At 51.5% G+C, this 69388-nt stretch overlaps 2 protein-coding genes and 5 non-coding genes across 7 annotated transcripts; 3 read left to right on the top strand and 4 right to left on the bottom strand.

Annotated features, from left to right (window-relative positions):
* Nucleotides 1-4678: 4678 nt before the first annotated feature.
* TRNAS-CGA (transfer RNA serine (anticodon CGA)) lies at nt 4679-4760 on the bottom strand. The gene has a single exon. It is a non-coding gene; the product is annotated as a tRNA-Ser (tRNA).
* An 8052-nt stretch (nt 4761-12812) lies between these two features.
* Nucleotides 12813-12883, bottom strand: TRNAG-GCC (transfer RNA glycine (anticodon GCC)). The gene has a single exon. It is a non-coding gene; the product is annotated as a tRNA-Gly (tRNA).
* A 6036-nt stretch (nt 12884-18919) lies between these two features.
* On the top strand, nt 18920-18990 carry TRNAG-GCC (transfer RNA glycine (anticodon GCC)). Its single transcript has one exon. It is a non-coding gene; the product is annotated as a tRNA-Gly (tRNA).
* Nucleotides 18991-21295: 2305 nt separating this feature from the next.
* Nucleotides 21296-21366, bottom strand: TRNAG-GCC (transfer RNA glycine (anticodon GCC)). Its single transcript has one exon. It is a non-coding gene; the product is annotated as a tRNA-Gly (tRNA).
* An 8235-nt stretch (nt 21367-29601) lies between these two features.
* HES7 (hes family bHLH transcription factor 7) lies at nt 29602-38667 on the top strand. The gene is made up of 4 exons (XM_060255977.1): nt 29602-29693; nt 34499-34594; nt 36555-36642; nt 38124-38667. The coding sequence occupies exons 1-4, from the start codon at nt 29652-29654 to the stop codon at nt 38522-38524; spliced, it is 627 nt and encodes a 208-aa protein (XP_060111960.1). The 5' UTR covers nt 29602-29651; the 3' UTR covers nt 38525-38667.
* Nucleotides 38668-49101: 10434 nt separating this feature from the next.
* Nucleotides 49102-50064, bottom strand: LOC132584596 (uncharacterized). Its single transcript, XM_060256497.1, has one exon. It carries the CDS (start codon nt 50062-50064, stop codon nt 49102-49104), a length of 963 nt encoding a protein of 320 aa, XP_060112480.1.
* A 3605-nt stretch (nt 50065-53669) lies between these two features.
* Nucleotides 53670-53741, top strand: TRNAQ-CUG (transfer RNA glutamine (anticodon CUG)). Its single transcript has one exon. It is a non-coding gene; the product is annotated as a tRNA-Gln (tRNA).
* Nucleotides 53742-69388: the final 15647 nt, after the last annotated feature.

Below are 69388 nucleotides of genomic sequence, written 5' to 3'. Positions count from 1 at the left end.
GAAGGATGACCCCAGAGCACACTAATTCACACTCCTGGAGAGGAGGCGGCTGAGAGGTGATAGGATCACCATCTTCAAGTCCTTGAAGGGCTGTCCTAGAGAGGATGGTGCGGAATTGTTTTCTGTGGCCCCGGAAAGTAGGACCAGAACCAAGGGCTTGAAATGAAATCAAAAGAGTTTCCGGTTCAACATTAGGAAGAACTTCCTGACCGTCACAGAGGTTCCTCAGTGGAACAGGCTTCCTCTTTGAGAGGTGGTGGGCTCTCCTTCCTTGGACGTTTTGAAAGAGAGGCTAAATGGCCATCTGACAGCAATGAAGATCTTGTGAATTTAGGGGGAGGTGTTTGTGAGTTTCCTGCATTGTGCAGGGGGTTGGACTAGATGACCCCGGAGGTCCCTTCCAACTCTATGATTCTATGATTAACTTCCTCAGTGGAACAGACTTCCTCCTTGGGAGGTGGTGGGCTCTCCTTCCTTGAAGGTTTTTCAACAGAGGCTAGAGAGCAATGAGGATCCTGTGAATTTAGAGGGAGGTGTTTGTGAGTTTCCTGCATTGCGCAGGGGGTTGGACTAGATGACCCTGGAGGTCCCTTCCAACTCTAGGATTCTATGATTCTGTGCAGCAGCTCACCACTTTCATGCCAGTAGCTCACAAAGTAGCATTTTTGCTCACAAGACTCTGCAGCTTAGAGGGAACATTCCCACAGCAGACGGACATTCAACGGGGAAGGCTTCTTCTGGCAGGGAAAGCTCCACCTGTCGAATGGCTGCCTGCCAAAGTGGGCCGAAGGGGGTGGGGGTAAAGCTTTTATTTCTTATTGTATTTTTTTTTTTTTGGCTTTGCTTTGAAGCCCAAAAGGGCTCGGTCAGCCTGCCTTGGGATGGGGGGGCGGGTTTGGCAGGGATTGCTTTGAAATTGGTCAAGCAGGTACTTCAGTCGCGTGGGCGGCAGAAGGCAGGGAGGGGCTGGGCGGGGGCGGGGCGGGATTGGTAAAGGCCGCGAGGTGCCAATAACCATCTGGATCAAAGGCTTCGTTTGCAATTCTGCCAGGGGGCGGAGGGGGGGGGGGCGGAGAAGATGCATTTTCCCAAGGGAACGGAGCCCGGGCCCCGCCTGGAACAGCTGGATGGACAGGAGGGGGCGCGATTCGTGGCTCTCCCCCCCCCCTACAGCCAACCTTGTCAATTTCAAACGCGCCCCCTCCCCACGACAGGCTTACCGGGGGGCGGCAGAGACCTCAAAATAGATCCAAGCGGGCAGCCGGGTTGGTCTGAAGCGATTGAACAAAGCGGGAGTCAAGGGGCACCTTTAAGACCAACCCGTTTTTATTTGGAACGTGCGTTTTCGTGGGCTCTTCTTAAGCACACTTCCTCAGACGAGGACTCCAGCACAGGGAGCAAAGCCAGGCAGAGCTGAGCCAAGCCATCCATAGCTGGTAGGCAGTGGCCCAGAATGCAACGTGGTACAGATTTCAGAACCCATGGCCGCTCACGATGATTAGGAATCACCTTAAAGACCAACACCATTTTATTCAGAATACCATCTTCTGAATTTTAGGCAGAGTACCACGTTGCATTCTGGGCCACTGCCTACCAGCTCTGGGCGGCTGTGCTCAGCTCTGCCTGGCTTTGCTCCCTGGGCTGGATTCCTCGTCTGAGGAAGTGTGCTTAAGAAGAGCCCACGAAAGCGCACGTTCCAAATAAAAAATGGGTTGGTCTTAAAGGGACCACTTGACTCCTGCTTTGTTATTCAGAATGAAACTTCGTTGGTCTTAACGGCGCCCCTGAACTCCGACTTTGTTTCACCCTCTGAGAAGTCCAAGCCAAAGGGGAGACGGGTTCTCACGTTACCTGGGGGACCCTCTCGGGTTTTCATTTGGAAAGGGGAGGGGGAGACGGAGAGAAGAGCTGCGGGGGCGCCGTTCATGCCTCTACCCCTCCCCCCCCCGCCTCTCTCCGAGCCCCGTCGGGTGGGAAGAGTCGCCGGACCCGATCTTTTGCTCCCCCATTCCGTTTTCTGCAGCTGCAAATCCTGCGCTGCGCGTCAAGGCGCAGAGAAAGGTGCTGCGGACGCACCCCAGTCTCCCGTGCGCATCAGGACGGGAAAGGGGGCAGAAGTCCGAGAGGAGCCCGTCCCGGTGCCTCTGGGCACGTGCAGAGTTTCATCTCTCTTTACTAAAACATCTGGTGTCCTGCCTTTCTCGGGGGTTGAAGGCAGCTTAAGAACAGAAGCCCCGTTGGATCAGGGCAATGGCCCATCCAGTCCAATACTCTTTGACACATAAGAACATAAGAGAAGCCATCTTGGATCAGACCAAAGGCCCATCCAGTCCAACACTCTGTGCCACATAAGAACATAAGAGAAGCCATGTTGGATCAGGCCAAAGGCCCCTCCAGTCCAACACTCTGCGTCACATAAGAACATAAGAGAAGCCATGTTGGATCAGGCCAATGGTCGCTCCAGTCCAACACTCTGTGTCACATAAGAACCTAAGAGAAGCCATGTTGGATCAGGGCAATGGCCCATCCAGTCCAACACTCTGTGTCGCATAAGAACATAAGAGAAGCCATGTTGTATCAGGCCAAAGGCCCCTCCAGTCCAACACTCTGTGTCACATAAGAACATAAGAGAAGCCATGTTGGATCAGGCCAAAGGCCCATCCAGTCCAACACTCTGTGTCACATAAGAACCTAAGAGAAGCCATGTTGGATCAGGGCAATGGCCCATCCAGTCCCAACACTCTGTGTCACATAAGAGAAGCCATGTTAGATCAGGCCAATGGGCCATCCAGTCCAACACTCTGTGTCACATAAGAACATAAGAGAAGCCATGTTGGATCAGGGCAATGGCCCCTCCAGTCCAACACTCTGTGTCACATAAGAACATAAGAGAAGCCATGTTGGATCAGGGCAAAGGCCCATCCAGTCCAACACTCTGTGTCACATAAGAACATAAGAGAAGCCAGGTTGGATCAGGCCAAAGGCCCATCCAGTCCAACACTCTGTGTCACATAAGAACATAAGAGAAGCCATGTTGGATCAGGGCAAAGGCCCATCCAGTCCAACACTCTGTGTCACATAAGAACATAAGAGAAGCCATGTTGGATCAGGCCAAAGGCCCATCCAGTCCAACACTCTGTGTCACATAAGAACATAAGAGAAGCCCTGTTGGATCAGGCCAAAGGCCCATCCAGTCCAACGCTCTGTGTCACATAAGAACATAAGAGAAGCATGTTGGATCAGGCCAATGGCCCATCCAGTCCAACACTCTGTGTCACATAAGAACATAAGAGAAGCCATGTTAGGTCAGGCCAATGGCCCATCCAGTCCAACACAGGGGCCAAAAATCTTTGCCGGCTCCCTCCCAGCCTGCTCCACTCTTGAGAATTCTTGCAAAAGAGAGAGCAGAAGGACAGAGGTGCGTTTTCTGAAAGTATTTTATCGGGGGAGGGGGGGATTAAGCGACTGAAATCGCCTCCCTCCTCCATCGTTTCTGCGGGAACAAGAAGCTAGTGGATTTATATCCCGCCCTATACGCTGAATCTCAGGCTATGATCACGCCCATCAAAGGATGCACTTTCCATCCATTTTCAATGCACTTTCCAACAGGATTTCTCTGTGTAAACTGGCAAAATCCAGTTGGAAAGTGCATTATTTAGTGTGTGTGAGCACAGCCTCGGAGCCTCAGAGCTGCCTACAATATTTACCTCCCCCCTCCACAACAAAGACCCTGTGAGATGGGGCTGAGAGAGCTCCCCCAGCAGCTGCCCTTTCAAGGACAACGCCTACGAACGCTATGGCTGACCCAAGGCCATTCTTCCTCCACAACAGACACGCTGTGGATGGGGCTGAGAGAACTCTGACCAAAGCTGCCCTTTCAAGGACAGCTCCTACGAGAGCAATGGCTGACCCAAGGCCACTCCAGCAGCTGCAAGTGGAGGAGTGGGGACTCCAACTCCCAAATAAGAGTCGGCGCGCTTAACCACTACACCAAAACCGGCTCTCTTCCTCCTCCAGACACGCTGTGGGTGGGGCTGAAAGAACTCTGACAAAAGCTGCCCTTCCAAGGACAGCTCCTACCAGAGCTCTGGCTGACCCAAGGCCATTCGAGCAGGTGCAAGTGGAGGAGTGGGGAATCGAACTCAAGTCTCGGAGATAAGAGTCCGCACACTTCACCCCACCAGACTGGCTCTCAATCAGCCCCCTTCGAAGACAGATTCGGGAGTGGCGGGGGTGTCGCCGCCCTGTTGGTCTGAAGCGGCAGAACAGCATTCCAGTCCCCTTGAAGGCCCCGGATGTTTGATTCTGGGCTTCTGGGGGCATGCACGTGACGTGCACACCGTGCCTCGCGCATCCGAAGAAGCGCGCGTGCGCACACACTAAAGCTTCGATCCGGCGTTGCACACTGTTGGTGCCAAGACCGGACTCCGACTTGGTACAGTCCCCTTTTTCGAAGCGATGCCTGGCCAGGCACGTGGCCGGCGCCTCTGCAAGCGACCCGGAAAGGTTTTTTGCAGAAGGGGTGAGAGGGGGCGCCGAACTCAGGAGCAAAAGGGAACCGCATCCCCCCGGGGCCACAGCTTGGGCACCTCCGCCCGTGCACCCGAGTTTCTTCGGTCAATATCACCGAGCGAGAAGACTGACATTGCCCGGGAAAGTGTTTAAAACTTCGGCGACGCGCTGTGAGCAGGATTCGAACCTGCGCAGGGAAACCCTATTGGATTTCGAGTCCAACGCCTTAACCACTCGGCCATCACAGCTACCTGTCCCGGTTTCCCGAGCGCATCTCTTTTAGGCTTCATTCAAGAGGCGCAGGAAGGGGATCCTCTTGTGTTCAGATAGATCCACCTGGGTAGCCGAGCTGGTCTGAAGCAGCATAACAAAGCAGGAGTCAAGTGCACCTTTAAGACCAACACAGTTTTATTCAGAATGTAATCTTTGGTGTGCTCTAAGCACACTTCATCAGACGAGGAATCAGGTGCAGTGAGCAGAGCCACACAGAGCTGGTAGGCAGGGGTTTAGAATGCAAAATGGTACAAATTTGAGATCCAGTGACAGAATAGCAAAATTAACAAATTGAGCAAAGCTTTGATCTGGGTAGCATGAGAAAGCTATAAAACAGCAACATGTCAAAATGTGAGAATGTCTGTCAATCACTCTGTTATATAGGAAAGGAAAGGTCCCCTGTGCAAGCACCAGTCGTTTCCGACTCTGGGGTGATGTTGCTTTCACAAAGTTTTTTCGGGGTGGTTTGCCATTGCCTTCCCCGGTCATCTACACTTTCCCCCCAGCAAGCTGGGGACTCATTTTATGGACCTCGGAAGGATGGAAGGCTGAGTCAACCTCGAGCTGGCTACCTGAAAACCCAGCTTCCGCCGGGGCTCGAACTCAGGTCGTGAGCAGAGCTTAGGACTGCAGTACTGCCGCTTTAACACCGCGCCACAGGGGCTCTTGTTGGCTCTTGTCCTGGGGAGAGAGTCCATATGCAGAATGCAGTAGTACAATAGACTGCACTACATTTGATGGTTGGGAGGGAGGTTTCACTTTTTAGGCCCCTCTGAGAAAAATGAATCTTCTGCACATTAGAAACCAAACAGCATGTCCAGGGGAAAGGTTCTAGATCAGGAGTGGCCAAAGTGGTGGATCTTTCACACACATTTTGTGGCTCTCAAGGTATGTGTCAGCCAATCTGAAGAAGGCATTTGTCTCTTTAAATCGTTTCTCCGACCCACCCGGTGGATTGTAAAATGCATTTAAAAGTTGTTTGCTTTCCACCTCTCTCCTCCCCCTCCCCATCTATTTTCCTTCCTTCCCTCCTTCCCTCCCTCAAACATCTGATGTTTGTGTCTTGGGGCTCTCAAACATCTGACATTGGAGGAGAGAGAAGTGGGAAGAAAGCCACTTTAACTACATTCTCCAAGCCACCAACTGCCTTGACTTGAAGAAGTGCTTTAAAGAGACAAATGCCTTCTCCAAGCCAGTTAACAGGGCAGCGGAGACTTGGAGAGCCACACAATACGTGTGAAAGAGCCACACGTGGCTCCCAAGCCACCGTTTGGCCACCCCTGGACTAGATAGATTCCCGGACTGATCCAGCGGGGCTCTTATGATGCACTTATGAAGCTCTTGCTCTCTGTGCCCTGTTGCTGGCCCTCCAGAGGAAAGAGCTGGCCACTGTGTGAGACAGGAGGCTGGACTAGATGGACCACTGGTCTCGTCCTGCAGGGCTCTCCCCACATCCCAATGTTCTTAAATCGTAGCGGCAGCTCTGGACCTCTCCTGTGCACCTTTGACCCCATGCAAAAGCGACTCCCACATCCAATTGGCAAACCCAGGCACGGAGGTAGTGCAAACATAGTTATGGCTGGACCCAACATATGTCTCCCATAAAGTCTGGTGTGTGGCGTTTCTTCCCGATAATCTGCTTTGATATTGAGGAAATGTTACAGGGGTGAGTGTCCCCCCAGCCTTGCTTCCATTCACCGACAAAAGCCCAAGATGAGCTTAGCCAAGTGTGGTGGCTCATGGAGGCCATGAAGATTAGTACTTGGCTTCCGCCCCCCACAAAGACCCCCGGAGAGGGGGCTCCGTAGGATTGCCCTGACCCTTTAATTAAACCCCCCTTCCTCTCCTCCTTGGGCAAGCTTCACAGCCACGTCAAGGAGCTTCAAGGGCTCGAGCAGGAGGCCAGAAGCGAGCGGCTCTTTGTTCAGGGCCCTGGCAATATTGGGTTGGGGGAGGCCATCCATGGGGCCTTTGTCCTGGGGGATTGTTCCTCTCCAGGATGCAGCCCACCCTCCCCACAGCCTCCTCGTTCTCATTAGCCACGCATGGCTGCTCCACTAATCCCTCTTGACTTTCCTTTTTGTTGTTCAGTCACACAGTCGAGTCCGACTCTTTGCGACCCCATGGACAAAGTCCCGCCAGGCCCTCCTGTCTTCCACCATCCTCCGAAGTCTGCTCAAATTCGTGTTTGTTACTTCAGTAACACTGTCCAGCCATCTCATCTTTTGCCGTCCCCTTCTTCTTTTGCCTTCTATCTTTCCTAGCATCTTCTCCAGGGAGTGCTCCCTTCTCATTTGGTGGCCAAAGTATTTCAGCTCCAGCATCTGACCTTCCAGGGATCAGTCAGGGTTGATTTCCCTTAGGACTGACTGATTGGATCTTCTTGCAGTCCAAGGGACTCTCAAGAGTCTTCTCCAGGGAGTGCTCCCTTCTCATTGAATGGCCAAAGTATTTGAGCTTCAGCTTCAGCATCTGACCTTCCAGAGAACAGCCAGGGCTGATTTCCCTTAGGACTGACTGGTTGGATCTCCTTGCAGTCCAAGGGACTCTCAAGAGTCTTCTCCAGTGAGTGCTCCCTTCTCATTGGGTGGCCAAAGGATCTGAGCTTCAGCTGCAGCATCTGACCTTCCAGGGAACAGTCTGGGTTGATTTCCCTTAGGACTGACTGATTGGATCTTCTTGCAATCCAAGGGACTCTCAAGAGTCTTCTCCAGGGAGTGCTCCCTTCTCATTGGGTGGCCAAAGTATTTGAGCTTCAGCTTCAGCATCTGACCTTTCAGGGAACAGTCTGGGTTGATTTCCCTTAGGACTGACTGGTTGGATCTTCTTGCAGTCCAAGGGACTCTCAAGAGCCTTCTCCAGTGAGTGCTCCCTTCTCATTGGGTGGCCAAAGTATTTGAGCTTCAGCTTCAGCATCTGACCTTCCAGGGAACAGTCAGGGTTGATTTCCCTTAGGACTGACTGATTGGATCTTCTTGCAGTTCCAAGGGACTCTCAAGAGTCTTCTCCAGCACCACATCTCAAAAGCATCTATTCTTCTGCGCTCGACCTTCCTTATTGTCCAGCTCTCATAGCCATACATTACTACTGGGAATACATCGCTTTGACTATACGGACTTTTGGGGGGCGACCCGGAAAACCTCCACTGCTCTTTCCTCTTTGCTCCAATGCAAGGTTTGTGCTCCAGAATGGCCTTAGAGTTAGAGAGGGGTTTTTAAAAAAATAGTTTTTCCGCACGATGCAAGAAGCGGTGCACGCTCAGCTGAGGTTCCTCTTTGAAATGGCACCTAGATGGTGCAGGCAGACAGATGGTGCACTCTCCGAATGGCCCCAATGGTCCTTATGGAGCAGGTTAGTTTTCTGGCTCCTCTCCCTGGTGAATCACTGCCTGAATTTTGCCCCAGCTGAACAGAAGAAACCAAGAAGAGCCATGTTGGATCAAACCAGAAGCCCATCCAGTCCAGCCTCCTGTCTCGCACAGTGGTCAACCAGTTCCTCTGGAGGGCCAACAACAGGGCAGAGAGGCTGAGGTCTTCCCCTGAGAAGAATATTAGAACAGCCCAGCTGGATCAGGCAAGTGAGGGTCCATCTAGTCCAGCATCCTGCCTCACGCAGTGGCCAACCAGTTCCTCTGGAGGGCCAAGGTCTTCATAAGAACATCAGAAGAGCCCTGCTGGATCAGACACGTGTGGGTCCATCTAGTCCAGTCTCCTGTCTCACACACTGGCCAGCCAGTTCCTCTGGAGGGCCAACAACTGGGCAGAGAGGCTGAGGCCTTCATAAGAACATCAAAAGAGCCTTGCTGGGTCAGACTAGGGAGGCTGCATCTAGTCCAACCTCCTGTCTCACACAGTGGCAAACCAGTTCCCCTGGAGGGCCAACAACAGGGCAGAGAGTTTGAGGCCTTCCCCTGAGAAGAACATCAAAAGAACCCTGCTGGATCAGACCAGTGAGGGTCCATCTAGTCCAGCCTCCTGCCTCACACAGTGGCCAGCCAGTTCCTCTGGAGGGCCAACAACAGGGCAGAGTGGCTGAGGCCTTCCCCTGAGAAGAACATCAGAAGAGCCCTGCTGGATCAGACGAGTGAGGGTCCATCTAGTCCAGCCTCCTGTCTCACACAGTGGCCAACCAGTTCCTCTGGAGGGCCAACAACAGGGCAGAGAGGCCGAGGCCTTCCCCTGGGAAGAACATTAGAAGAGCCCTGCTGGATCAGACCAGTGAGGGTCCATCTAGTCCAGCCTCCTGTCTCACACAGTGGCCAACCAGTTCCTCTGGAGGGCCAACAACAGGGCAGAGAGGCCGAGGCCTTCCCCTGGGAAGAACATTAGAAGAGCCCTGCTGGATCAGACCAGTGAGGGTCCATCTAGTCCAGCCTCCTGTCTCACACAGAGGCCAACCAGTTCTTCTGGAGGGCCAACAACAGGGCAGAGAGGCCGAGGCCTTCCCCTGAGAAGAATATTACAACAGCCCTGCTGGATCAGGCCAGTGAGGGTCCATCCAGTCCAGCATCCTGTCTCACGCAGTGGCCAGCCAGTTCCTCTTGAGGACCGGAGGCCTTCATAAGAACCTCAGAAGAGCCTGCTGGATCAGACCAGTGAGGGTCCATCTAGTCCAGCCTCCTGTCTCCCACAGCGGCCAACCAGTTCCTCTGGAGGGCCACCAATGGGGCGCAGAGGGAGAGGTCTTCACCTGATAAGAACATCAGAAGGATTAATACACCTATTTTGCTGCAGTTCTCTTTTTTAAAAAAGATTTCTGGTTGATTCCAGATGTCATCTTCCGGTATAGTCTAGATCCCCGGTGAAATGGATATCTAAATTGCCCCCTCCAAATCTCCAGGTATTTCCCAGGGCAGAGCTGGTTGGCAAATCTAGCCAGCCCTCGGATGAGTTCTCTAAGAAAACCAGTAGCTGACCAGAGCCCGGGAAAGAGCTGATTCTGGCACAGCACGGCTGCCCAAACTTGCTTAATGTAAGAGCCACATAGAATAAATGTCAGGTATCTGAGAGCCACAAGGAAGGAAGGAAGGAAGGAAGGAAGGAAGGAAGGAAGGAAGGAAGGAAGGAAGGAAGGAAGGAAGGAAGGAAGGAAGGAAGGAAGGAAGGAAGGAAGGAAGGAAGGAAGGAAGGAAGGAAGGAAGGAAGGAGATATTGGATTTATATCCCGCCCTCCACTCTGAAGAGTCTCAGAGCCGCCTACAATCTCCTTTCCCTTCCTCCCCCCCACAACAGACACCCTGTGAGGTAGGTGGGGCTGAGAGGGCTCTCCCAGCAGCTGCCCTTTCAAGGACAACTCTGCCAGAGTTATGGCTGACCCAAGGCCATTCCAGCAGCTGCAAGTGGAGGAGTGGGGAATCAAACATCCTCCGGTTCTCCCAGATAAGAGTCCGCACACTTAACCACTACACCAAACTGGCTTTCCAACACCAAACTGGCTTTCCAAGGAAGGAAGAAAAATGGATGGGTGGAGAGAGAGGTGGAAAGAAAGCAACTTTAACTTTAAATGCATTCTCCAAGCTGCCAGTTGGTTTGGCTTGGAGAGCCACGCAATATGTGTGAAAGAGCCACATGTGGCTCCCCAAGCCACACTCTGGCCACCCCTGTGGCAGAGCAAGATGCTCAACTAGACTTTGAGGTGATTACTAGCCAGTGAAATATCCTCCGGTTAGCAAAAGTCTCCTCCGACTACGGGACGGGTTGCGCCCATTTCCCCGCCGGCACCCCCGAGTCAGCGCAGAAGAGGCTCACAGCTCCCTCTAGCCGACCTTCCGCGCGTTGCAGGTCCCCCGAAGCCCCCGCTTTCCCTCCGCCGCGCCGACAGTTTGGCGCATTTGGGCATCGTTAGGAGCTGCGAAACCTCCCGAAAGGTGCGACTGTGGGGCCAATCCGGCCTTTGAAGCTGGATTTTTTCCCACGAGAGGGGAGCCCAGGAGTCCGAGGGAGGCGGCGGAAGGCGTCGAATGTGCAGGGGCCGGCCTGCGAAGCCTAGTTCCCACCCGCCACCTCTTCCATCCATCCATCCATCCATCCATCCATCCATCCATCCATCCATCCATCCATACCATCCATCCATCAGGGGTCATTTCGTAGAAAAAAGAAGTGCCGGAGCTCATAAGCACAACTCATTTGCACATGCCACCCACCCCCTGACATCACTGGAGGGTGTGCTAAATTCTATCAGCTCAGCATCTACCTTAAAATGCTTCTTGAATTGTAATTGTCATAATAAAACCTGACTCCCACCGTACTTCTAAATGACTTTTGCCCATGTGGCCACAGTGGCATGGTGAAGATTCCCATCGGTCCTGCTTGATATCTTTGGGCTGTTTTCCCTTTTTTGTGGGGGAAAAATATTAGGAAGATTGTAAAATCTTAGAATTCAGCAAAATTCTCACAGGGGGTTTGAGCAACGGAGCCCAGAGGCAAGTATGGGGGGGAGGGTTAAGAAAGAAAGAGCACAATAAAATTTAGAGATTTTGAAGCTCCTCTCCTGTGAGCTCCTGTGACCTTCCTTCCTTCCCTCCCTCTCTCCTTTCTTTCTTCCTTCCTTCCTCCCTCCTCCTCTCCTCCTTCCTTTCTCCTCCCTCCCTCCCCCTCCTGCCCCCTCCTCCCTCCCTTCCTCCCTCCCTTTCTCCTCCCTCCTTCCTCTCCTCCCTCCTTCCTTCCTCCCTCCCTCCTTCCTTCATCCCTCCCTCCTTCCTTCATCCCTCTCTTCCTTCCTTCCTCCCTCCCTCTTTCCCTCCTTCTTCTCCTCCCTCCTTCCTTCCTTCTTCCTTCCTGCCCCCTCCCCTCCTTCCATCCCTCTCTTCCTTTCTCCTCCTTCCTTCCTTCCTTCCTTCCTTCCTTCCTTCCTTCCTTCCTTCCTTCCTTCCTTCCTTCCTCCTTCCTCCCTCCTGCCCCCTCCCTCTCTTCCTCCCCTCCCTCCCTCTTTCCCTCCTTTCTCTCTCCTCCTTTCCTTCTTCCTTCCTCCTTCCTGCCCCCTCCCTCCTTCCATCCCTCTCTTCCTTTCTCCCCCTTCCTTCCTTCCTTCCTTCCTTCCTTCCTTCCTTCCTTCCTTCCTTCCTTCCTTCCTTCCTTCCTCCTTCCTCCCCTCCCTCCTGTCCCCTCCTCCCTCCCTCCCTCCCTCCTCCTTCCTTCCTTCCTTCCTTCCTTCCTTCCTTCCTTCCTTCCTTCCTTCCTTCCGGCTCTCAGACATGTGGCGTTTATTCAATGCGGCTCTTCCAGGAAGCCAGCGTGGCCGCCCGTGGGCTAGAAGCCCCCCCTCTCCCCTCTGCTCGGCGGGGGTCTGGGGGCAGGTGCCGGAGGGCGCGAAGGCTCGTGGGGAATGGGCGGGCGGAGGTGCCAAGTCCCCCGTTGCGGGGGCGGATCAAAGGGCAGCTCCTGGGGCGGCAACTGGGGGAGGGGGAGGCGGGACCCCGCGGGGGGGGGGACAGAAGGCAGAGTGGCGGGGGGGGGGGAGAGGAGCAACATCTGGAGCAGGAGGGCCTGCCCCGCCCCCCACCGAGCCGAGCTGCACTTCAAGGGGGCTCTCATCCCCCCCCCCCGCCCCTCTCCAAATGGGAAAGCCTGGCAAAGGATTTCAGGCCCCCTCTGCTATGACTGCGTTTGATGCATACTTTTTTTCTCTCTACTGGCGAACCGGAATGAGGTTTATAATGTCTAGAATGCTGTTAACAAGCAAATTAGGTGGGCAAGAACCTCATTAGGAAAGGCGTGTCCTTTGGCTTTACCTAAACTTGCAGCAACAGCAACCAACCGGCGACTTTGATTACCTTTCATTGCTCTGCAGACCAAGCGGCCTTCCAGTTTATTTGGACCCTACCTTTGCATCAGTTTACACAACCCCCCAACCACACGCGTGTCTGCCCACTGCGCCCCACCCCCTCGCCTGAAGACGGAGCCATGCATATGAAAACTGACATTCCGAATAAAAACTGCGTTGGTCTTAAAGGTGCACCTGGGCTCCTACTTTGTTACTCTGCTATGATATTACTCGTTTAAGGGGGAAAAAAAAAAAAAAACTCCGGTTGCATTGGCCGGGAATCGAACCCGGGCCTCCCGCGTGGCAGGCGAGAATTCTACCACTGAACCACCAATGCAGCTGTTTCTCTACTCCTCCCAATGCTTTTATATGTTGTGCCTCTTCCACAGCTGTTGCGAGGATTCAATGTATTTGCTTATGCCTCCCTCTCCCCTCCTCCCGGGGGAACTCAAATCAGCTTCTACGGTTCTCCTCTCCTGCATTTTAGTCTCACAACAGCCCTGCGAGGAAGGCCGGGCTGCAGGTGCTGGACTGGAGGCATTTCTAGGAAAGGAGGATGCCTTCTTGCAATGCGAGGTGTTCTGAACCTCCCAAATGAAAGGGTGGGGGGACTCTCCGGAGTCCCAAAGTAAGCCCCCCGCCTCATCTTAGCGGTGGGGGCTGGAGCGCCTCCTGGAAAAGCGCTCTGCACAGGCTCAGAGGCGCTCTCTCCCAGCAGTTCGCCGTATCCTTTCTTTTGCAACACAACAAAGTTAGTCCACGAGCATCTTAAAGGCTGCAACGTTTTATTGCGCTATTTTGCCATAGATTCGAACTTGGTACTATTTTGTTTGCTTAACCACCGCCCACCAGCTTTTCTCCCTTCCTCCCAATACAAGAACTCGTGGGCGCTCCATGAAATTGCTGAGCAGTCAGGTTAGAACAGATAAAAGTAGGTACTTCTTCACTCAAAGGGTGATTAACATGTGGAATTCACTGCCGCAGGAGGTGGCGGCGGCTACAAGCATAAGCTTCAAGAGGGGGTTAGATAAAAATACGGAGCAGAGGTCCATCAGTGGCTATTAGCCGCAGGATACAGATGAAACTCTTTCTGGGGCAAGTGATGCTCTATATTCTTGGTAATTGGGGGGGGCGGGGGGGACAGCCGTGGGAGGGCTTCTAGTGTTCTGATCCCACTGATGGACCTCTCGATGGCACCTGGGGTTTTTTGGCCACTGTGTGACTCAGAGTGTTGGACTGAATGGGCCATTGGCCTGAACCAACATGGCTTCTCTTATGTTCTTATATGGCACAGAATGTTGGACTGGATGGGTCACTGGCCTGAACCAACATGGCTTCTCTTCTGTTTTTATGTGACTCAAAGTGTTGGACTGAATGGGCCATTGGCCTGAACCAACATGGCTTCTCTTCTGTTCTTATGTCTGGGGCAGTGATGCTCTGTAGTCTTGGTGCTTGGGGGGAAGGGGACAGTCGGAGGACTTCTAGTCCCAGTAATGGACCTCCTGATGGCACCTGGGGTTTTTTGGCTACTGTGTGACACAGAGTGTTGGACTGGATGGGCCATTGGCCTGATCCAACATGGCTTCTCTTATGTTCTTATGTCTGGGGCAGTGATGCTCTGTATTCTTGGTGCTTGGGGGGCACAGTGAGAGGGCTTCTAGTGTCCTGCCCCACTGATGGACCTTCTGATGGCACCTGGTTTTTTTTGGCCACTGTGTGACACAGAGTGTTGGACTGTATGGGCCGTTGGCTTGAACCAACATGGCTTCTCTTATGTTCTTATGTGACCCAGAGTGTTGGACTGGGGCTGATGGGAGTTGTAGGCAAAAAACATCTGGAGAGCTACCATTGGCCACCCCTATTGCTATAAGTATATGGACTTCGTGCATGGGTGTGTCTTATATTTGCACTTTTGGTATTGTATGATTCTATGAGGATATTTGATTGTATACCAGTGGCGGCCAACGGTATCTCTCCAGATGTTTTTTTGCCTACAGCTCCCATAAGCCCTAGTCAGCATGGCCAATGGCTGGGGCTGATGGGTATTATAGGCAAAAAACATCTGGGGAGCTACCGCTGGCCACCCCTGGATAATTGGAAAATCCGGGGTTTTGTCTAGGTGGATGCTAGGGGCTTTCTTTGCGGTTTCCCAAGGCAGGCAGCTGGGCCTCTGGGCAGGCGCCGGGGGGCGTGAAGGCGCGTGGGCTGGCCGGGCCCAGCTGCTCTCCACACCTCTCCCCTCCACCCCCTGCCGAGGTGTGAAGTCGGCCTGTTGCCGGGCGGCGGATGAAAGGGCAGGCGAGGCTGGAGGGAGGGGGGGACCTGGGCGTGTGGCTGCCTTTCCCAGGGGGGAGCTGGGGGGCCGAGGGGGGCCGTCTGGCTGGAGGAGGAGGAGGCAGGAAACTGGGGCGGCGTGGGAAGGAAGGGGACCCCTGCGATCTGGGCTGGGCCGGGCAGGGGTGCCAACGGGCTGGGGAGATCTGGGCCAATTTCACACTAGTCTTTTCCTCCTGGTTTAGCCCTGTCCCTAAACTGACATTCTGCTCTAGAATCAGAGAAACCAAGATATTGGATTTATATCCCGCCCTCCACTCCAAAGAGTCTCAGAGCGGCTCACAATCTCCTTTCCCTTCCTCCCCCACAACAGACACCCTGTGATGTAGATGAAGATATTGGATTTATATCCCGCCCTCCACTCCGGAGAGTCTCAGAGCGGCTCACTATCTCCCTCCCCCACAACAGACACCCTGTGAGGTAGATGAAGATATTGGGTTTATATCCCGCCCTCAACTCCGGAGAGTCTCAGAGTGGCTCACAATCTCCTTTCCCTTCCTCCCCCACAACAGACACCCTGTGAGGTGGGTGGGGCTGGAGAGGGCTCTCACAGCAGCTGCCCTTTCTCGGACAACCTCTGCCAGAGCTATGGCTGCCCCAAGGCCATGCTAGAAGGTGCAAGCAGAGGAGTGGGGAATCAAACCCGGTTCTCCCAGATAAGAGTCCACACACTTAACCACTACACCAAACTTGCTCTCCAACTCTATGACTCTATTGAACAAAGCAGGAGTCAAGGGGCAGCTTTAAGACCAACCCATTTTTATTTAGAATGTAAACTTTCGTGCGCTCTTAAGCACACTTCATCACTGCCCCAGACATAAGGACATAAGAGAAGCCATGTTGGTTCAGGCCAGTGGCCCATCCAGTCCAACACTCTGTGTCCCATAAGGACATAAGAGAAGCCATGTTGGATCAGGCCAACGGGCCATCCAGTCCAACACTCTGCGTCCCATAAGAACATAAGAGAAGCCATGTTGGATCAGGCCAATGGCCCATCCAGTCCAACACTCTGTGTCCCATAAGGACATAAGAGAAGCCATGTAGGATCAGGCCAACGGCCCATCCAGTCCAACACTCTGTGTCCCATAAGGACATAAGAGAAGCCATGTTGGATCAGGCCAATGGCCCATCCAGTCCAACACTCTGTGTCCCATAAGAACATAAGAGAAGCCATGTTGGTTCAGGCCAATGGCCCATCCAGTCCAACACTCTGTGTCACATAAAAACATGAGAAGCCATGTTGGATCAGGCCAAAGGCCCATCCAGTCCAACACTCTGTGTCACATAAGAACATAAGAGAAGCCATGTTGGGGATCAGGCCAAAGGCTCATCCAGTCCAAAACTCTGCGTCCCATAAGGACATAAGAGAAGCCATGTTGGATCAGGCCAATGGCCCATCCAGTCCAACACTCTGTGTCCCATAAGGACATAAGAGAAGCCATGTTGGATCAGGCCAACGGCCCATCCAGTCCAACACTCTGTGTCCCATAAGGACATAAGAGAAGCCATGTTGGATCAGGCCAATGGCCCCTCCAGTCCAACACTCTGTGTCCCATAAGAACATGAGAAGCCATGTTGGATCAGGCCAAAGGCCCATTCCAGTCCAACACTCTGTGTCACATAAGAACATAAGAGAAGCCATGTTGTGGATCAGGCCAAAGGCTCATCCAGTCCAACACTCTGCGTCCCATAAGGACATAAGAGAAGCCATGTTGGATCAGGCCAATGGCCCATCCAGTCCAACACTCTGTGTCCCATAAGGACATAAGAGAAGCCATGTTGGATCAGGCCAACGGCCCATCCAGTCCAACATTCTGTGTCCCATAAGGACATAAGAGAAGCCATGTTGGATCAGGCCAATGGCCCATCCTGTCCAACACTCTGTGTCCCATAAGAACATAAGAGAAGCCATGTTGGTTCAGGCCAATGGCCCATCCAGTCCAACACACTGTGTCCCATAAGAACATAAGAGAAGCCATGTTGGTTCAGGCCAATGGCCCATCCAGTCCAATACTCTGTGTCACATAAGAACATGAGAAGCCATGTTGGATCAGGCCAATGGCCCATCCAGTCCAATACTCTGTGTCACATAAGAACATAAGAGAAGCCATGTTGGGGATCAGGCCAAAGGCTTATCCAGTCCAACACTCTGCGTCCCATAAGGACATAAGAGAAGCCATGTTGGATCAGGCCAATGGCCCATCCAGTCCAACACTCTGTGTCCCATAAGGACATAAGAGAAGCCATGTTGGATCAGGCCAACGGCCCCTCCAGTCCAACACTCTGTGTCCCATAAGGACATAAGAGAAGCCATGTTGGATCAGGCTAATGGCCCCTCCAGTCCAACACTCTGTGTCCCATAAGAACATAAGAGAAGCCATGTTGGTTCAGGCCAATGGCCCATCCAGTCCAACACTCTGTGTCACATAAAAACATAAGAGAAGCCATGTTGGTTCAGGCCAATGGCCCACCCAGTCCAACACTCTGTGTCACATAAGAACATGAGAAGCCATGTTGGATCAGGCCAAAGGCCCATCCAGTCCAACACTCTGTGTCACATAAGAACATAAGAGAAGCCATGTTGGGGATCAGGCCAAAGGCTCATCCAGTCCAACACTCTGTGTCACATAAGGACATAAGAGAAGCCATGTTGAATCAAGCCAAAGGTCCATGCAGTCCAACACTCTGTGTCACACAGAGGACCAAAAAACCCGCAAGTGCCATCAGGAGGTCTACCAGTGGGGCTAGAAGCCCTCCCACTGTGCCCCCACAGAAGACAGAGCATCTCCTTGCTGAGAGTAAAGAAGCCTCCAAACGTCATAACTAAAAACAACGCAGTAACTAAAATATATCTGGAGGAGCAAAAGACCTTGGCAACTGGGCATGTTGTTGACCGCAGAACACCTTTTTGCCTTGGGCCACTGGATTACAGTTCATGATTAATCTGGTCCCCCTCATCCACAAAAAAGAAATCACCTAAACGAAATCAATGTTCGATTGCTAAGTGTAGGTGCAGCCCACCCCTCTTTTTGGTGGCCACTCAGAGAAACCGAAAACATTTAAGGCACTACCCCACCCATGAGTCTAGCTCTGCCACACATTTTGAGAGACGCCTCTTCTTCGCAATGTCTTTTCTGCCATGCGCAACGTGCAAGGGGGTTGAGAATCTCAATGTTCCCTCTAAACCAGGAGTGGCCTGGTCAAACTGAGGCTCGGGAACCACATGTGGCTCTTTCGCACATATTGTGTGGCTCTCGAAGCTCCCACGGTGTGGCCCCCCGCCACCACCCCATCGGCCGGCTCGGAGAAGGCATTTCTCTCTTGAAATCACTTCTGCAAGCCAAGCCAGCTGATGGCTTGAAGAATTCATTCAAAGTTAAAGTTGCTTTCTTCTACCACTCCCTCCCCCCTTCATTTATTTTCCTTTCTTCCATGCAGCTCTCAAACATCTGCCGTTATGTTCTACGTGGCTCTTACCTTCAGCAAGTCTGGCCACCCCTGCTGCAAACTGTGGAGTCTTGTGAGCAGAAATGCTACTTTGTGAGCTACTGCCATTAAAATTGTCAGCCACTAGCATGAATTAGTTTTCTCAGGGGCCATTTTTTTGCGAGCTAAGACAAAAACGTGCGAGCCAGAGGCTAAAAAACACTGTGAGCTAGCTCACACTAACTCAGCTTGGAGGGAACGCCGGTTGGGATGGGTTTTTAGAAACATTGCCACCTCTGAAAAATCTCCAGATCGTGCCCGGGAGGAGAGGGGGAGGGGACTCGTTAAGATACCCAAAAGTTGGAATCCGGGGACGCCTCGAAGACCAGCAAACTTTAATTCTGGGGCGAGGCTCCCTAGTATGCACGCAGGCAAAAGTTTATCCCCAGAATTGAACGTTATCGATTGGTCTTCAAGGTGCCACTCTGGGTTCAAACTGGGTTCTGCTGCCTGCTTCAGACCAAGGCGAGGAGTCGCCTGGATTTAAAACACCAGGCCTCGCTTGGGCTTCCTTGTTTCATCTACGGCCGGCCGTCCAGCTGTGCTCGAAGAAGCATTGGTGGTTCAGTGGTAGAATTCTCGCCTGCCACGCGGGAGGCCCGGGTTCGATTCCCGGCCAATGCAACTAAGCATTTTTTTTTTTTTTGCCAAATGTTGAATTACTTAATGCGTTGTTTTCCTTTACCACTGCTTCAAGGCCCTAACCCCTTCGTGCGCTCCGAGACTCCAAAACAATACGCCAGGGAGAATGCCGGCAACCCATCTGGAATCTATTGGGCTGTGTCGTTTGGGTTGGTCGTAATAGGAGGCATCACAGTATTCTGCCCGGCCTTTTGTTTTAGGGTGTTGTTATCGACCGTCGAGGCTACCCGCTAGTTTATTCTGCTGCTTCCGACCCTGAAGCCACAGAAGCAAGTTTGAATCCAGTGGCACTTTTAAGACCAGCATAGTTGCACTCTGGGTATAAGCTAGGGTTGCCAAGTCCAATTCAAGAAATATCTGGGGGCTTTGGGGGTGGAGCCAGGAGACATTAGGGGTGGAGCCAAGATCAAGGCTGTGACGAGCATCATAGAACTCCAAAGGGAGTTCTGGCCATCACATTTCAAGGGACGGCACACCTTTTCAATTCCTTCCTTCCATAGGAAATAATGAAGGATAGGGGCACCTTTTTGGGGGGCTCATAGAATTGGACCCCCTGGTCCAATCTTTTTGAAACTTGGGGGGTATTTTGGGGAGAGGCACTAGATGCTATACTGTAAATTTGGTGCCTCTACCCCCCAAAAACAGCCTCCCCAGAGCCCCAGATGCCCGCAGATCAATTCTCCATGATTTTCTATGGGAATAAATCTCCCTAGGGAATAATAGAGTTCCCAGCAGACATTTCCCTCCCCTCCCCTTGCTTTCTGACGACCCCGAAGCGGGGGGGGGGGGAGGGTCTCCAAACCGGGGGATCCCCTGCCCCCACCTGGGGATTGGCAACCCTAGTATAAGCTTTGGCGCACGTGCAGACTCCAGCGCTCTTTATCAGATTAGATAGCTGAAAGAACTAGAGAGCGACCTAGGCTGTTTCATGTCAATTTGAGGCTCAGTAATAGCAATATAAAGGTCAAGGGCACCTTTAAGACCAACCCATTTTTATTGAGCACGTGAGCTTTCGTGTGCTCTTAAGCACACTTCCTCAGACGAGGACTCCAGCGCAGGGAGCAAAGCCACACAGAGCTGGTAGGCAGTGGCCCAGAATGCAACATGGTACAGATTTAAGAACCAATGACAGTGAAGTCAAATGATCTGGGAGGCCGTGGTTTAGAAGGTAAAATGGTACAACGACAGAATAGTAAAATTAACAAACGGAGCAAACCTTTTGATCCGAGTAGCATCCAAGGTTTGCTCAATTTGTTAATTTCACTATTCTGCCATGGTACCATTTTACCTTCTAAAACCACTGCCGACCAGGTCATTTCACTTCCCTGTCATTGGTTCTTAAATCTGTACCACGTTGCATTCTGGGCCACTGCCTACCAGCTATGGGTGGCTTTGCTCAGCTGTGTATGGTTTAGCTCACTGTGCTGGACACCAAGAGGATATCCTTTTTAAACACGACTCATTCTAGTCAATTAGATTTGCAATCATTTCCAACATGACTAAAACTGGGAGAAGGGTTAATTCTTGCATTAAGATGAAGAATATCCCAAGGGTACAATAAATAATACATCCCACGGGCCGATATCAATGGATCCATCTTGACACATTTTAATGACAACTTTTAATTAAGTAGCAGCAAATGTATCGTGACAGATGGTGGGGGGGGGGGGAGTGTCAATGAGACGCACATCTCCGTAGAATCCAGTTGTGCATTTATATGTGTAAGAACTGTCTCCCCAGACACTGAAATTTTTGCTTCAAGTTTAAAATATCCAGTCTAGGTAGTCACAAAGAATTGAAGAAGTGGGCAACGGTTTGAAAATCCTCCCACTCGTGAAAATTGATCCCTCCAGGATTCTATAAACCTAGGAGTTTGACCAGACCAGTTATGGGTGGCTCTGCTCAGCTCTGTGTGGCTTTGCTCACTGTGCTGGATTCCTCGTCTGAGGAAGTGTGCTTAAGAGCACACGAAAGCTCACATTCTCAATAAAAATGGGTTGGTCTTAAAGGTGAAACTTGACTCCTGCTTTGTTCAGCTGCTTCAAACCAACACGGCCGCCCGCTTGGATCTAACAGCAATACAGACCACGAGGTGGAAGTTTGGTTCTGTCCCCTGTGTCTACGTTTGATGAAGAAAGGAAACTGGAAGAATCAGCTTGCGACTGAAACTAGCTGGAAGAATCGTGATGCAGCCCCCGATTCTGGCGTGGTGAAGAGATTTAAAAGAATAGTTTTTGCTGCTTAGACATTTGGGGAGGGAGAGAGAGAGAGAGAGAAAAATTATGACTGCATTGGCCGGGAATCGAACCCGGGCCTCCCGCGTGGCAGGCGAGAATTCTACCACTGAACCACCAATGCGCTGCTGAGAACATCTGGCTGCCTGTCGCCAATTGAAACCTGTCTCCCAGTTCCCTGTTGCGCCTTTAGCTTGGGCTCATTCACAAAAATAAATAAATCACGAAAACGCACGTTCTGAATAAAACTTGGTTGGTCTTAAAGGGGCCACTTGACGCCTGCTTTGTTCAACTCCTTCCGACCGACACGGCCGCCCGCCTGGATCTATTCATTCACAAGAAAGACCCTCCCCCTTCGATTCTCCGTCTTTGAGTCATTTTTTTTTTATGCATGTATGTATGTATCTCAGATTTATATCCCGCCTTCCCCGCGGCAGCGGGCTCAGGGCGGCTCACAACAGTCCCAGCAAAACAATAAAACGGGTAAAAGAACCATGAAAAGCGTTCACAACTCATCAACACCGATGAGATCGCTTCAAAACAGTTTCAAACGAGTCGCTCGCAACGCGGCCTTCCCCAGTCCCGATTCCTGCCCTGTAAACGTGGGTGGAGGCCTGCGTTGATTGCCATGAAATTCTGATTGGAATGCATCGAAATCCCAAGGCCCTCGGCTTTTTTTTTTTTTTTAAGCTTATTTTAAATATATTTAAAGGGGAGGGGGGGGGAGATCGCCCTGCAGCCGGGCCTTCCCTGCAAGGGGCGACCCCCCCCTCCTTTTGTTGTCTCTGCAGAAGAGCCCCCAATTTCCGGCGTGGGGCTCTTCTTCCAGATGGGATTTCCCACGCTCATCTGGGCTGGGGGGGCTGGCATCCAAATGGCCCCCTTTTCGCCGCGAGGTGCGAATCCCTGCGGCTGGGATGGCTGCAATAAAGCTGGCCCTTTTATGCCGAGGGCGGGGGGGGGCTCATTTTCTGAAAGGGAGGCGGGGCACTTCCCGCCCCTGCAACATCCGGCCGCCTTTCCCGGCTGGCTGCGCGAGAAGCCTTTCCCCCGCACGCGCCCGGCCCCCTGCTGGCTGCAAGAGGCCTTTACGAGCCGTCTCGGAGCCGGCCTGGCTGGACGCCTTGCAGCTCCCATCGGCCTCCATCCATCCCCCGCCCTGCTGGAGGGCTCTGGGCAGTCCCGGCCTTGCTTCCCCCGGGGGCAACCGCTCTGGCCGCGGCTGAGAATTGAACAGGACCTCCGGGGTCATCTAGCCCAACCCCCTGCACAATGCAGGAAAGGAGCCCACAAAGACCTCCCCCTATGTTCACAGGAGCTTCACTGCTGTCAGAGGGCCATCGAGCCTCTGTTTGAAAACCTCCAAGGAAGGAGAGCCCAGTTAAAACACAGAATCCTAGAGTTGGAAGGGACCTCCAGGGTCATCTAGCCCAACCCCCTGCACAATGCAGGAAAGGAACCCACAAAGACCTCCCCCTATGTTCACAGGAGCTTCACTGCTGTCAGAGGGCCATCGAGCCTCTGTTTGAAAACCTCCAAGGAAGGAGAGCCCAGTTAAAACACAGAATCCTAGAGTTGGAAGGGACCTCCAGGGTCATCTAGCCCAACCCCCTGCACAATGCAGGAAAGGAACCCACAAAGACCCCCCAAATTCACAGGAGCTTCACGGCTGTCAGAGGGCCATCGAGCCTCTGTTTGAAAACCTCCAAGGAAGGAGAGCCCAGTTAAAACATAGAATCCTAGAGTTGGAAGGGACCTCCAGGGTCATCTAGTCCAACCCCCTGCCCAATGCAGGAAAAGAACCCACAAAGAGCTACCCCTAAATTCATAGGAGCTTCATTGCTGTCAGAGGGCCATCGAGCCTCTGTTGAAAAACCTCCAAGGAAGGAGAGCCCACCCATCACCTTCCAAGGAGGAAGCCTGTTCCACTGAGGAACTGCTCTCACGGTCAGGAAGTTAATCATAGAATCCTAGAGTTGGAAGGTACCTCCAGGGTCATCTAGTCCAACCCCCTGCAAAATGCAGGAAAGTAACTCACAAATACCTCCCCCTAAGTTCACAGGATCTTCATGGCTGTCGGCCATCTGTTTAAAAACTTCCAAGGAAGGAGAGCCCACCACCTCCCAAGGAGGAAGCCTGTTCCACTGAGGAACCGGTCTCATGGTCAGGAAGTTAATAATAGAATCCTAGAGCTGGAAGGAACCTCCAGGGTCATCTAGTCCAACCCCCTGCACAATGCAGGGAACTCACAAACACCTCCCCCTAAATTCACATGATCTTCACTGCTGTCAGATAGCCATCTGTTGGAAAACCTCCAAGGAAGGAGAGCCCACCACCTCCCAAGGAAGCCTGTTCCACTGAGGAACCGCTCGAACGGTCAGGAAGTTCTTCCTAATGTTGAGCCGGAAGCTCTTTCAATTTAATTTCAACCCCATGGTTGTGGTCCTACCTTCCGGGGTCCCAGAAAACAATTCCACACCATCCTCTAAAGGACAGCTCTTCAAGTACTTGAAGATGGCGATTGATTCAGACCCCTGAGCTCATACTGGGAAGAGGCATGGTGAAAGGCCTACCTCACCTGACTGTTGTAAGGGTGGGGGGAACCGGACATTTTCTCCACACAACTGTAGGGGAGGAGAAAGAAAGGGCTCCCTACCTGTGTTCCCTGTTAGCTGAGTTAGTGTGAGTTAGCTCACAGTTTTTAAGCCTTCAGCTCACACATTTTTGTGTTAGCCCAGGAAAAATGGCCCCAGAGCAAACGAATTGATGTAGGAGCTCACAGCTTCCATGCCAGTAGCTCACAAAGCAGAATTTTTGCTCACAACACTTCATAGCTTAGAGGGAGTATTACTCTCTAGTCTTTGGGTCCATCCCATCCTTGTGGCTCCTCCACACCAAGCTCCGGGGGACAGTTTGGTGTAGTGGTTAAGTGTGCAGACTCTTATCTGGGAAAACCAGGTTTGATTCCCCCCTCCTCCACTTGTAGCTGCTGGAATGGCCTTGGGTCAGCCACAGCTCTGGCAGAGGTTGTCCTTGAAAGGGCAGCTGCTGTGAGAATCCTCTCAGCCCCACCCACCTCACAGGGTGTCTGTTGTGGGTGGGGAAGATATAGGAGATTGTGAGCCGCTCTGAATCTCTGTCCTTGAAAGCGCAGCTGCTGTGAGGGCCCTCTCAGCTCCACCCACCTCACAGGGTGTCTGTTGTGGGTGGGGAAGATATAGGAGATTGTGAGCCACTCTGAGTCTCTGTCCTTGAAAGCGCAGCTGCTGTGAGGGCCCTCAGCCCCACCCACCTCACAGGGTGTCTGTTGTGGGTGGGGAAGATATAGGAGATTGTGAGCCACTCTGAGTCTCTGTCCTTGAAAGCGCAGCTGCTGTGAGGGCCCTCTCAGCTCCACCCACCTCACAGGGTGTCTGTTGTGGGTGGGGAAGATATAGGAGATTGTGAGCCACTCTGAGTCTCTGTCCTTGAAAGGGCAGCTGCTGTGAGAGTCCTCTCAGCCCCACCCACCTCACAGGGTGTCTGTTGTGGGTGGGGAAGATATAGGAGATTGTGAGCCACTCTGAGTCTCTGTCCTTGAAAGCGCAGCTGCTGTGAGGGCCCTCTCAGCTCCACCCACCTCACAGGGTGTCTGTTGTGGGTGGGGAAGATATAGGAGATTGTGAGCCACTCTGAGTCTCTGTCCTTGAAAGCGCAGCTGCTGTGAGGGCCCTCAGCCCCACCCACCTCACAGGGTGTCTGTTGTGGGTGGGGAAGATGACGGAGATTGTGAGCCACTCTGAGTCTCTGATTCAGAGAGAAGGGCGGAGTATAAATCTGCAATTCTTCTTCTTCTTCCCCCCCTCCCCATTTGGTGCATTTTTTGTCAAGGTCCTGGCTAATGCTCCCTCTAAACTGTGGAGCCTTGTGAGCAGAAATTCTACTTCTTGAGAGACTGGCATGCGAGTTGTGAGTGAGTGATTTGGCGACTGGCATAAATTTGTGTGCTCTGGGGTCCTCCTTCCTGAGCTAAGACAAAGATGTGTGAGCCGGAGGCTAAAAAAATGTGAGCTAGCTCACACTCACTCAGCTCAGAAGGAACCCTGGGCCTTGCCCGGATAGACCTTAAGACACTTCAGTTGTATGAAGGGTTATTTGTTTAATCCATAGATCCATAGGCCAAAGCTGGAATCCTGGGCCACCTTTAAAACCAACAGCTTGCTTTGTTTGTTGTTTCTTGACTGAATAAAACTTTGTTGATCTTCAAGGTGGACTCGGACTTCGTTCCACTGCTTCAGACCAACAGGTGTAGCCACCTGGATTTATTTCATTCATCCAGGTGGGCAGGTGTGTTGGGCTGAAGCAACAGGACCACATAGAAGCTTAAAAAGGTCAAGGTAGTCCCTTGCGCAAGCACCAGCCGTTTTCAACTCTGGGGTGACGCTGCTTTCACTACGTTTTCACGGCAGACTTTTTACGGGGTGGTTTGCCATTGGCTTCCCCAGTCATTGACGCTTTCCCTTCAGCAAGCTGGGGACTCATTTGACCGACCTCGGAAGGATGGAAGGCTGAGTCAACCTGGAGCCGGCTACCTGAACCAGCTTCCGCCAGGGATCGAACTCAAGTCATGAGCAGAGAGTTTGGACTGCAGTACTGCAGCTTTAACACTCTGTGCCATGGGGCTCTTAACGAGCACCAGTCGTGTCCAACTCTGGGGTGACGTTGCTCTCACAACGTTTTCACAGCAGACTTTTTACGCTGTGGTTTGCCATTGCCTTCCCCAGTCATCTATGCTTTCCCCCCAGCAAGCTGGGTACTCATTTGACTGACCTCAGAAAGAAGGATGGAAGGCTGAGTCAACTTTGAGCCGGCTACCTGAATCCAGCTTCCGCCAGGATGAATTTATATGAACTTATGAAGCTGCCTTCTACTGAATCAGACCTCTTTGGCCCATCAAAGTCAGTATTATCTACTCAAACTGGCAGTGGCTCTCCAGGGTCTCAAGCTGAAGTTTTTCATGCCTTCTTGCCTGAACCTTTTTTTAGTTGGAGATGCTGAGAATTGAACCTGGGACCTTCTGCTTATGCTCTGCCACTGAGCCACCGTCCCTCCCCTGACCAGCAGTGACTCTCCAGGGTCTCAAGCTGAGGTTTTTCACGCCTACTTGCCTGGACCCTTTTTAGTTGGAGATGCCGGGGATTGAACCTGGGACTTCTGCTTAGCGAGCAGATGCTCTGCCACTGAGCCACCGTCCCATTCATGTCACCCAAGAATATTATCTCCTCCTCCTGGCTCTGTTGGAGGGTCACAAACAGTTCTGTGAGGGAGACCAGGGGCTGAGAGGATGGTGGGACTGGCCCCCAAGGTCTCCCCCACCCCAAGCTGAAGGGCCCCGAGCTCAGTGGTGGGCCCAGCTGGTCTCAGCTTTGTTCCCTGGCATCTGCAGGTAAAAAGGACCTGGTAGGAGGTGAGGTGGAAGATGGGCCTGAGTCCCTGGGGAGCCACTGCCAGCCAGAGTAGACAAGACTGGCCTTGATGGACCCAAACTCTGGCTCAGCAGGTCACTTTGTGGGGTTCATGCGTGTGGTCAGTTCTCCACGGCAGTGTGGGCATTCCAGCCAGAATCTCCCAGATTCTAGTGCAACTCTCTAACCAACAGAAAAGAGCCTGAAGAAATGCCAGATGTTTGAGAGCCACCAGACTTAAGTGTCAGATGTCTGAGATCTGGAAGGAAGGAAGGAAGGAAGGAAGGAAGGAAGGAAGGAAGGAAGGAAGGAAGGAAGGAAGGAAGGAAGGAAGGAAGGAAGGAAGGAAGGAAGGAAGGAAGGAAGGAAGAAAGAAAGAAAGAAAGAAAGAAAGAAAGAAAGAAAGAAAGAAAGAAAGAAAGAAAGAAAGAAAGAAAGAAAGAAAGAAAGAAAGAAAGAACGAACATGGGGCGGGGGAGAGGCAGAAAGTAAGCAACCTTCTCCAACCTGGCTGACAGGCAGTGGGGGGCTTCAAGAGCCACAAAAAATATGTGAAAGAGCTCCATGTGGTTCCAGAACTGCAGTTGGACCACTCCTAAATCTAACCAATGGAGAATTCTGCCTGATCACGGAAGTTTCTACCCCTTAGAAAACTTCGTTGATCTTCAAGGTGCCCCCTGGAACTCAAACTTTGTTCTCTTGCTCTAACTACTCTACCACACCCTCCTTCTGTGAAATGCGTTTATTGACTTGGGAAGCCCCTCTTCCTAGTCCCATACCTCTTCTGGGGCTTGCTCAGGGAAGAAGGGGGGAAAGGCACTCTGCACAATCTCAAAGGCCCACCATCTGTTTCTCTGCGCCAGAGCCAGCTTTCAGCAATAAGAGCAGAGGAGCCCTGCTGAATCGGCTGGAATTCAGGGTGACCATATCCCGGGGTTTGAAACGTAAAAGCTGGAAGGGATCTCAGGGGTCATCTAGTCCAGCTCCCTGCCCAACTCGGGAAATTGCCAACATTTGTTTGGGGGCTGAACTCCTGGGCTGTCGGCAGCTACACTATAGGACACGGGTGTCAAACATGTGGCATGGGGGCCAAATCAGGCCCCTGGAGGGCTCTTATCAAGCCCCCAAGCAACTGGCTGTCATCTGCTACCTTCTTTTTCTCTCTTGCTTCCTTCTGCATCACAGCTTGCTTGGCCAGCTGGGCTTGCTCAATCACACAGGAACTACAGAGCAAAACCTCTATTTTCTCCATTGGCTGAGGCTCCTCCCTTGGGGAAGAAGGGGGAAGGCAGAGCTTGCTTTGCCAGGCTCTCTCAATCACACAGCAGAGTTCCTGAGCCAAGCCTCTCTTCCTTCTACTGGCTGAGGTTCCTCCCCCTCCTGGTCCCCTGGGGAAGGAAGGAAAGAGCCAGAGCTTCCTTGAACCAGTTCCCTGGATCCCAGGGGAGAGATACAAAGAAAGCACCTTTAAGACCAACGAGTGCAACTGTTTTAAGCGTGTTTAAGTTTTTTTAAAACATCTTTAATAGTGTTTTTGTCCTTTATAAAGTTTATATCTCTGCTACCTAATCTTAAATAGGTACATACATGGCCTGGCCCAACAAGGTCTCAATTATGTCAGATCTGGCTCTCACAACTAATGAGTTCGACACCCCTGCCTAGGAAATCTGGCAGGAAAACCTTTTCCCTGCCTGGAGAGCTGCACAGACAGGGAAGGCTTCACCCCTTGGCATTTATTTTGTGTGTGTGGACAATTTAACATGGAAAGAGCCCCCCTCCCCCTGCCCCATCCTTTCCAGACCACAAATCTGCCCCACAGGTTTCTGACTCCGGGGCAGCAAAGTCCCCCCATTCTGCAAAGACGAAACGTTCATCTCGGAAATGCTGTGGGGGGGGGGCATTATTTGCCTGCTCTCCGCCTAAACCTCCACGGGAGGGCTGTTGTGAGGATAACAACAGAGGCCATAAGTCTTTGGACAGAAAGGTGGGGGAGAAATGAAGTGAAATAAATGCGTGTAAGGGGTGGCCAACGGTAGCTCTCCAGATGTTCTTTGCCTACAACTCCCATCAGCCCCAGCCATTGGCCAGTTTGGTGTAGTGGTTAAGTGTGCGGACTCTTATCTGGGAGAACCTGGTTTGATTCCCCACTCCTCCACTTGCACCTGCTGGAATGGCCTTGGGTCAGCCAGAGCTCTGGCAGAGGTTGTCCTTGAAAGGGCAACTGCTGTGAGAGCCCTCTCAGCCCCACCCACCTCACGGGGTGTCTGTTGTGGAGGGAGAAGATATAGGAGATTGTGAGCCACTCTGAGTCTCTGTCCTTGAAAGGGCAGCTGCTGTGAGAGCCCTCTCAGCCTTACCCACCTCACAGGGTGTCTGTTGTGGGGGGAGAAGATATAGGAGAGTGTAAGCCACACAGTTTCTGTCCTTGAAAGGGCAGCTGCTGTGAGAGCCCTCTCAGTCCCACCCACCTCACAGGGTGTCTTGTAAGCAGCTCTGAGTCTCTGATTCAGAGAGAAAGGGCAGGGTATAAATCTGCAATTCTTCTTCTTCTGGATCTTTGCAAATATGTCGATCTTCGCCGAGCGGGCCAATCCTTGCAAAATGCAAAAAAATCGACCTCTTTTGGCAAGTTTCGCTGCAGACATGCAAGCTTCGCGGGAAATTGTTCCAGAAAGTCCCAGCGCTCTCTTTGCATCCCCTGATCGATGTTTGCGGAATCTAGCCAATTGCACCCCCAACCACACATCCATACACACCCAATTTGGGAATGTGGAGTGCATGGAGGGGGGGGGGCGTGCCAGGCCAGCTCTTCACACCTCTCTGGCAGGGAGGCAGCAAATGCCACCTGGGGGGGGGGGGCGGGGGGGCGAGCCGGAAGGGCCATGAAAGTAGGGGGCGGGGGCTGGGGGGCTGGCCCGGGGGAAAGGGCAGGCGGCGAAGTTAGGAGGCCGGGGCTTCAGAGGCGATGGTGACCACGGAGAGCGCGGAGCCTGGAGGGGAGAGAAAGGTAGATGGACGCCCGGAGGGGAGCCGCAGCCGGGCAAAGCCGGTCCAGCCAGCGCCCACCGACGGACAGGGGCTCCGGGGCGCGGTTGGAGGGCGGTGGGGGGGCCCGCGCTGGGCGAGGGAGGCGGTGGTGGGGCGCTGCGTGAGTAGGGGGGGGGGGTCTCCGGTGGCGAGGGGCAATCGCGGGCCTCCTCCTGGGACCGGGAAGCACTAGAACAAAACAGGAGTCAAGTGGCACCTTTAAGGCCAACTTCAAGAAGGACGAGGTCGTCGCGCCGCGCAAAGCGCAGCTGCCCTCGAATTTCACGCGAGGCGAACCGCTGGCAGACGATCAGATTCCTTTGCATTTGCAACCGAGTTCCCGAATGCTCGCCCTGCTGCCGCCGTCGGATTTGACGCGAGGCGTCTTTCTTGCAAGGCGAACGGCTGGCCGGAGATTCGATTTCTTGGCATTTGCAGCCGGCGCGCGGGGAGTTCTTGCAAGAAGCGCCGAGGGCGGGCAGGCAAGCCGGTGTTGCAGCTGCAAAAAAATCTGGGGAAAACGACCGTCGAGGCGCGCCGCTGACTCGACGGCGACCCCTGGTGGAGGTTTCTGAGGCGCGCGGAGGGGCTGGGCGTCGCTGCAGCTTGGGCGCTCTCGGCTAACCAGGGCCAAGTCTGCAGCCGTGCAGCCACGATGTGGCCACGCAGGGAGGGGGGAGGACATTGGCCATTGCCTGGTTCTGCGGAGCCAGCCTGGCTTACCTGGCTGGACTCCCATCCGAGGACTCACCAGCACCTGGTGGGATGGCTCTGGCCTCCATGGCTCGCCATGAACCGGTGGCCCCTTTGCAATCCAGTTGGTGCACTCTGCAACCCGCCCCCGCCGCCCCCTTTGGTCTCTTCCGATCGCCTGCGGAGAGGCAGCTGCCCGAGGACGCGCGCCCCCTGCCGGACCCAGAGTGCCAATGGGGGTATAATGGGGTTGCCAATCCCCAGGTGGGGGCAGGGGATCCCCCGGTTTGGAGGCCCCCCTCCACTTCAGGGTCATCTGAAAGCGGGAGGGGGGGAGAGGGAAATATCTGCTGGGCACTCCATTATTCCCTATGGAGACTGATTCCCATAGGGTATAATGGAGAATTGATCTGTGGGTATCTGGGACTGGGGGAGGGCTGTTTTTTTGAGGTAGAGGCACCAAATGTTCAGCATAGCATCCGACACGTCTCCTTAAAAGACTCTCCAAGTTTCAAAAAGGTTGGACCGGGGGGAGGGGTCCAATTCTATGAGCCCCCAAAGAAGGTGCCCTTATCCTTCGTTATTTCCAGTGGAGGGAAGGCATTTCAAAAGTATGTGGTCCCTTTAAAGGTGATGGCCAGAACTCCCTTTGGAGTTCAATTCTGCTTGTTGCACCCTCGCTCTTGACTCCACCCCCAAAGTCTCCTGGCTCCACCCCCAAAGTCCCCAGATATTTCTTGACTCGGACCTGGCAACCCTAGGGTATAATGAAGAATTGATCTGTGGGTATCTGGGGCTATGGAAGGGGGGCCTGTTTCTTGAGGTAGAGGCACCAAAGTTTAGGAAACTTGGGCACTATGGGGTGGGGTGGGGGGTGCAAGCCGGGCGGTTTGGAGGAAGGGGAAAATTCAGTCATTGGCATTCTTTCCAGCCGTTCTATTCTAATAACGCTGTTTGTTTTGTTTTCTTTTAATCAGGGGAAAAATATAATGGCACATCCAAATGCCACCCCCTCCTCAAGCTAGCAGGAGGCCTTGCGAGGCGTTTGCCCCCCGAGGTGGGGAAGGTTCTCCAGGATGAACTGGGGCACTGGGAGTGGGGGAGGTTTTCGTGATGGGGAATGGAGGAGGTGGGGGGGGGAGAATATGGGTTGTTTAAGGCAGTGAGTCACGCAGATCTGAACCCCAGGCACCTCTCTCTTGTTGCAAGTTTCGCTGGGATTCAGCGGGTTGCAGCAGCGCCCCCTCCTGGCAACAGTGTGAGAGGGACATTAGGATGGGAGAAGGCGTGGCCCTGCTTGGAGGGTCTGACATTTGAGATACCAGAAGCTACTGGGAGGCACAAATGGGCCGTGGGTTACCAACCTTCAGGATTACCTCTAGGCTAGGGGAGGGACGGTGGCTCAGTGGTAGAGCATCTGCTTGGGAAGCAGAAGGTCCCAGGTTCAATCCCCGGCATCTCCAACTAAAAAGGGTCCAGGCAAGTAGGTGCGAAAAACCTCAGCTTGAGACCCTGCAGAGCCACTGCTGGTCAGGGAAGGGACAGTGGCTCAGTGGTAGAGCATCTGCTTGGTAAGCAGAAGGTCCCAGGTTCAGTCCCCAGCATCTCCAACTAAAAGGGGTCCGGGCAAGCAAGAGACCTGCTTGAGACTCTGAAGAGCCGCTGCCAGTCTGAGTAGACAATACTGACTTTGATGGACCCAGAGTCTGATTCAGTATAAGGCAGCTTCTTATGTTCATTACCAACCTCCAGAATTAAACCAAGATCAGTTCCCCTGGAGAAAATGGCAGATTTGGAGGGCAAACTTTATGGTATTATATCCTGCTAAGGTCTTGTTCCCCCCACCCCCTCCCTCCTAGGGTTGCCAACTCCAGGTGGAGCCGCTGTTACAGCTGATCTCAAGACAACAGATTCGTCCCCCCTGGAGAAAATGGGTGTTTGGAGGGCGAACTTTATGGCATTAGATCCCTCCACTTTCCCATCTCAGCTCCACCCCCCAAATCTCCAGGTATTTTCCCACCCAGAGCTGGCAGCCCTGTTTCCTCTCTATGATCCACCTCCAAATATCCAGGGATTTCCCAAGCAGTTGGCGACCCTACAAGGTGTGCTTGTTTTAGTTACAACGGTGGGGAATCAAGTAGAGGTATTGCATCTCTTTCTACTGCAAGCTGTTGGGTCTGGAATCATTGTTGGGAAGCCACGAGGCCCTCTGAGAACAGCAAGGCCCCCCCGCCCCGGTTCCCCAGGGGTTTTTGCAGGAAGGGAGCCTACAATCATTCAGCTCCATCACTTCTTCACAGGTTTGAAGGGCTGAGCCCCCCCCTTTGGGAAAAAGGTTCTGTAGCTCAGCAAGAGTGGCTCTTAGGTTTAAGAGCCAGTTTGGTGTAGTGGTTAAGTGTGCGGACTCTTATCTGGGAGAACTGGTTTGATTCCCCACTCCTCCACTTGCACCTGCTGGAATGGCCTTGGGTCAGCCATAGCTCTGGCAGAGGTTGCCCTTGAAAGGGCTGCTGCTGTGAGAGCCCTCTCAGCCCCACCCACCTCACAAGGTGTCTGTTGTGGAAGGGAAAGGAGATTGTGAGCCGCTCTGAGACTCTTCGGAGTGGAGGGGCGGGATATAAATCCAATATCTTCATCTACCTCACAGGGTGTCTGTTGTGGGGGAGGAAGGGAAAGGAGATTGTGAGCCACTCTGAGACTCTTCGGAGTGGAGGACGGGATATAAATCCAATATCTTCATCTACCTCACAGAGTGTCTGTTGTGGGGGAGGAAGGGAAAGGAGATTGTGAGCCGCTCTGAGACTCTTCGGAGTGGAGGGCGGGATATAAATCCAATATCTTCATCTACCTCACAGGGTGTCTGTTGTGGGGGAGGAAGGGAAAGGAGATTGTGAGCCGCTCTGAGACTCTTCAGAGTGGAGGGCGGGATATAAATCCAATATCTTCATCTACCTCACAGGGTGTCTGTTGTGGGGGGAGGAAGGGAAAGGAGATTGTGAGCCACTCTGAGACTCTTCGGAGTGGAGGACGGGATATAAATCCAATATCTTCATCTACCTCACAGAGTGTCTGTTGTGGGGGAGGAAGGGAAAGGAGATTGTGAGCCGCTCTGAGACTCTTCGGAGTGGAGGGCGGGATATAAATCCAATATCTTCATCTACCTCACAGGGTGTCTGTTGTGGGGGAGGAAGGGAAAGGAGATTGTGAGCCGCTCTGAGACTCTTCAGAGTGGAGGGCGGGATATAAATCCAATATCTTCATCTACCTCACAGGGTGTCTGTTGTGGAGGAGGAAGGGAAAGGAGATTGTGAGCTGCTCTGAGACTCTTCGGAGTGGAGGGCGGGATATAAATCCAATATCTTCTTAACTCCAATTGTTGATAAATGAACGAATTTCTGGAGGAGGCTTCAAACAATGGGTTGCCAGCCTCCAGGTGGAGGCGAGGGGGGGGGGGTCTCCTGGAATTTCAGCTCATTTCCAGACAACAGAAATCAGTTTCCCTGGAAGAAATGGGCGCTTCGGATGGTTGGCTCCGTGATCTCTCCCCTCCTCAAGCGTCGGCTGTCACCCTCCATTCTCCAAGAATTTCCTAACCTGGAGTTGGCAACCTTATTCCCAATGCTAAATCTATTGCAGGAGTTTAACCAAAAAGTATTCTCACTCCAAGTTGTCCTAATGAATCAGTTTCTGGAGGGGGTTCCAAACAATGGTGGGGGCTGGGGCTCTCCTGGAAGTTCAGCTCTTCTCCAGACAACAGAGATCAGTTCCCCTGGAAGAAATGGATGCAGTGGAGGGTGGACTCGGTGATCTCTCCTCTCCTTAAGCCCAGCCCCTCCTTCCAAATTCCCAGGAATTTCCTAACCTGGAGTTGGCTACCGTATTCCTCGTGCTAAATCTATTGCAGGAGTTTTAACCAGAAGCTATTCTGACAGATAAAATCAGGAGTATTTTCTGTGTTGCATTTGCAAAGGAAGAGCCCGGGGGAAAGGTGGTCTCCCTGCTCTGGGAAGTAGTGCATTATTCTGCCTGCTGGTGTGCCAGGTTCGCCCCCCCCATGCAGGGGTCAACCCCCCCCATTGTTTCTCTGTTCAGATGCTGAAGCCCCTAGTGGAGAAACGGCGGCGGGACCGCATCAATAGGAGCTTGGAAGAACTTCGTCTCCTCCTCCTTCAGAGAACCCACTGCCAGGTCAGTGAGGGGGTGCCCCCCGCAGCTTCCCTCTGCCTCCCTGCCCCCTGCCAGCCCCAGGGGTATGACAACCAGGGGTGGAAGAACAGATAACGCATCTGAACCCCGCCGTGGATTGTTTCCCAGGTGGTTTTAGAGTTGAGCCAACCCTCCTAAAGAAGCTTGAAGTGCATTGGGCCTTTATTTCTCCCAGTGGCCAGCAGGTGGAGCTATTGCTCTGCTGGACCTTTAAAGGCAGGCTAAACTGCGTTGATGTTCTTCAAGAGGCAGGGAAATGGGTGGCTCTAGGCATCGCATCTCGTTTTCTCCGTGGATACTCTAGAACTATCACAGTTCTGGGCTTAGGCTCCCCAGCTGTGAGCCTTCGAGATGGTGGGTCAGTTCTGGCAAGAGGTGAAGAGGTTGCCAGCTTCTTTGGAGCAAACTCACACCCAGCTCCTAAGTTAGCTTGCACCATGAGAATTAGTGAGGGCCAAAAAGGAACGCCTTTATCGTTTTCTTTCATTTCAGGGGTGGCCAGCGGTAGCTCTCCAGATGTTTTTTTGCCTACAACTTCCATCAGCCCCAGCCAGCATGGCCAATGGCTGGGGCTGATGGAGTTGTAGGCAAAAAAACATCTGGAGAGCTACCGCTGGCCACCCCTGTTTTATTTCTTTGCTTCATTTGCACCCTGCCTTTCTCCCCAGTATGTTGTTCTCCTCTCCTCTTTTTTTAATCTCACAACAACCCTGTAAGGTAGGTCAGGTTGACACTGTGTGACCGGTCCAAAGTCACACGTCCATGACATGACTGGGGATTCGAACCTGGGTCTCCCAGATCCTCGTCTAACGCTCTAATGCTGACACCACACTGGCTTTCTGCCCAGCCTATGGGGTCCAGTCAACGCTGCCTTTAAAGAAATATTTTAAAAAGAGAAGGCTGGTTTTGCTGGCAAAATGATTTACCTTCGCTCTGTGAGTCCTGATTCCTGAGCTCAGATGTGGGGGGGGTCTCCTGTTTGGTGGTGAAGATGAGAGTCCTTTTAACAGATGCTGAGAGTTGGTTGGACCTGTTCCGATGTTCCCTCTAAGCTGTGAAGCCTTGTGAGCACCAATTCTACTTTGTGAGCTACTGGCATTAAAGTTGGGAGACACAACATAAATTAGTGTGCTCTGGGGCCATTTTTTTGCTGAGCTGAAACAAAATGTGTGAGCTGGAGGCTAAAAAATTATGAGCTAGCTCACACTAACTCGGCTTAGAGGGAACACTGGCCTGTTCATGTAATGGGTAGGGCTACCAGATATCCACTTTTTAAAAGACATATCCTCTTTTGACGTCTGTCCTCTTTTGGGTTCTTTAAAAAAAAACCTGAGCTCTTTTTAGGTTGGAAGGTCCAGACTACTTCTATTTAGCAGCAATTATAACAGCAAATAGTGGGGGTATTTCAAATGAGAGGTTGCCACAGCAGTCATTAGTTTGCAGTAGTCAGTAGGGAAATATATCCCGTTTTGCTTTTCAGAATACGGTCACCTTGTGTCTTCTTCGACCCATCAGAATGCATGCCTCACTTTTGCTTTTCGCCCTCCCACCAGACCTCCTTAGGCCAACCAGTGTTCCCTCTAAGCTAAGTTAGCGGGAGCTGGCTCACAGATTTTTAGCCTCCGGCTCACACATTTTTGCCTTAGCTCAGGAGCACACGATTGATGCAGTAGCTCCCAACTTGAATGCCAGCAGCTCACAAAGTAGAATTCTTGCTCACAAGACTCTGCAGCTTAGAGGGGAACATTGGTTCTTCCATGGGAACCAACCATAGCAGGCCCTCTGTTGTCCCCTCCCCCCCCAGCAACTGGCAGCCAGAGGTCTACCACCTCTGAGCGTGGGGGCTGTTCCTGCTCCCCACGCTGATTGCTTGCATGCACTTTCTTCCCCTCCCCACCAAAATTTCCCCTTCAGCCACCTTCTCGGACCTCTTTCTTTACAGACGCTGAAGAACCCCAAAGTGGAGAAAGCAGAGATCCTGGAGATTGCTGTAGGATACCTGCGAGAGATGAATTCCGCTAAACCCCAGGGTACAACTGACCAGCGTGGTGTGGGCAGGGGAGGGGACGTGGATGTGTGGCAGGATCTGGGCCGTCAGGGCGGTGAGTCGGGGGCGTCTCGCGGCTACACGGTCAGTTAAAGAAAGGGAGAGGAGCTGAAGCCCATTTCATTGCTTTTGTGTGAATTGCCTATGGCAGGGGTGTCAAACATGCAGCCCGGGGGCCGAATCAGGCCCCTGAGTGGCTGGCTGTCATCTGCTTCCTTCTCCCTCTCTCTTGCTTCCTTCTGCATCACAAGCTTGCTTCGCATGGCTTGCTCAGTCGCACAGGAGCTACAGAGCAAAGCCTCCATTTTCTCCATTGGCTGAGGCTCCTCTGTTGGGGAGGAAGAGGTCAAAGGAGAACTTGCTTTGCCAGACTCTCAGTTGCACAGCAGAGCTACTGAGCCAAGCAGCTCTTCCATAGCCAGCTTGGTGTAGTGGTTACGTGTGCAGACTCTTTATCTGGGAGAACCGGGTTTGATTCCCCACTCCTCCACTTGCACCTGCTGGCATGGCCTTGGGTCAGCCGCAGCTCTGGCAGAGGTTGTCCTTGAAAGGGCAGCTGCTGTGAGAGCCCTCTCAGCCCCCACCCACCTCACAGGGTGTTTGTTGTGGGGGAGGAAGGGAAAGGAGATTGTGAGCCGCTCTGAGACTCTTTGGAGTGGAGGGCGGGATATAAATCCAATATCTTCTTCATCTTCTTCTTCTATTGGCTGTGGCTCCTCCCCTTCTGGTCGCCTGGGGAAAGGAAGGAACAAGCAAGCGTTTCCCTTTGCCCCAGTTCCCTGGATTGCATTGGAGAGATACAAAGAAAGCACCTTTAAGACCAATGAGTGCTAATGTTTTAAGCATAAGAACATAAGAGAAGCTGTGTTGGATCAGGCGAAATGGCCCATCCAGTCTAACACTCTGTATCACACAGTGACCAAAATATACACACACATACTGTGGCTAATAGCAGGCCTGCAGGCCTAATAGCTTAACAGCAGGGGCTAATAACACATGTTTTAAGGTTTTTTTTAAAAAAAAACCCTCTTTAATTGTGTTTGTCTGTTTCCTTTATAAATTTGTATCTCTGCTAAAAGGTAAAGGTAGTCCCCTTGTGCAAGTACCAGGTTGTTACCGACTCATGAGGTGATGTCACATCAGGACATTTCCTTGGCAGGCTCTTATGGGGTGGCTTGCCATTGCCTTCCCCTAATCTTAAATTGGCCCGGCCACCAAGGTCTCATTTGTGTCACATCTGGCCCTCATGAGTTTGATACCCCTGGCTTTCACCTGGCAAAGGGCTGCGCAGGCCCCGCTGATCTACAGTGGGTCACCCATGGCCACGGGTACCTTTTTGCTACCTATCCGAGCAAAGAACGGCCCAGCGTGCGGCCGGCGCTCTCTAGAAGTAGGCGGGTCTGGTTCCCCCGCGGTGTCTGCCTGACCAGCTCTCTGCCCTTCTCTCAACCTTCTCTCTTTCAGGCGCTGACCTTCCGGAAGACAGGACCCTGCAGGCTTGCTACATGATGGGATTCCGGGAGTGCCTCCTGGGCTTGGCGGCTTTCATCCAGCAAGCCCACCCTTCGGTCCAGAGCCACCTGCTCGACACCTTGCACCTGTACCTCGCTTCCAAGCCGGAGACCCGCAGCCACGACTGGAGCTGCGGGCCTCTCTCCCCCAGCTCTTCCTTGGGGGAGACGCCTCCGAGGACCCCGGAGGCCTTTTGCTCCCCGGTGAAGCAGACCGACGAACCGTTGCGCAGCCCGGACCCGCCTTGTTCCAGCGGGGGACGACTCGAGAGTCAGCAGAGACACACCCACCAGGGCGCCACCTCCCCCAAACGGTTGCCCCCACCACAGGCGTACTGGAGACCTTGGCCCTAGACCCGAGAGCATAAACGCTCCCCGAGAGGGTGAACCTGGGGGGTGGGATTTTTTTTTTGTATATAAAACCTGTAAAAAATCGGCCAGGGAGCTGGGATTGCAGGAGGTGTCCTTGAAATGTATAAAAAGTTGTGGAGACTGAGCATTTTCACCTCAGAGACGAGTAGATGGTTTCTGAGCAGCTAGTGGAGGGATCCCCAACACCGTGTCCCCAGGGCACTCACTTTCCTGGTGCCCGCTAAGTGGTTCTGACTAGCTGTTGGGAGGTCTGACTGGCTGTTCAGATTTTTCAAACGTTGCTCCGGCAACTGCTGCCACCACAGCAGAAGGATCTTCCCTGTGTGACCGAAGGTAAGCTACGGCAGCCATTTTGTGGCCGGCCCCGCCTGCGGCAGCCATTTTGCAGCCGCACCCAATCACCTAGTGTCAAAATTCCAAAGGTGCTCGCAGGATGAAAAAAGGTGGGAACTCTTGCGCTAGTGGCTTGGAATAAGGAGGGGTGTCTCTTCCCCACCCCCCCAAACCCTGGCAAGCCTCAAACTAGAGCGGTGTGTAATTGGAATCTGGGACTCCCAGGTAAGTAACGGAAGGGGTGCTTGCAAGCAGATTTTTCCCCCCGAGCCCTTGAAAACTGCAGGGCAAGGGGAAATCCAATTTGAGGCAAGGCCATTAGAGATTCCAGTGTGGAGAGCACTGTCTGTGCCTGAAAAACACAAGCAATCAGATTTTCACACACGCGTGTATATACATCCCATATCTAACGTAGAATCACAGTTAATTTTAACCGAGTCTTCCAATTTTGATTTTTGCACGCATGCAAATGTTCGTGAATACATGTCCTCGATGTGGTTGTTTTTTCCCCCCCCTTTCAGCTCTTTCTTAAAAAAAAGAAAACTTTAATCTCACCTTTCGTTTGTGTCCAAAATTTCTTATATATGATTATAATTATTATTTAGTTACAGCTTGTATTTGGGTGTTTCCTTAAAAAAAAAAGAAGTGCTTGTGCCGGCGGAGGGATCGTTTCTGTAAAATCTTTGTAATAAAATATATACCCGTTTAAAATAGTGTTACTATTTTTTGGTAGCATACAGGAAAAAAATATTCTAAGGACAGGTTTCCCCGCCCCTCCCCCCTTCATGAGAATGATAAAAGAAGCATAATGCAGGCTCTGGTAGCAAATAACATCTTTTATTTTATTATTGGGGAGGGACGGTGGCTCAGTGGTAGAGCATCTGCTTGGGAAGCAGAAGGTCCCAGGTTCAATCCCCGGCATCTCCAACTAAAAAGGGTCCAGGCAAGTCGGCATGAAAAACCTCAGCTTGGGACCCTGGAGAGCCAGTGCTGGTCGGGGGGGGGGGGGGCAGTGGCTCAGTGGTAGAGCATCTGCTTAGTAAGCAGAAGGTCCCAGGTTCAATCACAGGCATCTCCATCTAAAAAGCGTCCAGGTAATAGGTGTGAAAAACCTCAGCTTGAGACCCTGGAGAGCCGCTGCCAGTCTTGAGTAGACAATACTGACTTTGATGGACCGAAGGTCTGATTCAGTACAAGGCAGCTTCATAAGTTCATATTTTGTTTGCCCGCGTTTCCAAGGTTTGGGAGCACAGAAAGCCGACTGGGGCACCCTTCACGTCACGCTATGACCGAATAGCAGAACACTCACATTCTGTCCTAGTAGAAATCCTGATAAGCACCTATCGTTTAGGCCAGGCAATACTGATATGGTATACAAAGGGCAAGCCTAGTCTTGGCGACTAAAGAGAACCTCCACGTTCAAGGGAGTCCATCTTTGAATCCCAGAGCCAGGAGGCAACATCAGGGGAAGGCCTTGGCCTCTCTGCCCTGTTGTTGGCCCTCCAGAGGAACTGGTTGGCCACTGTGTGAGACAGGAGGCTGGACTAGATGAACCTTCACTGGTCTGATCCAGCAGGGCCCTTATTATATTCTTATGTAGGCCTCAGCCTCTCTGCCCTGTTGTTGGCCCTCCAGAGGAACTGGTTGGCCACTGTGTGAGACAGGAGGCTGGACTAGATGAACCCTCACTGGTCTGACCCAGCAGGGCTCTTCTGATGTTCTTATGAAGGCCTCGGCCTCTGCCCTATTGTTGGCTCTCCAGGAACTGGTTGGCCACTGTGTGAGACAGGAGGCTGGACTAGATGGACCCTCACTGGTCTGATCCAGCAGAACTCTTCTGATGTTCTTCTAAGGGGAAGGCCTCGGCCTCTCTGCCCTGTTCTTGGCCCTCCAGAGGAACTGGTTGGCCACTGTGTGAGACAGGAGGCTGGACTAGATGAACCTTCACTGGTCTGATCCAGCAGGGCCCTTATTATATTCTTATGTAGGCCTCAGCCTCTCTGCCCTGTTGTTGGCCCTCCAGAGGAACTGGTTGGCCACTGTGTGAGACAGGAGGCTGGACTAGATGAACCCTCACTGGTCTGACCCAGCAGGGCTCTTCTGATGTTCTTATGAAGGCCTCGGCCTCTGCCCTATTGTTGGCTCTCCAGGAACTGGTTGGCCACTGTGTGAGACAGGAGGCTGGACTAGATGGACCTTCACTGGTCTGATCCAGCAGGGCCCTTATTATATTCTTATGTAGGCCTCAGCCTCTCTGCCCTGTTGTTGGCCCTCCAGAGGAACTGGGTGGCCACTGTGTGAGGCAGGAGACTGGACTAGATGGACCCTCACTGGTCTGACCCAGCAGGGCTCCTCTGAGGTTCTTCTAAGGGAAAGGCCTCGGCCTCTCTGCCCTGTTGTTGGCCCTACAGAGGAACTGGCTGGCCCCTGGTGTGAGACAGGATGCTGAACTAGGTGGACCTTCACTGGTCTGATCCAACAGGGCTCTTATTATATTCCTATGAAGGCCTCAGCCTCTCTGCCCTGTTGTTGGCCCTCCAGAGGAACAAGTTGGCCGCTGATCCAGAGGAGTAGCTGTGTAAGTCTGTTGCTGCAAAATAGCAAAAAGTCCAGTAGCATCTTTAAGACGAACAAATTGTTTTTTTAGCGTCAGCTTTTGAGAAACACCGCTCTCTTTGTCATCCCATCTCCATTCTGCTGCCTAAGCTGCAGCGGGAAGGCAACCGATTCCTCAATAGTTCACAGCCACACAGCCCAGAAAAAAACTGCCATAGTTTAATTTGCATTCTATACTTATGAATGCAAGAACAGAAAGCCAGGTCATTGCTGTAGATATCTTAATTGAAGAAAGATCCCAGTAGGACTGACGCAATAGAATAAGCAGTACACTTTCCCTATGAAGAAAGGTTGAAACGCTTGGGGCTCTTTAGCTTGGAGAAACGTCGACTGCGGGGTGACATGAGAGAGGTTTACAAGATTCTGCCTGGGATGGAGAAAGTGGAGAAAGAAGTCCTTTTCTCCCTTTCTCACAATACAAGAACTTGTGAGAACGGCAAGCAGCAATTCTTAAAATAAGTGGAATCCCATGATTCCACATTGCCCACTTATATTAAGAATTGCTGCTTGCCATTCCCATTTTGTCTGATGAAGTCTGGGACCTGTCTACCTGAAGGACCGTCTTTCCCCACATGTTCCCTGGAGAGTACTGAGGTCGGGAACACAAAATCTCCTTACTATCCCTGGGCCAAAAGAAGCCCACTTGAAATCCACCAGAGAAAGGGCCTTCTCTGTTATGGCCCCTACATGGTGGAATCAGCTGCCGGAGGAGGTGAGGGCCCTGCGGGACCTTGTTCAGTTCCGCAGGGCCTGTAAGACGACCCTCTTCCGGCTAGCTTACACCTAGCTTGAGAATTCAATATAGCTTGCCAGATTTCTTCTTATATATATTTGGAATATTTATTAATTTTCAAGGTTTTATCTGTTTTAAATGTTTCATTGTTTATATGTTTAAATATTGTTTAATTTTTATGTCGGACCTATTGTTGGAAGCCGCCCCGAGCCACTTGTGGGAAGGGCGGGATATAAATTCTAAATAAATAAAAAATAAATAAAAAGAGCATACGAAAGCTTCCATTCGAAATATAACTTAGTAGGTCTTAAAGGTGCTCTTGTCTACTGCTTTGTTTTATTTGAAGAAATGCTTTCTGGGAAGACTCCAGGAGGGTGGTAAAGCGTGGGGGGGGTCACGTCCGCAAAGCTTCTGGACACGTGGGAGCAGGGGGGGGAACCAAGATGCCACAGCATGAGCCTCCCACACGCCCCCCCCCCCATGTTGACAAATGCTTCTCCGTTCACTCTCTGATGCAAACCCAGGATTTACGCAAGACCTGCTGTGCGAAGTGTGAATGCCTGACAAGGAAACAGGGCAGATGCTGTTTTTCTTCTCACTGGGGAGGTGGGGGGAGAGGAGACAACACACAAAACAGAGAGAAACCAGAACAGCTGAATCGCCCAGCAGGGAAGGGCAACAGGAGAACTACTGAAAGGGGAAGGGAGTCCACCACTAAACCAGTCTGCACCGGCTTGCATTGCTACACTGCTTATCTCTTATGCATAAATTACATTTAAACCTTCCTTTCGGTTTACAAAAGAGCTTACAAAAAAGAATATTAGAAGAGCCTTGTGGCGCAGAGCGTTAAAGCTGCAGTCCTAAGCTCTGCTTGCGACCTGAGTTCAATCCCCGGCGGAAGCTGAGTTTTCAGGTAGCCGGCTCGAGGTTGACTCAGCCTTCCATCCTTCTGAGGTCGGTCGAATGAGTCCCCAGCTTGCTGGGAGGAAAGTGGAGATGACTGGGGAAGGCAGTGGCAAACCACCCCGTCAAAAGTCTGCCGTGAAAACGTTGTGAAAGCAACGTCACCCCAGAGTCGGAAACGACTGGTGCTTGCACAGGGGACCTTTCCTTTCCTTTGGTTTACAGCAAGACCGATGTGGCATACATCCAGATGCCGTCCAGACTGAGCCCCGCAAGGGGGAGGGAAGGGCAGGAGAGGGGCTTCACTGGGAGACCTCAGACCCTCCCCCGGACTACTTGGCCACTGCCCTGGAAGGAGAGTGGGAGAGGGAGACATACCCACCTGATCTATAAAGCAGGAATAACTTCTGCAAACATGGATTCAGATGGGTCGCCATGTTAGTCTGAAGCAGGGGTAGCCAAATTTGCTTAACGCAAGAGCCACGGAGAGTAAACACCAGATGTTTGAGAGCTGCAAGAAGGAAGGAAGGAAGGAAGGAAGGAAGGAAGGAAGGAAGGAAGGAAGGAAGGAAGGAAGGAAGGAAGGAAGGAAGGAAGGAAGGAAGGAAGGAAGGAAGGAAGGAAGGAAGGAAGGAAGGCGACTGCAGATTTATACCCAGCCCTTCTCTCTGGATCAAGGACTCAGAACGGCTTACCATCTCCTATATCTTCTCCCCCCCACAACATAAGAACATAAGAGAAGCCATGTTGGATCAGGCCAATGGCCCATCCAGTCCAACACTCTGTGTCACACAGTGGCAAAAAATTTTATATATACACACACACTGTGGCTAATAGCCACTGATGGACCTGTGCTCCGTATTTTTATCTAAACCCCTCTTGAAGGTGGCCATGCTTGTGGCCGCCACCACCTCCTGTGGCAGTGAATTCCACAAGTTAATCACCCTTTGGGTGAAGAAGTACCTCCTTTTATCTGTTCTAACCCAACTGCTCAGCAATTTCATGGAGTGTCCATGAGTTCTTGTATTGTGAGAATGGGAGAAAAGTACTTCTTTCTCTACTTTCCCCATCCCATGCATTATCTTGTAAACCTCTATCATGTCACCCCGCAGTCAACGTTTCTCCAAGCTAAAGAGTCCCAAGCGTTTCAACCTTTCTTCATAGGGAAAGTGCTCCAGCCCTTTAATCATTCTAGTTGCCCTTCTCTGGACTTTCTCCAATGCTATAATATCCTTTTTGAGGTGCGGCGACTAGAACTGCACACAGTACTCCAAATGAGACCGCACCATCGATTTATACAGGGGCATTATGATACTGGCTGATTTGTTTTCAATTCCCTTCCTAATAATTCCCAGCATGGCGTTGGCCTTTTTTATTGCAAACGCACACTGTCTTGACATTTTCAGTGAGTTATCTACCACGACCCCAAGATCTCTCTCTTGGTCAGTCTCTGCCAGTTCACACCCCATCAACTTGTATTTGTAGCTGACAGACATCCTGTGAGGTGGGTGGGGCTGAGAGGGCTCTCACAGCAGCTGCCCTTTCAAGGACAACTGCCACATCTATGGCTGACCCAAGACCATTCCAGCAGCTGCAAGTGGAGGAGTGGGGAATCAAACCTCTTCCGGTTCTCCCAGATAAGAGTCTGTGCACTTAACCACTTAGCAAGAGCTATGGCTGACCCAAGGCCATTCCAGCAGGTGCAAGTGGAGGAGTGGGGAATCAAACCCGGAGTCCGCATTACCCACTACACCAAACTGGCTCTCACTGCACCAAACTGGCAGGATGGAAGGAAGGAAAATAGATGGGGAAGGAGAGGTCAAAAGAAAGCAACTTTAAATGGATGCCCTTTGCTGGCTGGCCGGCTTGGAGTAGTGACTGAAAGAGAGAAGTGCCTTCTCCAAGATGGCCAATGGAGCGGTGGGGGCTTCGAGAATCACACAATATATGTGAAAGAGCCACATGTGGCTCCAGAGTAGCAGTTTGGTCACCCCTGGTCTGAAGCAAGAGACCCCAGTTTGAGTCCTGCGGCACCTTTGAAACCAACAAGCTGTAATTTTCGGTAGAACATAAGAACATAAGAGAAGCCATGTTGGATCAGGCCAACGGCCCATCAAGTCCAACACTCTGTGTCACACAGTGGCAAAAAATTTTATATACACACATACACTGTGGCTAATAGCCACTAATGGACCTGTGCTCCATATTTTTATCTAAACCCCTCTTGAAGGTGGCTATACTTGTGGCCGCCACCACCTCCTGTGGCAGTGAATTCCACATGTTAATCACCCTTTGGGTGAAGAAGTACTTCCTTTTATCCGTTTTAACCTTTCTGCTCAGCAATTTCATCGAATGCCCACGAGTTCTTGTATTGTGAGAAAGGGAGAAAAGTACTTCTTTCTCTACTTTCTCCATCCCATGCATTATCTTGTAAACCTCTATCATGTCACCCCGCAGTCGACGTTTCTCCAAGCTAAAGAGTCCCAAGCGTTTCAACCTTTCTTCATAGGGAAAGTGCTCCAGCCCTTTAATCATTCTAGTTGCCCTTCTCTGGACTTTCTCCAATGCTATAATATCCTTTTTGAGGTGCGGCGACCAGAACTGCACACAGTACTCCAAATGAGACTGCACCATCGATTTATACAGGGGCATTATGATACTGGCTGATTTGTTTTCAATTCCCTTCCTAATAATTCCCAGCATGGCGTTGGCCTTTTTTATTGCAGACGCACACTGTCTTGACATTTTCAGTGAGTTATCTACCACGACCCCAAGATCTCTCTCTTGGTCAGTCTCTGCCAGTTCACACCCCATCAACTTGTATTTGTAGCTGGGATTCTTGGCCCCAATGTGCATTACTTTGCACTTGGCCACATTGAACCGCATCTGCCACGTTGACGCCCACTCACCCAGCCTCAACAGATCCCTTTGGAGTTCCTCACAATCCTCTCTGGTTCTCACCACCCTGAACAATTTAGTGTCATCCGCAAACTTGGCCACTTCACTGCTCACTCCCAACTCTAAATCATTTATGATTAGAAGCTTCTGTATACAAGGCTTATACTCAGAATTACTTTGTTGATCTTAAAGGGTCCACTGGATTCAAACTTGTTCTTTAACCAAGAAAGAAAACAAAGAAACAAGCATCGGGTAGCGAACAGAGCAATAGACGAGGACTGGGGTGGCCAAACTGTGGCCACATGTGGCTCTTTCATAATTATTGTGTGGCTCTTGAGGCCCCCAACACAACCTTTGGAAAAGACATTTATCTCTTTAAATCACTTCTCTAAGCCAGGCCAGCTGGCAGCTTGGAGAAGGCATTTAGAGTTAAAAGTTGCTTGCTTTCCACCTCTCCTCCCTCCCTCCCTGTCTTGCAACTCTCAAACATCTGACATTCTTTTCCTGCGGCTCTCAAAAACATCTGACATTTATTCTATGCGGCTCTCACGTTAAGCCAAGTTTGGCCGCCCTTGGACTAGGATCTTGGGCAACTGGGATTCAAATCCCCACGTCTGTCACTGAAGCTCGCTGGGTGACCTTGGGCCCATCACAACTCTCAGCTTGGCCCACTCGCAGCTTTGTTATTCATGGGGGACAAAAAGAGGAAGGGGAAACAAGGTTCTAGGGCTGCTTTAAGTCCCAGTTGGGGAGAAAAGCGGGACATAAATACATAAACGCGTGGAAATGCAAATTCCAACGACACGGCATTGTAACTTATGTCCCGTAAGCGTTCAAATGCACCCCCTATGCCCCCTCCTTTTAAAAAAATCACCTCTTTCTCCCCAGGGGGGGTCTCCCACACCCCCAGCAGGGGCCTCAGCCTGGTGGTCTGCAGGGACCATCAGCAAGGGGGGGCAGAAGGGCTGTTTGGGCCTCACATGCATGGTGGAACTCAAATTGAGACTTCTGACATTAGCTCCCAGTTTGGTTCTTCATCAAAGTCACAGAAACACACTGAGAGAAGGTGACATTCACTGTACAACTTTAAACTTGTGTCCTCAAACCAGGCCACAATTCTTAATATACTGAGGGGCGGGGGGGAACTGAAGTAGCCTGGGCCTTTCTCAGCCTCTGAGGCCTGGTGGTCTGTCCTCAGCCTGCTTGTTTGGGGTGAGGAGAAAACGCTTCCCCCTGTGTGAGCCTCCGAGAAGACGCTGCGTGACAGCCCCTCGTGGCAAAAAGATGGCTGCCTTGACTTCCAGCCTGCCCTCTGAGGGAAGTGGCAAAAGCACCGCAAATACACAAACAAACACACTCTCCACTCCTTAACAGCTGGACTCCTCACAACCACTTCCGTGGCAAAGTGTCACTCTCTGGTCCTCACAACCATCTCTGTGGCAAAGTGTCACCCTTCGGTCCTTGCAACATGTGGCAGTTTCTCTCTCCCCCACCCCCAACACACAAAGAACTTGCCCGTTCAGCTTACCAACTCCTTTATTCCACCAAGGCCCAATAAGGGCCAATTCACACCCTTTTCTTTTGAAGTAAAGGAGCTGGCCTGAAGCAATTTCCCTCCTCATAAGAACATAAGAGAAGCCATGTTGGGTCAGGCCAATGGCCCATCCAGTCCAATACTCTGAGTCGCAGTGGTCAAAAAAACCGAGCTGCCAACAGGAGGTCCACCAGTGGGGCCAGAACTCCTGAATCCCTCCCGCTGTGCCCCCTCAAGCACCAAGAAGACAGAGCATCGCTGCTCCAGAAATAAGAACATAAGAGAAGCCATGTTGGATGAGGTCAATGGCCCATCCAGTCCACCACTCTGTGTCACATAAGAACATAAGAGAAGCCATGTTGGATCAGGCCAATGGCCCATCCAGTACAACACTCTGTGTCACATAAGAACATAAGAGAAGCCATGTTGGATCAGGCCAATGGCCCATCCAGTCCATCACTCTGTGTCACATAAGAGAAGCCATGTTGGATCAGGCCAATGGCCCATCCAGTCCAACACTCTGTGTCACATAAGAACATAAGAGAAGCCATGTTGGATCAGGCCAATGGCCCATCCAGTCCAACACTCTGTGTCACATAAGAACATAAGAGAAGCCATGTTGGATCAGGCCAATGGCCCATCCAGTCCACCACTCTGTGTCACATAAGAACATAAGAGAAGCCATGTTGGATCAGGCCAATGGCCCATCCAGTCCAACACTCTGTGTCACATAAGAACATAAGAGAAGCCATGTTGGATCAGGCCAATGGCCCCTCCAGTCCAACACTCTGTGTCACATAAGAACATAAGAGAAGCCATGTTGGATCAGGCCAATGGCCCATCCAGTCCAACACTCTGTGTCACATAAGAACATAAGAGAAGCCATGTTGGATCAGGCCAATGGCCCATCCAGTCCACCACTCTGTGTCACATAAGAACATAAGAGAAGCCATGTTGGATCAGGCCAATGGCCCATCCAGTCCACCACTCTGTGTCACATAAGAACATAAGAGAAGCCATGTTGGATCAGGCCAATGGCCCATCCAGTCCACCACTCTGTGTCACAGTGGCCAAAACCCAGGGGCCATCAAAAGATCCACCAGTGGGGCCAGACCACCAGAAGCCTTTCCACTGTCCCCCCAAACACCAAGAATACAGAGCATCGCTGCTCTAGAAATACGAACATAAGAGAAGTCATGTTGGATCAGCCCACAGGCCCATCCAGTCCAATACTTTGGCCCACCCAGTCCAAAACCCAGGGGCCATCAGGAGGTCCACCAGTGGGCCCAGAAACCCCCAACACAATTATTTTCCCTGAGTCTCTGGAAAAATGAGCTCTCTTGGCCGCTGCAGAACTGGGAAACCAACTACAGACTGTGGCAAAGCATGAATTTACCACTGGCAACAGCTCACGGGGAAACGAAGAGGGAAACCCCCTTTTCATCTTTCGTGTTCACATCGGCTGCCAAGAACAGGCCCTGAGGGTGCCTCAGATACGAACAATGAGGCAGACCACCTCCATTAAACTACTGCCACTTTTTTTCACGCCAGATAGGCGCAGAGGGAGTCCCGGACTCTCTCAGACCTGGCAGCCGGCTTGATTCGAGCGTCTGGTCGCTGGAGGGGCTGTTCAAAGGTGGCGGCCAGCTGCTTGGCTTCAGTCTCCCACGTTTCCTCGTAAGCCTCCCCTTTCTCCTCACAGATGTTGTGCAAGACGCAACAGGCCGAGATGAGACGGGGAAGGTTCTCCACAGCGCAGTCATTGCGGCCTGTCAGGCAACGCCACCGGCCTTTGAGTCGGCTGAAGGCCACCTCCAGGGGGCGTTGGCACCTCTTCAGGGTGGCGTTGAAGAGTTCTTTGGCCTCATCCAGATCTCCCGTGTAGGGGACCATCAGCCATGGAAGGAGGGGGTACGCTGGACCACCCAGGATGACCCTGGGGACAGACACCCCGTTGATGTCCACAGCGCCTGGGGTGAAGAGTGTCCCTTCCTGTCCTTTGGTGAACAAGGTGGACCTATTGAAGATCTTGGCTTCGTGAGTCTTCCCTGGCCAGCCGGCACTCAGGTGGGTAAATTTGCCCCGGTGGTCCACCAAAGCTTGAAGGGCCATGGAATAATAGCCCTTGGAGTTGACGTACTCAGCAGCCTGGTGAGGCGGGCACAAAATCGGCATGTGGGTGGTGCCCACCACACCGGCACAGTTGGGGAAGCCCATGTTCTGGAACCCGTCAACGATTTCATTCAGGCTACTGCCCACGGTGACGGTGATTCGCATCAGCACCCGCTGGATGGCTCGGCACACTTCCAGCACCACCGAGCCGGCCGTGGACCGCCCGACCCCAAACTGGTTTCCCACGTCTCGGTAGCACACGGAAGTGGCCAGCTTCCACAGAGCGATGGCCACGCGCTTCTCCACGCTCAGGGGGATCCTCATCCGCGTCTTCTGTCGCTGCAGAGCTGGAGAGAGCTGGGCGCACAGCTCCAGGAAAGTGGCTTTGCGCATGCGGAAGTTCTGGAGCCACTGGGCGTCGTCCCACGTCTCAAGGACCGTGCGGTCCCACCATTCGGTGCTACGGGGCCGCGCCCAGAACCGCCTCTCCACCGAGCGGAGGCGACCGCCACGCCGAACGGCAGCAGTGGAAGCCTGTCTGGGGAATAAGGCCTCCTCTTCCTCCTCCTCTTCTTCCTCCTCAGATTCCTCCTCCTCTTCTTCCTCGCATCGGCGCTGTTCCAAGGAACGCAAAAATGCCCACCGTCGCCGGGAAGCCGCCGCCGCCGCTGCCTCTCTGCTGGCTCTCAGGTACTCCATCATCAGCGTCCCGGATTGCACCACGCACAAGATGGCGGCTTCCTTCTGGGCAGGATCCATGCTTTAAAAACCAGGAGAGCAAGACAGGAAGAAATAGATTTGGATTTCACAAGCGCCTAAGCAGTAAATGCAGAGAGATGGGAGGGAGGGGAGAGCGAGCAGGCAATATCCAGAGCCCTGGCAGGGTTTAAGGCCGTCCTTTGTGCAGAATGCGTGACCTGCTTGGGATATCCCACAATCCTCTGCTCCCAAATGTATCCACAATGCAGATAGATGCTGGGGGGGGGGGGGGGGGGGAGGCAAACAGCAAGGCTAAAGGCAGCCATTAATGAACCTATTGCGCCCTCGTGTGGCCAACAGCTGGAAAGACAAGTCTGCTTCCCAGGAAAGGAATTATGGAAACCTTTAGAGGGGTGTGTGTGTGTTCCCAATTTTTTGAACCTGTGGGCTGCCACAAATATAAGACAAGCCAACTGCAGGGGAGAAGACGGGGTCATTAAAAATACGCTGCGAAAGAAGGGTGAAGGAGGATAAAAGCAACTAGAGGTAGCTGCCACGGAAATAACATTACTTTAATCGGCATAGCTAACCAGAGCCAGTTTGGTGTAGCGGTGAAGTGTGCGGACTCTTATCTGGGAGAACCGGGTTTGATTCCCCACTCCTCCACTTGCAGCTGCTGGAATGGCCTTGGGTCAGCCATAGCTCTGGCAGAGGTTGTCCTTGAAAGGGCAGCTGCTGTGAGAGCCCTCTCAGCCCCACCCACCTTACAGGGTGTCTGTTGTGGGGGAGGAAGGGAAAGGAGATGGTGAGCTGCTCTGAGACTCTTCGGAGTGCAGGATGGGATATAAATCCAATATCTTCATCTACCTCACAGGGTGTCTGTTGTGGGGGGGAGGAAGGGGAAGGAGATTGTGAGCCATTCTGAGACTCTTCGGAGTGGAGGGCGGGATATAAATCCAATATCTTCATGTACCTCACAGGGTGTCTGTTGAGAGGGAGGAAGGGAAAGGAGATTGTGAGCCACTCTGAGACTCTTCGGACTGGAGGGCGGGATATAAATCCAATATCTTCATCTACCTCACAGGGTGTCTGTTGAGGGGGAGGAAGGGAAAGGAGATTGTGAGCCGCTGTGAGACTCTTTGGAGTGGAGGGCGGGATATAAATCCAATATCTTCATCTACCTCACAGGGTGTCTGTTGTGGGGGGGAGGAAGGAAAAGGAGATTGTGAGCCGCTCTGAGACTCTTCAGAGTGGAGGGCGGGATATAAATCCAGTATCTTTTTCTTCTTCTTACTCCCATCATACTTTTAAAATTACTTTCTCCTACAGTGGCACGAGGGAGATTTGCCTCTGTCTGTTTTATAGGTTTTGGTTGTTGTTTCCCCATTTTTTTGTGGTGAAAAATATTAGACAGTTTGTCAGATTTTAGAGTTCACCAACATTCTCGGGGTGGGGGGGTTGAACAATGGAACCCAGAAGCAAGCTTTTTTGGGGGGAGAGGAGGCTTAGGAAAGAAAAAGTGCAATAAAATTTAGTGGTTCCAGAATTTTGCTCCTCTGAGCTCCTGCCCAAAATGAGGCCTGGGAAACGGCATCTATGGAAGGCACCAAAGAGGAGAGATTTTGTGGGGTTCCTGTGCCTGGATGGATGGCTGCGTTTGTTATCATTTCCTCTACTTATTTGCTGTAATTTCTGGTCTTAACTCTTTTTTTAAAAAAATGTGGGTTTTATGTTCTGTTTATATTTTAAGAAGAGCCCCGTGGCACAGTGTTAAAGCTGCAGCACTGCAGTCAGAGCCCTCTGCTCATGACCTGAGCTCGATCTCTGGCGGGAGCTGGGTTTTCAGGTAGCTGGCTCGAGGCTGACTCAGCCTTCCATCCTTTCGAGGTCAGCCAAAGGAGTCCCCAGCTTGCTGGGGGGAAAGCGGAGATGTCTGGGAAAGGCCATGGCAAACCACCCCATAAAAAGTCTGCCGTGAAAACGTTGTGAAAGCAATGTCACCCCAGAGTCGGAAATGACTGGTGCTTGCACAGGGGACTACCTTTAGCCTTTTTATATTGTAAGCCACCTTGAGTCCTATAAGGTAGAAAGGCGGCTAAAAGTGTCAGAAATAAACCTGCGATTTCTGGAATGGACAAAAGAAAGGAGGTGAGAGAGCTCTTGTGGTCTTTCTCCCCAAGGGAATTTTCTGCAGGTGCAAATATTTGAATTACAGCCTGGGGGTTTTTTTTCTAGCAGGAACTCCTTTGCCTATTAGGCCACACACCCCTGATGTAGCCGATCCTCCTGGAGCTCACAAAGCTCTTTGTACAGGGCCTACTTTAAACTCCAGGAAGATTGGCTACATCAGGGGTGTGCGGCCTAATAGGCAATGGAGTTCCTGCTACAAAAAAAGCCCTGCGTGTTAACAAAGCAGCAACTGCCAAAATGCTTCCTCTCCAAGGGTTGGGAAGACCTCCCTCTTTGCCACAAGGCCGCCTTTCTAAGTTCAGCTTAGATTTACTTCGTGGCCAAGGACCAGCTGGCAAAGAATGGAGACATTTGGCAAGCGCAGTCAGGAATTAAGTGGCTGACACCTTTGGAACCGGGAAGCACATCTGCACCCCTAAGGCCAGATTGGCTTCTGCTCCACGCACTGGCATTTCCGCCCCTTGAAGACTGTGCCTCGCCCCAGCCACAATTTATAATTTATACCAACCTTGCAGGAATGTCGTGAAACGCTCATCCCTCAAGCAACATGCAATGCCTTTAAATACGTAATAACAACAAAAATAACAACAAATAATTGAACCCTTTTGTATCTTTGGACTGCCCCTGTCCCTCCCATCCTGCTTCAAGCGAAGGCCGCGAAAGAAGCGAAAAGAACACCAAACAAACCTTTGCGCCGGTTCGTGCAGCTCCCCTGCGGCTGCCCTTGCAAGAAGGTTGGAACTGGGGAGGAGAGCAAGAAAGGGATTTGGGGTGGGGGGCTCTGACGAACGGCCCCCCCCCCAAAAAAAAGAACAACCGGGGGTGGAGAGAGTGACTCGTGGGCGCGAGAGAGTTAACCGGGATCAACACCTCCAATTAAAAAGGAGAGGCATTAACTGCCCATTGCAATTTGCAGGGAGCTGCGCGCGCCGCCCGGCTCCTTTGTTCCCCGCTGCAAAACGTTAAGCGGGCGGAAGGACCGGAAATGCAAATAGCCGCCGGAGTCCCAGCCTTCCCATTGGCTGGCGGAGTCTCCGCCCCTTTCTCCTCCTCTTTCGCTTCCTATTCACGACCAGAGAATCGCCGGCAGTGAGCGCTGTCTCCGCAGAGGTTCCATGGTGTAATGGTTAGCACTCTGGACTCTGAATCCAGCGATCCGAGTTCAAATCTCGGTGGAACCTAAAAGTTAAATTTTTTTTTTCCCTCCCTTCTCCTGTAAGGAACGGGCGCCGGCTCTGGAGGTTTTTCTCCTGTGCGAATTGGTGGTAGTCTAGGGTTGTCAATCCCCAGGTGGGGGCAGGGGATCCCCCGGTTTGGAGGCCCTCCCCCCGCTTCAGGGTCGTCAGAAAGCGGGGGGAGGGGAGGGAAATGTCTGCTGGGCACCCCATTATTCCCTATGGAGATTTATTCCCATAGAATATCATGGAGAATTGATCCGTGGGTATCTGGGGGGGGCTGTTTTTTGGGTAGAGGCATGAAATTTTCAGTATAGCATCTAGTGCCTCTCCCCAAAATACTCCCCTAGTTTCAAAAAGGTTGGGCTATTTATTTATTTATTACTTTAAATTTCTATCCTGCCCTCTCCGCAAGCGGACTCAGGGCGGCTAACAACATACATTTTTACAATGTAACCAATAAAAAAAACTACAATTTAAAATTATTTAAAACACTTAAACATTTAAAACATTCCATTGCATTTTTGGTGCCAGTGAGCCCAATTCTATGAGCCCCAAAAGGTGCCCCTATCCATTATTTCCTATGGAAGGAAGGCATTGAAAAGGTGTGCCGTCCCTTTAAATGTGATGGCCAGAACTCCCTTTGGAATTCAATTATGCTTGTCACAGCCTTGATCTTGGCTCCACCCCCAAAGTCCCCAGATATTTCTTGAATTGGACTTGGCAACCCTATGGTAGTCGTGTTAGTCTGTCTCTGCAAATGGGGATCTGAAGTCTCCCTATCGATGACTCGCAGAATTTGGAGGAGGGAGGGAAATCTATGCGAGTCGGTTCTAGCATCCTTGGTTTGAGCATGCTGCGATGTTGGTCTTAAGCAGGGGTGGCCGAACTGTGACTTTCACGTTTATTGTGTGGCTCTCAAACCCCCCACTGACTTGGAAAAGGCATTTGTCTGCTTATGCCAGCCAGCAGCTTGGCGAATACATTTGAAGTTAAAGTTGCTTTCTTTCCACCTCTCTAGCCCTCCTTCCTCCCCCCCCTATTTGCCTGCTTGCCTGCCTTCCTTCTTGTGGATCTCAAACATCTGAAGTTGATGTCTTGCGGCTCTCAAACATCTGTCATGTATTCAATGCAACAAAAAACACAAGCTGGTGACCAATTTACTAAGAAATATATAGAAAACCAGTCCAAATGTCCAAAACATGTACGTTCAAGCCCCAAAGTAGTGTTCAGTCAGTCACAGTCAGTCACATTTTATTTCTATCCCTGTGCGAAATAATGAAGAAGCCCTGTGCGAAATAATGGTGCGAAATAATGGTGATGCCCTGTGCGAAATAATGGTGATGTCAGGGGTGTGTGGCCTAATATGCAAATGAGTTCCTGCTGCGCTTCTTCTACAAAGAAGCCCTGTGCGAAAGAAAAGGGATGGTATTCCCACATGTGGTGGGAGTGTCCTGAGGCCAAGAAACTATGGGATATGGTAGTGGGAACGATAAAGAAATTCTTTCAGGTAGAGCCGAGAATTAACTTTGAACTAATGCAGATGAGTTTATTAGGGAATGAAAAAATAGGGAAGAACAACCAAGATTTACTAAAAGCAATGATATCAGCGGGTAAAGCGGTAATAGCGGCAGGATGGAAGGATAAAAGTAAATGGAAGGAAAGTACTTGGCATAACTACCTCTTTGATTTTGTCCAGTCAGATATAGCCGCTATAATGGTGCAAGAAGAATCATGGGAAGAAAGAAGATCAAGAATTAAAGAAAAGTGGCTGACGTATCTGAAATGGGCGAAGGAAGAAAGGAGAGTGGACATTCAGTGGAAGCTTCGAGTCCTTTGTCCCTGGCTGGAAGAAGAAAAGGATGCATAGACTAAGGGGGGCGGGTTGGGGGTAAATGTAAAATGGATATCAGAAACCATGTAGAGAAACGGATAATGTATTAATAATAAAAATATACATATTAAAAAAAAAAGAAGCCCTGTGCGAAATAATGGTGATGTCAGGGGTGTGTGGCCTAATATGCAAATGAGTTCCTGCTGCGCTTCTTCTACAAAGAAGCCCTGTGCAAAATAATGGTGATGTCAGGGGTGTGTGGCCTAATATGCGAATGAGTTCCTGCTGCGCTTCTTCTACAAAGAAGCCCTGCGCAAAACAATGGTGATGTCAGGGGTGTGTGGCCTAATATGCAAATGAGTTCCTGCTGCGCTTCTTCGACAAAGAAGCCCTGTGCGAAACAATGGGGTGTGGCCTAATGTGCAAATGAGGTCCTGCAGAGCTTTTCCTACAAAAAGCCCTGTGCGAAACAATGAAGAAGAAGAAGATATTGGATTTATATCCCGCCCTCCACTCTGGAGAGTCTCAGAGCGGCTCACAATCTCCTTTACCTTCCCCCCCACAACAGACACCCCGTGAGGTAGATGAAGATATTGGATTTATATCCCGCCTTCCACTCCGAAGAGTCTCAGAGCGGCTCACTATCTCCTTTCCCTTCCTCCCCCACAACAGACACCCTGTGAGGTAGATGAAGATATTGGATTTATATCCCACCCTCCACTCTGAAGAGTCTCAGAGGGGCTCACAATCTCCTTTCCCTTCCTCCCCAACAACAGACACCCTGTGAGGTAGATGAAGATATTGGATTTATATCCCACCCTCCACTCCGGAGAGTCTCAGAGCAGCTCACAATCTCCTTTCTCTTCCTCCCCCACAACAGACACCCTGTGAAGTAGATGAAGATATTGGATTTATATCCCACCCTCCACTCCGAAGAGTCTCAGAGCGGCTCACAATCTCCTTTCCCTTCCCCCACAACAGACACCCTGTGAGGTAGATGAAGATATTGGATTTATATCCCACCCTCCACTCCGGAGAGTCTCAGAGCAGCTCACAATCTCCTTTCTCTTCCTCCCCCACAACAGACACCCTGTGAGGTAGATGAAGGTATTGGATTTATATCCCACCCTCCACTCCGAAGAGCCTGAGAGCAGCTCACAATTTCCTTTCCCTCCCCCCTCCCCACAACAGACACCCTGTGAGGTAGGTGGGGCTGAGAGGGCTCTCACAGCAGCTGCCCTTTCAAAGACAACCTCTGCCAGAGCTATGGCTGACCCGAGGCCATTCCAGCAGCTGCAAGTGGAGGAATGGGGAATCAAACCCGGTTCTCCCAGATAAGAGTCCGTACACTTCACTACTACACCAAACTGAGACATTTGTTGGCAGACTTTAACACAGCAGCTAGGATTCTTTTGGCGCAGAGATGGAAATCACAGGAAATTCCCACGAAAATGGACTTGTTGGGAAAAGTTCTGGAAACAGCAGAGCTGGACTTTCTATCCCAGCTGTTGGCTGGGAAATCTAAAGAAGAAGCAAGAAAATCTTGGATGAAATTTTATGCCTGGTTAGACATTCAAGACTTAAGATTCTCTGGTGTGAACTTATTTCTTCTCCCCCCCCCCCCCCCGGCCCTGTATTTTATATTATAAAATTACCTTTACTGGAATTGTCAAAACTATTAGATAATTTTAACAAAAAGACTTATACTATAAAATCTTAAAATGGATGATGTTTAGTTTAGACAAAATAATATGGGACAATTTATGTAAAGAAAGCATTGTAGAATTAAGCTTGTATTCTCTGAAAGTATTTTTATGCAGAAGAAGACCAGAATGGATTGTGCTTTTTATTCCCCTTATCCCCCACCCCTACTTTTCCTGAAACCAATAAAACTTTTGAAAACAGGAACTGGGAATAAAGAACCACCTTCAGCCTCCTATTCGGCTGGCAAAATGCTCTCTGCAGCTTCTTGATTTCTTTCAAAATGAGCACCCTCTCAGTGCCACGTAAGTGTTTAAATTTATATGGAGCGAGCCAGTCCTGAACCTCTTCTCTTAACCAGATGCAAAAGCCTTCTGAGTTTAGGTGGCAAAAATGCTCTTTTGGTGGCAAAATGCTCTCTCTCCTTTTTAACCACTTCAGCGTTTCATTTTGGAGCACAAGCCGGCTCTGAAACTCTTCTTGAACAGATGCAAAAGCCTTTCCCACCGGGAGGCTGGCGTCCTTCAAAAGTGGCGCAGCTGACTCCTTTTGCATGCTGAAGCAGCCGCTAGAACCTTTCACAGGGGAAAAAGAGGCTCAGACGCAAATTGCAACACTGGTCTCCTGCGACGGATCGCTGCTCCAGCTCCCTTCCCATCACTTGATCTGCTGCTTGTTAATGAATCAAAACAGTCACACCCCTCCTTCTATCCCACAAAAGAAAAACCAGATAGCTGGAGGCCTCAGCTGGAGGCCTAGCCAGTCTCCTTTGTGCTTTTGAAATCCAAGATGTTGTTTATTCTTTTGGTCAAGGCTCTGCTGGGATTCCGGGTCTACTTGGAGCAGCGGTTCTCTGCCCCAGTTATCTATTCATTGACTTCGTTTATACCCGAGGAGGCCAAACTGTGGCTCTTCCACACGTATTGTAAGGCTCTTGAAGCCTCACCATCCCATCAGTTGTTTTGGAGAAGTTATTTCTCTCTTTAAATCGCTTCAAACCAAGCCAGCCGGCAGCTTGGAGAATGCACTTAAAGTTGCTTTCTTTCCACCTCCCCCCATCTATTTGCCTGTCTGTCTTCCGCTCTCAAACATCTGATGTTCACGTTTTGCGGCTTTCCAACATCTGAAGTTTATTCCATGTGGCTCTTACATTAAGCATGTTTGGCCGCCCCTGATTTAGAGCCAGCTTTCCTCTCCAATGCGGACTCAAAGCGGCTTACAACTTTCTCCCTTCCTCCATGTTATCCTCACAATAACCCCATGCGGTAGGTTGGGCTGAGAGTGTGTGACTGGCATAAGGTCACCCAGCAAGTTTCCATGGCAGAGTAGAGATTTGAATCTGGGACTCCCAGATCCTAGACTGATACAACACCAGTCTGGCTCTTCCACTTACTTATTTATCTAATTTATGCCCTGCCCTGCCCAAAAATGGGCTCAGGGCAGCTGGTGAAACAGCAACCTGTGAACAAGGGATGCTGCTGGATTTTGCAACCACAGTTTCAATTCCTAATTTCCAGGTTTTCCCATCAGGAAAAAAACCTTGCGTTCTCCCCACCAGGAGAAAACAGGAGTCATTTTTGTCCCCATGACCATGCTAAACTGATGGATGTTTATGACTTTGGTTGCAAAAACAGTCAAGAAGACAATAAATAAAAATGTGGAACTCATAGCAACATCACCATCAGAATAAATGTCTGGTTTTTTACAAAAAAAATGGGGTAAACCGTGTCCAGTATAAGAACATAAGAGAAGCCATGTTGGATCAGGCCAATGGCCCTTCCAGTCCAACACTCTGTGTCACATAAGAACAGAAGAGAAGCCATGTTGGATCAGGCCAATGGCCCATCCAGTCCAACACTCTGTGTCACATAAGAGAAGCCATGTTGGATCAGGCCAAAGGCCCATCCTGTCCAACACTCGGTGTCACATAAGAGAAGCCATGTTGGATCAGGCCAATGTCCCATCCAGTCCAACACTCTGTGTCACATAAGAACATAAGAGAAGCCATGTTGGATCAGGCCAAAGGCCCATCCAATCCAACACTCTGTGTCACATAAGAACATAAGAGAAGCCATGTTGGATCAGGCCAAAGGCCCATCCAATCCAACACTCTGTGTCACATAAGAACATAAGAGAAGCCATGTTGGATCAGGCCAAAGGCCCCTCCAGTCCAACACTCTGTGTCACATAAGAACATAAGAGAAGCCATGTTGGATCAGGCCAAAGGCCCATCCAGTCCAACACTCTGTGTCACATAAGAACATAAGAGAAGCCATGTTGGATCAGGCCAAAGGCCCATCCAATCCAACACTCTGTGTCACATAAGAACATAAGAGAAGCCATGTTGGATCAGGCCAAAGGCCCCTCCAGTCCAACACTCTGTGTCACATAAGAACATAAGAGAAGCCATGTTGGATCAGGCCAAAGGCCCATCCAATCCAACACTCTGTGTCACATAAGAACATAAGAGAAGCCAGAAGACTTTACGTTTGGTAATACAACTGATCTCCAGGCAATAGAAATGAGCTAACCTGGGTGGGGGAATGGCCACTTTGGAAGGTGGACTCTATGACACAGTGACCCATTGAAGTCCCTCCTCTCCAAACCCCACCCTCCAAACCCCGCCCTCCCCAGGCTCCACCCCCCAGGTATTTCCTAACCCAAAGGAGGCAATCTTATCTATGGGGTCTGGAGATCAGTTGTAGTTCTGAGAGATCTCCAGCTCCACCCTGCATTCTGGCAACCCTTGGGGCAGATGGTCATGCCATGAGGTTATGGACACCCTTGTAACTCAGACTATGTTAAAACAGGGGTGTTAAACATGCAGAACGGAGGCCGAATCAGGTCCCCAGAAGGCTCCTATCATGCTCCAGGGCAATTGGCTGTCATCTGCTTCCTTCTCCCTCTTTCTTGCTCCTTTCTGCATCACAGCTTGCTTTGCCAGGCTTGCTCAATCGCACAGGAACAACAGAGCAAAGCAATCTATTTTCTCCATTGGCTGAGGCTTGGGGAGGAAAGGAGGGGAGGCAGAGCTTGCTTTGCCAGGCTCTCTCAATCGTAAGCAGAACTACTGAGCCAAGCCTCCATTCCTTCTATTATATGAATTATGAAGCTGCCTTATACTGAAGCAGACACTTGGTCCATCAAAGTAGTATTGTCTAGCCTACTCAGACTGGTAGCGGATCTCCAGGGTCTCGAGGTTTTTCACACCTATTTGCCTGGGCCGTTTTTTATTGGTTGAGGCTCCTCCCCCTCCTGATCCCCTGGGGAAGGAAGGAAAAAGCCAGAGCTTCCTTTGCCTGGTTCCCTGGATCGCACAGGAGAGATACAAAGAAAGCACCTTTAAGACCAATGAGTGCTAATGTTTTAAGCATTTTTTAATTTTTTTAAAAAACAAAATCTTTAATTTTGTTTTTCTGTGTCCTTTATAAAGTTTCTGTCTAAAGGTTGAAGGAGCTGGGGATGTTTAGCCTGGAGAGGAGGCGGCTGAGAGGTGATAGGATCACCATCTTCAAGGACTTGAAGGGCTGTCCTATAGAGGATGGTATGGAATTGTTCTCTGTGGCCCCGGAAGGTAAGACCAGAACCAATGGGTTGAGATTAAATCAGAAGAGTTTCCGGCTCAACATTAGGAAGAACTTCCCGACCGTTAGAGCGATTCCTCAGTGGAACAGGCTTCCTCCTCAGGAGGTGGTGGGCTCTCCTTCCTCGGAGGTTTTTAAACAGAGGCTAGATGGCCATCTGACAGCAATGAAGATCCTGTGAATTTAGGGGAAAGTGTTTGTGAGTTTCCTGCATTGAGCAGGGAGTTGGACTAGATGACCCTGGGAGGTCCCTTCCAAATCTATGATTCTATGATTAACTTCCTTAGTGGAACAGACTTCCTCCTTGGGAGGTGGTGGGCTCTCCTTCCTTGAAGGTTTTTCAACAGAGGCTAGAGGGCCATCTGACAGCAATGAGGATCCTGTGAATTTAGGGGGAGATGTTTGTGGGTTACTTTCCTGCATTGCGCAGGGGGCTGGATTAGATGACCCTGGAGGTCCCTTCCAACTTTAGGATTCTATGATTAACTTCCTGACCGCGAGAGCGGTTCCTCAGTGGAACAGGCTTCCTCCGTGGGAGGTGGTGGGCTCTCCTTCCTTGGAGGTTTTTAAACAGAGGCTGGATGGCCATCTGACAGCAATGAAGATCCTGTGAATTTAGGGGGAGGTGTTTGTGAGTTTCCTGCATTGTGCAGTGGGTTGGACTAGATGACCCTGGGAGGTCCCTTCCAAATCTATGATTCTATGATCTCTGCTACCTAATTTTAAATAGGAACACACATGGCCCGGTCCGGCCTGGCCTGGCCCGACAAGGTCTCATTTATGTCAGATCTGGTCCTCATAACAAATGAGTTTGATACCCCCGAGTTAAAAAAAACCTAAGCTAATTGGCCACCCCTCCCCATTCAATATAAAGAGCCCCATGGTTCAGTGATAAAGCTGCAGTACTGCAGTCCTAAGCTCTGCTCATGACCTGAGCTCGATCCCCGGCGGAAGCTGGGTTTTCAGGTAGCCGGCTCGAGGTTGACTCAGCCTTATATTCTTCTGAGGTCGGTCAAATGACTCCCCAGCTTGCTGGGGGGAAAGTGTAATGACCGGGGAAGGCAATGGCAAACCACCCCGTAAAAAGCCTGCCGTGAAAACGTTGTGAGAGCAACGTCACCCCAGAGTCGGAAACAACCGGTGCTTGCACAGGGGACCTTTCCTTTCCTCCATTCGTAGGTATGTCTGTTTAGCCTCCCTGGTTAAGTGCTTTGAAGGGTTTCAGACTTTTCAGCTGAGTCATGCTGTTCCAAGCGGCTGGCTCAAGACTTGTCACCGTGTTTGTCTGTAGCAGCAGAAAAGAGCCAGAGTCTAGGAGCAGCTTAAAAACTAATGGCTCAGGCTAGATCAAACTTGTCAGACCTTGGAAGCTAAGTAGGGTCGTCCCTAGCTAGTATTTGGATGGGAGACCACCACTGAATTCCAGGGTCACTACACAGAGGCAGGCAATGGCAAAGAACTTCAGAGAAAACAACTCTCTTCTTGGGGAGGGACAGTGGCTCAGTGGTGGAGCATCTGCTTGGGAAGCAGAAGGTCCCAGGTTCAATCCCAGCATCTGCAACTAAAAAGGGTCCAGGCAGTAGGTGATGGAGATGGAGGGAGGGTGGCTCAGTGGTAAGAGCATCTGCTTGGTAAGCAGAAGGTCCCAGGTTCAATCCCCAGCATCTCCAACTCAAAAGGGTCCAGGCAAGTAGGCATGAAAAACCTCAGCTTGAGACCCTGGAGAGCCACTGCTGGTCAAGGGAGGTACGGTGGCTCAGTGGTAGAGCATCTGCTTGGTAAGCAGAAGGTCCCAGGTTCAATCCCTGGCATCTCCAACTAAAAAGGGTCCAGGCAAGTAGGCATGAAAAACCTCAGCTTGGGACCCTGGAGAGCCACTGCTGGTCAGGGGAGGGACGGTGGCTCAGTGGTAGAGCATCTGCTCGGTAAGCAGAAGATCCCAGGTTCAATCCCCGGCATCTCCAACTAAAAAGGGTCCAGGCAGTAGGTGATGGATATGGACGGAGGGTGGCTCAGTGGTAAGAGCATCTGCTTAGTAAGCAGAAGGTCCCAGGTTCAATCCCCAGCATCTCCAACTCAAAAGGGTCCAGGCAAGTAGGCATGAAAAACCTCAGCTTGGGACCCTGGAGAGCCACTGCTGGTCAGGGGAGGGACGGTGGCTCAGTGGTAGAGCATCTGCTTGGTGAGCAGAAGGCTCCAGGTTCAATCCCCGGCATCTCCAACTCAAAAGGGTCCAGGCAAGTAGGCGTGAAAAACCTCAGCTTGGGACCCTGGAGAGCCGCTGCCAAGACTGACTTTGATGGGCCCAGGGTCTGATTCAGCAGAAGGCAGCTTCATAAGTTCATAACAAAATTTGTGGCAGGGGATGATATTTCATGAAAAGGGTCCGGTTAGCAGCACCTTAGAGGCTAACAAAATGTGTGGCAGGGAAGGAGCTGCGGTCCCTTCTCCAGAGACGACTCGAGTGGAGCGATTGCAGAAGTCAAGGCAATAGCAGAGGAATGACTCCAGCCAGCGTGACTGTCACCGGCCTCCTACCTGTTGCAATTTGCCTGCTATTGATAATTGACCTGATTACACCTGTTGCATTGTCGATGGCTAAATATTTTTTATCCTGGTCAGTTCTGGCATGTAATATTCTGTGGAACTGTGAGATCAACGTTTGCCGTAGGGACGACTGTTAGTGTGATGCAGCGACGTAGATGGTTTATATGACTCATCGTCCATGCGTTTTGAACCATGTCTCTTGGATAATTTAGGGGGAGCTGCGGTTTTGTGCTTTTGCCGTTGTCATTAAGCATCTGAAACGGCTCTAGTCTCCAGTTATAAGGACGGGTGGTCTCACGTTCTAGCTGTATCTGAAGAAGTGATCAGGGACTAGGGCTGCTAAGTTCCGGTGGGGGATCCCCTGGGTTGGCAGGCCTTAACCCACAGGCAGGGAGGAGGCCACCTGCGGGATCCCCACTCCCCAAAGAGTTCAATCGCCATGCGGTGTGTGTGGTGCCCGGAAGCCCGCCACGCGGTGTGTGTGGTGCCCGGAAGCCCTAGGACAGGGGTGGCCAAACTGTGGCTCAGGCATATGTGTCTCTTTCACACATATTGTGTGGCTCTCCAAGTCCCCACTGCCCTGCCAGCTGGCTCAGAGAAGGCATTTGTCTCTTCAAATCAATTCTCCAAGCCAACCCAGCTGGTGGCTTGGAGAATGCATTTGAAGTTAAAGTTGCTTCCTTCCTTCCTTCCTTCCTTCCTTCCTTCCTTCCTTCCTTCCTTCCTTCCTTCCTTCCTTCCTTCCTTCCTTCCTTCCTTCCTTCCTTCCAGGAAGCGGTAGCTCACAACTTTAATACCAGGAGCTCACAAAGAAGAATTTTTGCTCACAAGACTCTGCAGCTTAGAGGGAACATTGCTTGTGTTATTTTAAGAGGAGGAAACTGTATGAGAGCCAGTTTGGTGTAGTGGTTAAGTGTGCGGACTCTTATCTGGGAGAACCGGGTTTGATTCCCCACTCCTCCATTTGCACCTGCTGGCATGGCTTTGGATCAGCCATAGCTCTGGCAGAGGTTGTCCTTGAAAGGGCAGCTGCTGTGAGAGCCCTCTCAGCCCCACCCACCTCACAGGGTGTCTGTTGTGGGGGAGGAAGGGAAAGGAGATTGTGAGCCGCTCTGAGACTCTTCGGAGTGGAGGGCGGGATATAAATCCAATATCTTCATCTACCTCACAGGGTGTCTGTTGGGGGGAGGAAGGGAAAGGAGATTGTGAGCCGCTCTGAGACTCTTTGGAGTGGAGGGCGGGATATAAATCCCATATCTTTTCTATCTTCTTCTTCTTCTTCTTCCTTCCCTCCTTCCTTCCCTCCCTCCCTCCCTCTTGCAGCTCTCGAACATCTGACATTCATGTCTTGCGGCTCTCAAGCATCTGATGTTTATTCTATGTGGCTCCTACGTTAAGCAAGTTTGGCCACCCCTTCTCTAGGAGTTTACGGGGAACTCTATGGTTTCGCACCGGGATGCTCTAGCAATTTGGAGGAAAACTCTATGGCAGCCGCAGAGGACTTAGCAACCCTAGCAGGGACTCACGAAAAGTGCTACTTGCCCTTTGCTGCTGTTCCAAGCCGACTTACATAACTTCTACATCAGCAATGAGCATTGTTGGAGACGCTGGGGAGTGGAGGGGATGCATTAAATGGTGGCCTAATTGCTTATTCAGTCCTCATTACATCCAGGTGGAGAGCGAGGAAGTGGCAGGCCTCCCCGAGGTCTCCCGTATGGTCCTGTGGGTGGCTCTCTCTGATCCGCCAGGGCGAGGAGAGGATTTAGCAAGAGGCATTCCTGGCTGCAGGCTGGGTATCGTGGGAAGCGAGCCAGCTTTCTTGCATGTATGATTTCGTGAGGTGCTGCCTCCTCTTTTAAAGTCAAATCTCCTCTGCTAGAACTCAGGTGCTGGAGGGCATTCTCTGCACCTGGAATATCTGGGGCCCCATTTTCTTCCTTTCCAGAGGCTTCTGAAAATGGGAGCCATCCGGCACGGGCAGGCTGGAAAAGAGAGGTCAAACGACGACTTCTCCATTACCCCCTCCCGTCACATCTGTGCTGCAAATTAAATCAGAGTCGTTCCGGTTTCCTTCCTCAAACCTCTGGACTTTTTCAGGGTGCTGAGAATTCATTCCCTCAGATCTCTTCTTTCCTCTCAGCCCCTCACCCTGGTAGGACATTGTGATTGTTGAGGACAGAAGGACATCGGAAGGGGCCTACTGGTCCATCCAGTCCAGTATCCTGTCTCACACAGTGGCCAACCAGTTCCTCTGGAGAGCCAGCAACAAGGCAGAGAGGCCGAGGCCTTCCCCTGAGAAGAACCTCAGAAGATCCCTGCTGGATCAGACCAGTGAGGGTCCCTCTAGTCCAGCCTCCTTTCTCACACAGTGGCAAGCCAGTTCCTCTGGAGGGCCAACAACAGGGCAGAGAGGCTGAGGCCTTCCCCTGAGAAGGACATCAGAAGAGCCCTGCTGGGTCAGACCAGGGAGGGTCCATCTAGTCCAGCATCCTGTCTCATACAGAGGCCAACTAGTTCTTCTGGAGGGTCCATCTAGTCCAGTCTCACACAGTGGCCACCCAGTTCCTCTGGAGAGCCAACAACAAGGCAGAGAGACTGAGGCATTCTCCTGAGAAGAACATCAGAAGAGCCCAGCTGGAGTGAGGGTCCATCTAGTTCAGTCTCCTGCCTCATACAGCAACCAACCAGTTCCTCTAGAGGGCCAACAACAGGGCACAGAGGCTGAGGCCTTCCCCTGAGAAAAACATCAGAAGAGCCCTGCTGGGTCAGACCAGTGAGGGTCCATCTAGTCCAGCATCCTGTCTCATAGAGGCCAACTAGTTCCTCTGGAGGGCCAACAACAGGGCAGAGAGGCTGAGGTCTTCCCATGAGAAAAACATCAGAAGAGCCCTGCTGGATCAGACCAGTGAAGGTCCCTCTAGTCCAGCCTCCTTTCTCACATAGTGGCAAGCCAGTTCCTTTGGATGGCCAACAACAGGGTGCAGAGGCTGAGGCCTTCCCCTGAGAAGGACATCAGAAGAGCCCTGCTGGGTCAGACCAGGGAGGGTCCATCTAGTCCAGCATCCTGTCTCATACAGAGGCCAACTAGTTCCTCTGGAGGGCCAACAACAGGTCAGAGAGGCAGAGAGGCCGAGGCCTTTCCCTGAGAAGAACATCAGAAGAGCCCTGCTGGATCAGACCAGTGAGGGTCTATCTAGTCCAGCCTCCTGTCTCACACAGTGGCCACCCAGTTCCTCTGGAGAGCCAACAACAAGGCAGAAAGACTGAGGCGTTCTCCTGAGAAGAACATCAGAAGAGCCCAGCTGGAGTGAGGGTCCATCTAGTTCAGTCTCCTGCCTCATTCAGCAACCAACCAGTTCCTCTAGAGGGCCAACAACAGGGCACAGAGGCTCAGGCCTTCCCCTGAGAAAAACATCAGAAGAGTCCTGCTGGGTCAGACCAGTGAGGGTCCATCTAGTCCAGCATCCTGTCTCATACAGAGGCCAACTAGTTCCTCTGAAGGGCCAACAACAGGGCAGAGAGGCAGAGAGGCCGAGGCCTTCCCCAGAGAAGAACATCAGAAGAGCCCTGTTGGATCAGACCAGTGAGGGTCCATCCAGTCCAGTATCTCACCTCACACAGTGGCCACCCAGTTGCTCTGGAGGGCCAACAACGTGGCAGAGAGGCCGAGGCCTTCGCCTGATGTTGCCTCCTGGCACGGGGATTCAGAGGTTGACTGCCTCTGAAAATGGGTTCAATAGGTAAAATTTATCCTAGCTTGGTGAGAATGCATGAGGAGCCCTGCTGGAGCAGAACAAGAGTCCATCTAGTCTGGCACCCTCTCCTACAGTGGCCAACCAGTTCTTCTGGGGGTCCAACAACAGAGCATCGAGGCCGAGGCCTTCCCCTGATGTTACGGACATAAGGTCCCATCCTCTGCGGCCAACAGGAAGAGCTCCTCGCCCTCCTCTAAGGGACAGCCCTTCAGATATTTCAAGAGAGCCATCATGTTCCTCCGCCAGCCGCCTGTTCTCCAGACTGAACATTCCCAAGTCTGGCACTCTGACCAGCATGCCAAGCTGTTGAGAGATGCTTTCGCATAACCTGAAACATGCCATTTATTTATTTATCTTAGACTTGCCAATCCCCAGGTCCCGCTTTCCCAGGCTCCTTCCTGCCCCCAGTCAGCTAGCTGGCGGGGGGGGGGGGGGGAAAGCCCCGCCACCATAGCCACCATATGACTTTCCCGCTCCAGAGGCTTCAGTCTCCGATTGAAAGGCTTCCTCTTGGAATGGAGTGTCTGTGTTACTTGGAAGAAGTTGGAAGTTCAGCAACTTGTGAGTAGAGATGCCAATCCCCCGCTTCAGAGTCGTCAGAAACGGGGGGAGGGGGGGGAGGGAAACGTCTGCTGGGCACTTCATTATTCCCTATGGATATCAATTCTCATAGGGCAGGGGTGGCCAACGGTAGCTATCCAGATGTTTTTGCCTACAACTTCCATCAGCCCCAGCCAGCACAGCCAATGACTGATGGGAGTTGTAGGCAAAAAACAAATGGAGAGCTACCGTTGGCCACCCCTGTCATAGGGTATAATGGGGAATTGATCTGGGGTATCTGGGGCTCTGGAGGGGCTGTTTTTGAGGTAGAGGCACCAAATTTTCAGCATAGCATCTGATGATTCTCCTCAAAATGCTCTCCATGTTTCAAAATGATTAGACCAAGGGGTCCAATTCTATGAGCCCTGAAAGAAGGTTCCCGTATCCATTTTTTCTAATGTAGGGAAGGCATTTAAAAGGTGTGTGGTGCCTTTAAATGTGATGGCCGGAATTCCCTTTGGAGTTCAATTGTTCTTCTCACAACTTTGCTTATGGCTCCACCCCCCCCCCAATGTCTCCTGGCTCCACCCCCAAAGTCCCCAGATATATCTTGAAGTGGACTTGGCAACCCTAATTTATCTCATTTACACCCCACCTTTCTCCCCAATGGAGACCAAAGTGGCTTACATCCTGGGATTTTTTATGTAGCAGGAACTTTTTGTGCACATTAGGCCACACCCCTCTGATGTAGCCATTTCTCTAAGAGCTTACAGGGCTCCTCTTACAGGGCTTACTGTACACTCTTGGAGGATTGGCTACATCAGGGGGGGGTGTAGCCTAATATGCAAAGGAGTTCCTGCTACAAAAAAAGCCCTGCTTACATTATGTCTCCTCTCCTCCATTTATCCTCACAACCACCCTGTGAGGTAGATCAGTCTGAGACAGTGGGACTTAGGCCTGCTAATCCACAGGTCCCAGTGGGGGTTCTCCTGCTTTCCCAGGCTCCTTCCCGCCCCCAGTCAACTGGCTAGCGGGGGAAGCTCCACCCCCACAGCTCCCAAGTGCCTTTCCCCTTCAGAACGCTAGGAGAAAGCTTGCAAAGGCTTCCTTTTGGGATGGTGCGTCTGTGTCTTTAAGGCGAAATGGGGGCAGGGTGAGCAGGCAGAACAACGTGGCTGCTCCCAGGAGCTGTGAAATCAGCCCAGACCCTCCCTTCGTTGTACAAGCTTTTCAGAGGTCGTTTGCATAGTAAAGGGTAAACTTGAACCTTTGGCTTTCCTGAGTTATTGGACGTTCAGCAACTCGTGAGTAAATTGCCCCAGTGAGACCACACGAGTGTGGGATTGCAAACTGTTCTATTTTTGCTTGTGTGTGTGTGTGTGTGTGAGAGAGAGAGAGATGATTTGCAGCTGCTTGGGTGTGGAAATGAAGACTGTATTCAGGGAAACTGCACTGCTGTCTTTTTATTTATTTATTTTAGGGAAAGTTTCCTGTCCCCACCCCCAAAGTCTCCCGGCCCCATCCCCAAAGTCCCCAGATATTATCTGAGTTAGATTTGGCAACTCTACCAGGATTGACTTAAGGTCACCCAGTGAACTTCCTTGAAACAAGTGGAGATTTGAACCTGAGTCAGACGGATCTAGGGTTGCCAATCCCCAGGTGGGGGCAGGGGATCCCCCGGTTTGGAGGCCC

This window comes from Heteronotia binoei, chromosome 15 (genome assembly GCF_032191835.1).
Source record: "Heteronotia binoei isolate CCM8104 ecotype False Entrance Well chromosome 15, APGP_CSIRO_Hbin_v1, whole genome shotgun sequence".
In the NCBI taxonomy this organism is placed as follows: Eukaryota; Metazoa; Chordata; class Lepidosauria; order Squamata; family Gekkonidae; genus Heteronotia; species Heteronotia binoei.
The sequence above is the reverse complement of the archived record's forward strand: the minus strand, read 5'-3'. Positions and strand labels throughout refer to the sequence as shown.

Excerpts from the sequence above, each read along its gene's own strand:
- HES7 (XM_060255977.1), top strand. The coding sequence starts at position 29,652 with ATGGTGACCACGGAGAGCGCGGAGCCTGGAGGGGAGAGAAAG. Across the intron at positions 29,694-34,498 it reads AGCCTGGAGGGGAGAGAAAG|ATGCTGAAGCCCCTAGTGGA; the intron begins GTAGATGGACGC and ends TTCTCTGTTCAG. Across the intron at positions 34,595-36,554 it reads TTCAGAGAACCCACTGCCAG|ACGCTGAAGAACCCCAAAGT; the intron begins GTCAGTGAGGGG and ends CTTTCTTTACAG.
- LOC132584596 (XM_060256497.1), bottom strand. The coding sequence starts at position 50,064 with ATGCGCAAAGCCACTTTCCTGGAGCTGTGCGCCCAGCTCTCTCCAGCT.